The following is a 66,657-nucleotide window of genomic DNA, read 5'->3' as shown; positions in this document are numbered from 1 at the left end:
CTAATCTCTGCACTATCCTGTCAAAAACTACATATTCTAGCTGAGAATCTGCCCTTGCCTGGGGGGTACTAGACACTTCCTCAGACATCATTTCCTGACCCGTTGGATCATTCACCTTCTTTTTACCACCCGTTGGGTTCTCTCCAACCTTTGGGCCCCTATTTGTAGGGTTATATTCTTACCACCCGTCTGCTTACTCGGTCTACTACATTGCCTCGGCATTTCACCTAATACCATGTACACATGTTAGGGATGCACACTTAGGGACTTAGACTTGTGCATGAACTTCCCCTCTCATTCCCAAAATCTTATGCTCTGATACCAACTTGTCACAGCCTCTCCCAGATTACCCTTTTTATTCTGGAAGAGGATATGACTGTGGTAGTTACTAGCCCTACTGCCAGCACTCACCACCCAAGCCTTCTAATCTAAATACCAACCTATTCATCATATTAGCAATATAAGCAAACAGCTAACCTCCCTCAAGGTTCTACAAAGATTACATAAATACATGCATACAACCAAGACATTACTTTTATAGAAAAATATTCACAGGTGGCCTAAACATTCCTACAGAAACCCTAGTCCCTCTAAAAAACATGTGTACATAAACAGATCATCAACCTAAGTCTTTTAATAAGCCAAGTCTTTCGGTGGCAAGCAGCAGCAGGATCAATCTTGAGGAAACTGACCGCTACCTGAAAAGGGAAAACACAAGAATTCTGTGAGCTAAAAGCCCAGTGAGAGACTCTAGAATCGTGAAGCAACAGGCGTAGCATCACTATAAACATGTAAATATACCAATGAGTAAACTCAAGAAATTGTCTCTACATGTAGCTTTAAACTATTCTCAAACATCATTAAACATTATTATTCCCTAGTTGAGAATGAGCATAAACGCTCTAGCTCCCAAACGTTTATTACCGACCAAGAGACCCATATTTCGGTATCTCATTCATAATTGCCTACGTGCACGTGGCCACACTAAGTACCATCATATTTTAGGTACTTCTGCTCAGATACCTTCTCAAATCTATCCTTCAGTATCGAGCTACTATGATACCCTCTCATATGTCCTTCGGTATCAAATTGGCCAGATACTTCTCAAATGTCCTTCGGTATCAAATTGGCCAGGTACCTTCTCAAATGTCCTTCGGTACCATATTGGTTAGATACCTTCTCAAAGTCCTTCAGTATCAAATGTGTATTTTGTAACATCAAATTAAGTTCCATTACCACTCATTTACACAAAAACTCGTTCTCTCATAGCCTTCCTCTAGGAAGCATATACCAAAATAAAAAACATAGCTTTTGTAATGGTTACATGACATACCTTGGCTTGTGTTACACACATACAAGCCGAGAGACATGCATTAAGTTATTCTCCAACCATTTGTTGCATGAGGAAGTATAAATTCATCATTAATGTCACTGTGCTTTACTTGATCATATATGCATGAGTATTGGAAACCTTAAGTTTACTTAGTCACTCACCGTTGTCAGGCTCCTAATGGTTTATACGCTTCCTCTAGCTCTTCTTGGCCTGAAAAGATATAATTCCCGATTAAACTAATTAGAATTCCTAGTAAAATACCTCAAATAATTCATTTATTAAAGGAACTTCCATCAACACAGACAGCTTTATCGGCAAGATCCTCCTGAGTGAGGCCAACGAGATCCCCCTGAGCGATGCCAGCGAGATCACCCGAGCGATGCTAGCGAGATCCTCTAGAGCGATACCAGCGAGATCCTCTAGAGCGATACCGGTGAGATCCTCTAGAGCGAGATCAAGCTTTTCCTGTCAAATTTTCATCTTAGCGATACTCACCTCAATTCCTAGTGAGATTTCCCCCTAGAGCGAGATCTTCTTTATAAAATCAGCGAGATTCCCTTTATAAGCGAGATCCTCATGCTCAAATCTCGCTATAATTCTCCACGATGGACTGTTTGCTTGTTCTTCACAAGCAGCTGTCTGCTTATGCACCAATTCCCTGTTATAACTTCAAAAATTCATAACTCAAAATCAGAGCTCTTTTCAAGAAACTTCCTTCTACAGACTTGTTTATATTCGAGTTTATTCCTTACCTTAGAATTTCAGCCTAGAATTCCTTATAGTTTGGCTTAGAACTTTCAAACTTCACCTTGGCCCTACTTAAACTTGGGATTCTGCCTTCTCTTGGTTTTCTTCACTCCTTGTTCTTCTCCTCCTGAAATCTTCCTCCAGCAAGACAATTTCACAACCTAGATTCTCTCAGCTTTCGAATGGCACCGAATTTGCTAAATTTGCTCTTGTCAATTGCCGAAACCATGCTTTTGAAATTTCACTTCCCTTTTTATCTTTCTGCCACTTCCTGAATTCAAAGAGTAGATTGCCACATCACCCCACACTTAGTGCCTCCAGCCAGACTAATGATTGAGTTTCTTCATTTAATATATTTTCCTTCCATTTCTTCATAATCCCTATAAACAACATGAATTTCTACTTAATAAATATGTAATATAACATCCCTTTGGCTAAACATGCTTATCTAGGGAACCTAAGTTCGGGGTTTACAGGGGTATTTTGTTTCCGTCAACTTAAGTACCCCAGCTTAGATAGAACCCGCCTTAGATAAAAGGTCCCCTATAGATAGATTTAATACAATTATAAACTTTTATGCCAATCAATTTAATCCTATTAAACCAATTCAAAAGATTAAACTTAGGTATCTAATCATATTAGAACCTTCAACTTAGGTCTATCTCGATCCAATTTTAAAACCCTTTTAAAATATGAGTTCGCCTAAGTTCGCATGCAACTCTTTCTTATCAATTTTAGTTCTAATTTCCATTATAACGCTTATGATAGGAAACAACTAAAACCAACACAATACGAAGCTAAACATACAAGGCATTCATAACATTTATAAACAAGCCTAAGTGTCATGCTCCATGCATTGTTCATTCATTGCTACTTTTATATAACACTTATATAACAAAACAACAAACCAAGCACACATGCTTCCATACACCCTTATACTATAACTCTTATAATATAAAGATGATGCATGAATATGCTTAATGCATGCATAAATATAACTCTTATATTTCATGATGCATGTGCATGCTCTCTTGTAATTTCATCATGCCAAAAACTATATTATAACACTTATAATATATGATGCATGAATAAAATGCATAACTTAAGGTGGGTTTTAAATCTATATGTCATACACTATGGCATATAAACGATATACATCCCATGTACATTAAATAAATGTTGATGAATGGGGATAATTAGCCACAAATCCTTTAAAAAACTAAGTTAACTATTACAAAGCACAATGAGTCACCGGTTCAAATAGGTGAACCGGGTCTTGAACCACCCGGGCGAATAAACGCATATCCATGATTATGTACCAAAACTTTGTGATCGCCTACACGAAAGAGGAAACTTTTTACTCAATGTTTACCTTTGACTATGTGATGAAGAATGAAGGCACGCAATCGTGCAGCGCGCATCTTGAACGATCAACTAAACGACAACGATGCGGTGATGCAAAATCGTCTAAACGATCATTGAGCAACTACAAACCACGTGATCATGTAGTCAGTGACTATGCGATGAAGCATGCTAACTACACGATCGTTTAGTGAGTGCCCCTTTTATTAAATGATGAGCATCAAATGCTCTACACGATCGTTTACCTCTAGCATCCATGCGATCAAGCAACCAACGCTACGCGATAGAGTAAATGCTTTACCCCATCGTTTAATATTAGCTAAACGGTCGTTTAGTAAATACTACACGACTGCGCAGAACTTTTCTACACGATCGTTTAGCCAAATCTCAATGATCGTTTACCTTATGCTACACGATACGACCAACTTTTGGTCTTCTTCCTCGATGAGAACCACATCTCCATGCTTCAAAACTTCATCACGAACAACTCAACCAACCTCAAACACTTTGAATTACAGACTCGATTGCTTGTTAATGATGCCCAAAAATGTAGGGGCGCTTACAAATTAACACTTTGTAAACCTAAAGAAAGCTTTAAACAGAGGCAACCATCCCGTAAACATTCATCAACACATCCATAAACTCATTTAACACTTAAAAGTAATGCAGAAACCTTAAACCCACCACGACTATAGAAAAAGTCCAAAACATAAATGGTATTTGGAATATTAGAACAACTGGCTCTGATACCAATTAAAGGAAATCAAACATGAGGATTTCCATGAGCAACAGAAGGGATCGTTCCAAATTCTATTCGAATGAACGTAAACAATTACAGTCTAAACGGAAACTAACAGGTCATGAACAACAAGAAATTACAGCATGCTAAACGATGACACAAGGGATAGAGGATGCATACCTTTGAAGAATCATTCTTCACAAATTCCTCGATCAATCTACAAGCATCCAAGAACAGCCCTCGAACGCAACAAACAAAACACATCACGAACACAACGACAGGCCAACAGATCCTCAAAACTAATTGAGTCTAACTCGATCCACGAGTTGAGTGAGGACACCACCACAATGGTTACCTTGGTATTCTTGTGTGAGAATCTAGAAGTTGTGGGCTCTGTATGATCTTGGCTTGAGGAAGAGGTTAGAGAACTACGATCGTGTAGACGATCGAGCAAATGGGAGATAAGATGCTGCCTATTGTATAGACGAAGTGCTCGATCGTTTAGTGAACGACAGCCTATCATATAGACTTAGCCATGCGATCGTGTAGCTACGATCAGCTGAATGACTATCGTATAGTCAAAGGTAAGCGATCGTTTAGTCTCTCTACAACTATCGCTTAGTGAAACTCTTTCACTTGATAGCTTATCCGTGAGTTCTTTCCGGATGAGGAAACTTCTAATTTTAGGAAAACAATTTTTATTTTTATCTCACGGTTACCATAAAACCACCAATAACCTCCCACTCAATTGGTTATTAGAGAAAAAGAAGTTAATTATCACATAATTAATTTATTATAAATAAATATGATAACCAACTTACCATATTATATTTATAACCTATAGTTTCAATATTTCATCTCACGAAACATACAAACCATAGTTCTTTTTCTATTTTATGGTACTTAATGTAAATCATATTTACATTAATTCCTCCACTTGATGTATCTTATACATCACACCAATTATATCATATATAATTGAATTTTCTCTTGTTAATTTGAACACTTCAAACTAACCCCAAGAACTGATTCTCAACTTGAACCCATTGAGCTACCAAGGGGATCTTATGGACCTGTAGCTTGAAGCTCCAACGATACGTGAATAATTGATTAAACTCTTTACTCACGGGATCCACCATCCGCTAATTGTCGAGCACTCCACTAAAGACCGACAGCTGCACTCTTCTCACTACAGATATATTTCTATATCCATATCAACCAATCAACAGTGCTACAACCTTTCACAAATCGCTCGTAAGTACAGATGGGCCAATTTACCGTTTTGCCCCTATATTTACATCTAACTCCTTAAGTACCACTGATTCCTCTAATGAACAATAAATCATAATCCTACTATGACTGGGTCCTCTCTTCCAAAGAGAGAGTGTGGCTACTATGTTCAAGACCCGAAATCAGCCCTTAAGGGAGCAATCAATCTATTTACCCCTGCTTCGGGGAAGGAGTGAATTCTGTCTTGTGTAACTGAGTTTCCAGCTCCCTAATTAGAAAAATCCACAAAAAGGTAGGCTTGTTGAGTTGGCAATCTGGCCACTCTCACCCATACTAATCAAAGGACCGTCCTCATAGGCAGGAATTCCCAAAACACTCAGGATTAAGGTCATGTCACCTATGATCGTTTTAGTGAGATGTAAGTTTCAATTATCAATGGTGTTTTATAAAGAGACAAATCATCTTGTGGTCTGGTCTTATACAAGATAGAATTCACTCCTTCTCGCATAGGGTAAGTAGATGAGTAGTTCCTTTAAGTGCTTATTTTGAGTCTTGAACAAAGGGTCCTACCCTTTCACTGGCCTGAAAGGGACATAGTTTATGGTTGGATCATAAACAAATTGTTCATTAGAGGAATCAGTGGTACTTAAGGAAAAGAGGTAATTGCAGGGGTAACACGGAAATTTTACCCAACGTAATTATGAACAACTCGTGAAGTTTTAACTCGCCTATATTAATTATATCCATGGACACAACTTATCTTACTGTGCATAAGAGTTCAACTGCGGGTCTATAGTGGTTTTCCCTATAGTTAATGAATGAAAGTTAATTAAATTAAAGAGTTTAATTACTTAATCTTGAATCATTGGAGCTTGTAATCTGTAGGTTCATAATGTCCCATTGCTAGCTCACCACAGACAAACAAGGATTAAATATGTTGAAAGAAAATTTGAAATGTTCATATTTATGAGGAAAAATATTAAATTGGATAGATAAATTACATGATTTATTATAAATTCTATTCGAATGAGATTCAAATTATATCTTTATAATATGGAGATTGATTTATTTGAATATGATTCAAATAATTAATTATTTATTTGGATGAGATCCATATAAAAATAAATTATTTAATTTGTATAAGCTTCAAATTAAATAGATAACGAGAGAATTAATTTATTTGAATATTATTCGAATAATTAATTAATTAATTTGAAGTGAGATTCAAATTAAAGAGAGTCTACAAAAGATAAATGTTTAAATATAATTTAAATATTTTAAACCTTTTAATATGAGATATTAAATGAAAAGATATTTTTTATTAAATATTATTGAATATTTAATTTAAAATATTTGCAGAAAGATTCTCCTAATAGGATTAGGAGTGACCTTGTAGAGGTTTATAAATAAGGCCCTAAGGAGCTCTCATGGAACATACTTCTACACTCTCTATTGTTTACAACATAATCTCTATAGCCATTCTACAGAGATTTCTCTCCCAAGAAAAATTTTCCCATTTTTTAGAGAATGGTTCTCTAAAAATTCTTCCCTATTTCCTCTCATCTTTCAAGAATGATTCCCACAAACCAAATCCTTGCTAGGTTCATAGTGAGGAAGATCTCATGAAAAAAGAAGACTACAAGAAGAAGACTATCGATTTAAGGAAAAGATTTTGTTGCATTTGTGGGTTGGCAAAGGGTATTGCTTAACCTTTTCTTGATTATTTGTATTTTTAATTTTTTCCAAGAATTCAAGGAATGTGATCATATGCTTCTGCCGGAATTTAAATCTCTTTAGCCCCTTATTTCTAAGGTGATGCAACAATCTAATTTCTAAGCTCTAAGTCTAATATCCCTTTGTGACATATGTTTACACCCTAACCTTCTAGCACTTGAGCTCCACTAGATGATTAACTTAAATGGCCAATTTAGCTTACCGATTTTATCTTTAAACTCAAAAAGAGAATGTGTAAAACAAAGTAGTATGAAGTGCAATATAACTTAAGCTATAAAAACCCTAGGACATCCACCGATGGACCCTAGAAAGATTTAACTCATGAGAAATGATAAAATAATGAACTTTATTAGATCATAAATCATTACTACAATATGGAGTTCAATGTTCAAAGAAAATAAAAGAACTACAAGAAATAAATGAATAGAAATGCTGGAAAATAAAACTCAAGGGATCTTGGGACAAGTCCTCAAATTCCTAGTCTTTCCCTAGATTGATTCCCCCTTTTTAAGGAAGAAATGTTTCTTACCACAAACTTTCACGGGATGAGATGACCTAGAGCTGCTATGCCTCAGAGAAACTTTCATTCTTGAGGCTGTTGACTTGAGAAGTTGAGAAAATTTCCAAGAGGATTGATGGAAATAGTAGAATCTGTGGAAAGAAAGTGATGATTTCAGAAGAGGAGAGTTATGTGTTGAAATGGAGGATTTCTCTGTTGGTGTTGACAATCAACAAGCAAAAGCAATTAGGACCTTAAGCACTCTAATTCTATTAATTTTAGAATCAAAGCATGCTTGTTCATAATAAAGAAGTAGGGTTTCTGAAAAATACCTTTGAAAAACTCTTCAATTTCTTTATATCCAGCTTATCTCCTCTCTAACACCTTGTAGACCACCACGTGGTCTCCTCTACTATCCTCTAAGCCCTTAGACTGTATTGTGAGATCCAAAATGAGAAGAACTATGAGGGAATTTGAAGTTTTTTAGTTTTTTCTTTTGGAGATGAAGAATTTTTTTTCTTCTATCAAAATTTACTTGCATCATCCCCAATCGCAGCCAATTCATCCTCTTTTTATTCAACCACACCATGCAGAATGAATTGGATGAGGAGATGACACCCAAGCACCCTCAATTTGGATGGAAATAGGTGGTGTGTTAAGTGGGAAAACCCACTAGAAAGACTTTTCATTTTTAATTGGTTTTTAATAAAAAATCAATTTTCAATTTGAAATCTAATTTCAAATCCATTAATTGATTTTTAATCAAAAATAATTTTCAATTTGAAAACCAATTTCAAAAAAAGAAAAGAAAAGAAAAGAAATTTATAAAATTAGTTAATTTTTAAAAAAATAATTCTAATAATTAATTTTTAATAAAATTAATTTCAACTAATTAATTAAACTATTTTAATTAATTAAAATAGTTTAATATCAAATATCAAATTATTAAACCATCAATTCCTAATACATGAATCTCTACTAATGTTTTTAATATCTAAATCATATTTTAATATTTTTCCAACTCATTAATTGCATTTAATTTGATAATCAAACATTTAATTATATCATATATAATTAACAATATCTTTAAATCGAATTTGAATATTTCAAATTCTCTCATCACACTATCCTAAGTTTTAGTCCGTTTGTGAGCTAGTAGAGGGACCTAATGGACCTACAGATCATGAGCTCCAACAATTCGAAATTAATTGGCTAACTCTTTTAACTGAACTAATCAACATTTATTAATTACCGGATCACTCCACTAAAGCCCAGTAGCTGCACTCTCCTCACTGTAGATATATTTCTATCCACTTGTTTTAACCATGATCAGTAAGTCAATCCTTTACAGGTTGTTCATATTAACACCTGGATCAATATTACCATTTTACCCTTGTAATACTTCTTACTCCTTAAGTTTCCACTAATCCACTAATAAACAATTGGTTTATGGTCCTACTAATAAACCGAGTCCTTCTCAATTATAGAGAGGGTGGGGCCCCTTATTCAAGACTAAGAAACAACACTTAAGGGAGCAGGAGTTCATAGTTAGCTCAGGATTGAGATCCAGTTTCCTTAGGTCATCATATTGAAATAGTCAGTTTTAATAGTAAAAGGTGGCTATAAAGAAAAGTGACTATTTTGTGGTTCGGTCTTATGCAAACAACTTTTGCGTAGGATGCCCCCACTCGTATGTCTCTGCATAAACGATTTTAGAATCACATCGTTTGCATCTAATACAAAGCAAGTCGCATCCATAATGTCCCCAAGTTAAGGTACCTCATTCTATCCTTATATTTATAGACTGTTTTGGCTATATACTCAAACCTAATCCTCCTTTATGTCTCCACATACGGTTCAAATATTCATACTATAGTCAGAGGTTTGTTAGTTTATTGGATTTAGATTTTACAAGTGCAATTTTACATGTTCAATAGTAGCTTTATTGAATAAATCTCAATAATATCTTTATTGTAAATAAAATATGTTTAATTTTACAAACTGCAATTTTTAGGACATATAACCCAACAAACCTTCTCCGAATTCCCTCGTAATTCTTCTTATCCTAGATCCCACAATCTAATCTAAGAGCCTAGAGGATAGTAGGGAAGACCAATCGTTGGTCTATAAGGTGTTGGAGAGGAGATTCAAGCTAGATTTTAATAAATTGAAGAGTTCTTCAAAGATATTTTTCAGAAACCTTACTTCTTTGTTATGAACGAACATGCTTTGATTCTAAAATTAATGGAATTAGAGTGCTTAAGATTAGGGATTGCAAAATTTCCCGTGGGTCAGGTCCCTGTAGGCCCCCGACCCGATCGGGGTGGGGAATCCCCAATTTGACCGGGGATTTAAATCAGGTACTCCGGTCGGGACGGGGAGGGGATCCCTGCCACATCCTCGATCCCTATCCCTGCCTCAATTTTTTTTAATATATATATATAATAATAATAATAATAATAATAACTAAAACATATTGTTTCAATTTTTATTTCTGTTTTTATTTTAAAAATCTAATATAATAAATTTAATTTTTATTAATTTATAATAAAAGAAAACATGTAATATTTAATTTAAACAACTATATGTAACAATAATACTAATTTCCTATATAAAATTTACAATTTCAATATAAATATTAAATTTAGTTAATTTTAAATAATAAAATAAAAAGAGAAGATTTTTCCTCGTGGGGACCTGAATCCCCGAACGAGGATTCTTCGACCTTGACCCCAATTTTGACTCCCCAAAATGGGGAATGGGGCGGGGAATGGGGATTAGAAATCCCCACGAGGACAGAGACGGGGAATGCAACCCCATCCCACCGCCCCAGCCTCGTTGCCATCCCTACTTAAGATCCTAATTGACAATCAACATTCTTCTCTTTATCTAATCCCTAAATCGATTGAGAATGGCCAAAATCCATGCTCTGAGGGATCACCGGTCGAAATCTGGACCGTCCAACAACTTAGAACGTGAAAATCACTACTCTAGACTGGGTTGAAATCTGAAAAATTAGGGCTTAGTGATGTAGTCGTAATGGATCTAGTGATGCGACCGCTGTAGAGATGTATACCTTAAAGTCTCGTAGTTATATGTTATTTGAATCAATGGTTGATTAGTTCTTATATACAATAATCCATTAAAGAAATATCCTAGGTTATGTATGTGGTAGACATATAGGTGGATCATGTTTAAGTAGTAACCTAAGTGATCTGTAGTATATAGATAAGGTTTGGTGCCTTATCCTGGTAAGACTACTAATATGACCCACTTTGTAATTGTTACAATTGTTGTAAAGTGTTACAAATGATTTGATCCTGATCATTTAGATGGAGACAGGGGAGCGGGGAGATACTATACAAAGAGTTTGTATAAGACTGGACCATAACATGTTGAGTCTCTCTTCATAACACTGTTGCTAGAAGACTTACATTTTACCTGGATGACCATAGGTGACTTGATCTTAATCCCGAGTTAGTTGTGAACTTCTGCGTATGAGGGTAATCCTTTGATCTGCATAGGTGAGAATGGTTAGATTCGCTTGTTGGGTTTTATGTCCTAAAACTCGTGGTTTGTAAACAATAAAAATTATTCTGAAAATTCAATAAGTTGTTATTGAATATATGTATTGCTTATTTCGTTTTAGAAATCCAATAAACTAAAAGATTCATGACTATTACATGAGTACTTGAACTTTATGTGAAGACATAAAAGTGGATTAGGTTCAAGTAAATAGTCAAAATGATCTATAGTATATGAATGACGTTGGGTGCCTTATTCTAGTAACACTATTGGATACGGCCCACTCTATAATTGTTACAAAGAGTTGTAAAGTGCTACAAACGATGTGATCCTAATTCGTACATGTTATGACATGAGGAGTGGGGCCGTCCTGTGCAATGGGTTTGTACAAGATCGGACCACGAAATCAGTCACTCTTACTTTATAACGCTATTTACTGTTTAAGACTGACTATTTCAAAGCGATGACCTAGGTAACTTGACCTTAATCATGAGCTAATTATGAACTCCTATTTATTCAGGATTATTCTTAGATTTGTGTAGGTGAGGGTTGGCTCAACAGTGCCAGCTCAATAAACCTACATTTCAGGGGTAAGACCGGGTAGATAGCTGAGGACATAGGGTGCAAGATGAAATTCGCTCCTGTCCACTTTTAGGGATAGTAGAGAGGTTGTTCCCTTAAATGTTGACTCTGGGTCTTGAACAAGGGGCCCCACTCTCTCATTGGTTCGAGAGGGACTCGGTTTGTTAATTGGATCACAAATCAATTGTTCATTAGAGGATCAGTGGGACTTAAGAAACAAGAGGTAATCTTGGAGGTAAAACAGACATTTGACCCAGGCGTTATTACAAATAACCTGTGAAGGGTTAATTTACTAATATGGTTATATCGAGTGGACATGATATATCTGCAATGAGGGGAATGCAACTATGGGCTTTAGTGGAGTGACCCATTAGTTAACGAATAGGGGTTAATTCGGTGTAAAGAGTTTAGCCAATTAATCTCGGATCATTAGAGCCCATGATCTGTAGGTCCGCGAGGTTCCCCTACTAGCTCGTAAATGGATTAGCTTTAGAGTAGCGTGATAAGTTCAAATTAGAATTAAGGGAATTAGTAATTATATAAGATATAATTACGCGTTTAATTTTGGAATTAAACGAAATTGGAGAATTAATTAATATTTAAATATGATTTAAATATTAAATTCATGAAGATGGATTTTGTGTAAAATTAATTTAATATTTGATATAAATTAATTAAAATTGTTTAGTTATTTATTTATTATTAATTTTATTAGAAAATTAATTTTGTAAAATTAATAAATCTTTTCAGTTTTGAAAAACAAAATTGATTTTTAGAAATCATTTTTGAAAATCAAAATTGGAAAAGGACACAAATTTGAGAAATGGTATTTCTCAACTATCATAAACTAGCTCTCTCATAACCCACTTGACTCAAGCTTCAATAATCTAAGCATGAGCTGCATCTCATGCAAACCATCTTCTTTGCTTGAAAGTTCAGCAATAAATAGAGAAGATGGAAGTGGAATTGAGGAATACATCAATAGAGTCTTTACTAAAAAATTCGACTTGAAGAAGTTGTTTTTCAAGTGGGTTGTTACGGTGAGTTCTTCTCCAAGTTCCCTTCATTCAAACTTATTTTGAGTCACATAACTCAATCTAAAGCTCCAAGAGAATAGTGGGGAAGATCTTGAGGTGATTCACAACGAGATTTGGAGAAGTTTGCAGCTGAGAATCGAGATTCTAAAAGTTCTACAAAGGTATTGCTTGAAACCCTCTTATTATTGTAGGAGCATGCTTTATTTATAGCCAAAATTAATGAATTAGAATGCTTATTGATCCTTGTTGCTTCTATCGCGTGTTGATATACTTCTACATCGCTGACTCAATATGCCTACCTTTTTGGAGATTCGTCTGAACAGGGAGCTGGAAACTCAACTACACAAGATGGAGTTCATTCATTTCCTTTATTAGGGTAAGTAGATGAATTTCTCCCTTAAAAATTGATTTCGGGTCTTGAACAATGAGGGCCTTCACCCTCTGGCTGGCCAAAGAGGGGTCTAGTTATAGTGGGACTATGACTAGTTGTTCATTAAAGGGATTAGTGATACTTAAGGAGTTAGATGTAACTATAGGGGTAAAATGATAATTTTGACCCAGATGTACTTAAGGGCAATTTGTGAAGGTTCAATGCATTGTTGGTTGGTTATATCCAATGAACACAGAAATATATCTACAGTGTGAAGAGTGCAGTTGTCAGTCTTTAGTAGAGTGACCGACAGTTAATGAATGTTGATTAATCATATTAAAGAGTCTAATCAATTAATCTCGCATTATTGAAGCTTCAATTTGTAGGACCATAAGGTCCCCTTGTTAGCTCAATAAGGACTGAGAATCAAATTAATTTTTGTTTAATTTGAATTGTTCAAATTAATTAAAAGAAATTAATTGTATTAAATACAATTAATATAATGAATGTCGATACATTATAAAGTATAATGTATGTTGATACGTTATATAGTTTAATGAGAAAGATAAATATTTGAATATGATTCAAATATTAATTATAAGTATGTGATATAATAAACTATAGGTTAGTATTAATAAAAATAAATAGTATTAAATTTAAACTATATGTTATATTCCGTATAATATATATATGTTATACGGAATATAACATATAGTTTAAATTTAATTATATTAAATTAGTTTAATATAGTTATTATTTAATTTTTGATTTTTTGAATTTTGAATTAAAAAATCCATAACACCTTAGGGAGTTATTAAAAAATAAATAAATGGTCGAGGGACTTGACATAAATTCTCTCAAATGTGTAAATTTTGGCAGAAGAGTGCTACTCATAAGATCTTCTTCCTCCCCTGTACATTTTCTCTCATAAAAAAGAAAGATCTCTTCTTCCTCCCTTACCAAAAAAGGCAAGCCCACATAACTTTGCCTTTGATTCTCTCCTTGAGAATAACAAAGAAGACTTCATTGGTGGTGTCCAAGAAGTTTCATGTTGTTGTGTTTGTGGATTTGGGATCAAGAAAGAGCTTTCACTATTCGTGACTACCGAAGAGGAAGTGAGAAGATAAAATATTCAAGGGTTAGTATGATTTCTTCCCTTTTCCTCTATGTAATCAGTAGAAGCATGCTAAGGGTGTATGCTTATCCTATATAGTTTTCTTCTTCCTCTGTTTATTTAAGTTATTGTATAACGAGTTTCAAAGACAAGAAATTGTTCGCTTCCACTGTGTGGAAATTCTAAATCTCTTTTAATTAGTATCAGAGCTAGGTTGTCTTTGAATTTTGTTTTCTAAATTAATTTCAGAGTTTTGATGGGATTTAAACACAACATTATGAATGTATGTTGGTTTCCACATGGATGTTTCAAAATTGGCTAGATTTACCGCTTTAAAGTGTTTAAAGTTGTAATTGCCCAATAATTTGTGCATTTAATTTTCACTATTGAGTCTGTAAGTCTGTGTCGCTCATTGGTTTTTTGTTGTTGAAGACTTTGGTGGCCATTGAAGTAAGATCATGCTGAAGATCGAATCAGAGGAAGCATTATGCCCTAGAGCGTAGGGTTGGAGCATTGCACGCTCGCCCTACGCTGTAAGGCAGAATGCCAAGTGTCACTATGCTCCAGCCGCAGTGTTGCAACGCTTCAATGAAGCGTCACGACACTACGGTGGCATCAAAAGGCAGCATCGTGACACTCGACTAGAATGTCTCTACGCTCTAGATGGTTCATGCACATCAAGTTGTTGGCAGATCGTGCATTTGAGTGGAGGCTAAGGTAGTTTTGGCTTGTAGTTTTTTTTTTTTAATTTCTAATTTTTGTAATTAATTTGTAATTACTTTATTTATTTTGTATTTTAATTAATTAAATTAATATAAAAGTTATATTAATTTAATTAATTTTTTAAGATGTCAATTTTGGTCCATCAATGCTTATTTATTATTTTATACATATGATGTATGATTTAATGATTTATATAGCATATTATATGTCATATAGATTAAAATCCCACCATAGGATAAACATAAAATCATGCATCATTTTTAATGTAAGTGTTATATTATATAGTTGCATGATTTAATTAAGCATGCTCATGCATCATATTTAGTATAAGTGTTATATTATATGATTGCATGTATTGTACATGTCCATGCATCATATTTTAATATGAGAGTTATATTGTATGATGTATAATATAAGTGTTATATTATATGATATATGTGTTATTTATTTTCACTAGTTGATAATATAAGTGTTATATTATGTAAGGAAAATGAAAATGCATGTTACATGATATTACTTTAGAAAATATAAGTGTTATATTTTAAGTATGTCATCTAGTTGTATGTTTATAGGTTTTAATTATTTCATCAATTCTTTATAAGTGTTATGAGTTTAATGAAATTAGAAATTAGAATAAAATCTATAATCAAGAGTTGCACGCAAATATAGGTTAAAATTAGTTTTAAATGGTTAAAATTGATTTCGCCTAAACCTATGTTAGTATATTTCTAATGTGATTAGAAATAGGTTAATCTATTATTTTCCTTTTAATATTTAATAGGATTAACATGAAAATAATAAAAGATTAAATTTATAACATATTGTCTATAATGGACATTTGTGTAAGGAAGGTTCTATCTAAGGTTGGGGTATTTAAGCTGACGGAAATGGAATGCCCCTACCTGGGAACTGACCTGGAAGGTGAATTGGACAATAATGTTATAAGTTTGCAATAAATGATTAGGTTTATTAAAGTGTTTAATAAACAAAAATCATATATTGTTAAATTATCCAATATAAGAGTATATTAAGTCAATTTACAAATTCATTTAGATAAATTTATTAACCTAATTTACGTAAGTAATGATCCCTCGTCTGTAAAATACATAGTGGAAGAAAAAAGATGTATATGATATGTTATTTTTCCACTCACGTTCTCCCTAAAAGTTCACACCATGAGACTCATGTTTGACCTTGAGGCGCTCTAGAAGTGTCTCCCTTCTGATGATGTTTACATGGGTCAGTACTAAGATGAATAGAGAAAGTATTTATAGTATATGGGTAAAGAATGTGTGTCAACATGTCCTACGGTCTCCTTCATTGGTTTATATCGTGAGATTTTCTTGCACGACCTCAAGGCGCCCTCGGAGCATCCCCTTCGGATGGTTTGTTCATTAGGTCAATATCAGGGTGAACTCCAGAAATGGATAGGATCACTTTAGTTTTTGTCCCAATCGGTTTTTCCCTTCAATTGACTCATTCAGGCGGAACTCTAGGGTCTAAAATGGAAGGTCACACTTACAAGAAATTGTTAAATAAGTTAATGATTTATTGACCAAATAAATGGTAACTAATTGTTATAGGAATAAGAGTTATTCTAGTGTAACAATTGATTCAGAATATCTCAATCCAATGAAGGAATGACCAACCACCCTTCGGTGGCGCTTGTTCTAACTCAATGGAGTATCATAACAATGAAAATTTTGAATTAATATGAATGAAATTCATATTAAATCTATTGGGTTCATTTTTAATTTCTATGCTGAATTAGAAAAGGTAATAGATTGCATATAGCCAATTAACGTGTTTTTATATAATTCAAAGTCATGTCATTTTCTTTCAAGATTTTAATTTTCAATTACCGATATTAGTCAAAGGGTTTGATAAATATGTTACTTTGAAAATTATCATCAACACATAATGACCACTTGTCTTTTATTTGAGAAATATTCTCAAGAGAATTGTTGTCCATTCATAAAGTATTAATGAATAATCTTTGCAGTAATAACTTACTTTTATTATCTAAATAACATATGATGTTTTTGGACCATAAGATTCATGACGAAACATATTGTATGTTGGAATCATGGGAAGTTATATGATTCCAAAGTTAAGCATTATTTGAGCTCAAGAAAATCATAATGACTAGAGCTAATTAATCTCGTATCATTAGAGTTTCAATCTGTAGGTGCGTAAGGTCCCCTTATTAGTTCAATAAGACTAATGTTTGTTGATATATTATAAAGTATAATGTACGTTGATACGTTATATAATTCAGTGCGAGATGAGTATTTGAATATGATTCAAATATTAATTATATGAATATGATTCCTATAGAAATTATAAGTTAAAAATAGTATGATTGATATTAAATTTATATAGTTTTACAAGAGAAATGAACATTAAAAATAAATAAATATATATATATATATATATATAGTTTTAGAGGTTGGATCCCTCGTTATACGTATTAATTAATTTTAAAGAAAATGAAATAAAAAATAATATTATTAAAAAACCTCATTATTTAGCCGAAACTATTTTAAAACCCGGAAAGTTGCATTCGCTGGCCACCTTCATATTTGAAGAAAGGGAAAAGCGGAAGTGGAAGGAAGGTATCAAAAGCATTGTGCTTCAAATTCCAATTTCACCGTTGCTACTCAAGTCAAGAGCTTCGATGAAAATGGCTCAGTTTGATGATCTATCAGACGCTTAAAGGCGAGAAGAAGCAGACAAGTCGCGGCTATGTCCGATGATAAAGCTCCGGTTGTTATGATCGACCATTGGCGGAGGACATACAACTAACAATTGGTCATAAGTGTCGAAGGTTCGTTTATTCGATCAATTTTGTTTGGAAATGATTCTGTTCGTCGTTATTGATGATTATCATAATTTGCTTGCTGCGACGTTTTGATTATGGGACTGAATTTTGCAGGAGAAGACAGTGCCTGCGTCGAGGTAGTTAGTTATGGATGATAGGCAGAAGTTTGAGAAGAAGATAAGAGGCTTTATTGATCAAGTTCGCTTGGTATAGCTTTCTTGTTCTTTTTCCGTTTGTACTACGGTTTCAATTTGATTTTCCTTTGTTCGTTAGGTTGATAGATAGTTGACGATGTTGTGAATAGTGTACAATGAGTTTTTTCTAGCATTGTAGGAGTATCCACCATCCGTTGTTGTATGATCCTTGGAAGAATTGTTTTCTCTTTGATTAATTGACCTATTTGTTTGCTGCAGTATGAAGATCCAAAAAGCCAAGAGTCTGCAAGGAAAACTGTTCCTGTGGAAGAGCTTCAGGAGAAAGCGCTAGTATCTCTGGCCAAGGTGTCAATTGATTTGCTTCCATATACTGTATTTTATTGAAACTGCTCTCTCTGTTTCCTCTCTTATTTATCCGAAGTCATTCTGAATATTGTAATGCCTAAGATTGGAGACTAGGCAGTATGCTTCCATGCACTGCCTCATATATCATAATTAGAATTTAGTCAGTTGCCTACGGTAAGATATAGATACCAAAATATCTTCGCGTTCTAATTGCACTTTTTTTAATTCCTGCCTTGGATTTTGTGGCTTTGCCACTTTTTGAACTCTGTTGCAATTCTTTTTTTTTTTTAAGCAAGCAGGACTTTATTTTTTAAGGTTTTCTAGCTCTAGCTGAATAGGTCTAGACAACATCATGTCAAAAGCTTGTGTGCTTGACAATTAGTCATTGTGGTGAGCCCGTTGTAGGAGGGAAAGTACGAACCATCCAAATGGGAACAAGATCATGCTTTCTTGTTGCAGCTTCTTTTCTGGTTCAAGCAATCATTCAGGTACTTGCTCTGTATTACTTTATTGGATCGATTATTGGACTGCAATCATTTTCGGAGTCCATGGTATTCTTTTAAGTTGTAATCCTTGGTCAATATTCTTCCATAGTTCCTTGCTGATATGATTTGAATCATGTGATGCATTTATCTCCTTATGTGTTATGCTAACATCATTGGTCGATGAAACTCCTGCATTTATTTATTATTGTGAAGGTGGGTTAATGCACCTTCTTGTGAACATTGTGGAGATACGACAACATTTCAAGATATGGGCAATCCACTTCCTTCAGAACTTCAGTTTGGTGGTTATCGAGTTGAACTATATTGGTATGTGCAATGGACTCTTTTGGTTAGGCTTATACTTCTGGATTCAACGTTCTATATTGCTAGACTTTTCCGTTCACGTGAACTACGTCTTTTGCCAAATGCATGAAGAATAAGGTATAAACAAATTGTTTATAATTTTTTCCTGCTACTTTAGTGATTACTTTCTGCTACTTTTTTATAGTTTGACCTCTTTCGTTACAAATTAGAACACCTTTTATATACACCTGTAAGTGTTTGGATTTGTACTCTTTTATTTCATTCTCAATGAAATTGGTTTATCTTCTCAAAGATGGTCTGAAATGAGGTCCATTTCCAAATGTGATCAATTTTTGGATAGTGGTAAATACTAAGCATAGAGGTTTAGTATTAGGTTTTGGTGTGTTGGTGAATGGTAGAATTCATGTATTTCATTTTCTTCCTTTTTTTCTTCCTTTTTTTCTTCCTCTCTAATCTTCTACTTCTCTCTCGTTTCTCTCTGTTTACACTTCTAGCTGTAATTCATGCCAAAAGGTTACTCGTTTCCCACGTTTCAATGATCCAATAAAGGTACTCAATTTTCTTTATGCAATCAAAAAGTCTTATATAATTAAATAGGTTTCAATTTCACTCCCTTTTGGCATGCAGCTTTCTGAAACAAGGAGGGGACGCTGTGGAGAATGGGCCAATTGCTTTACATTCTACTGTCGTGTTTTTGGCTATGAATCTCGATTGGTGAGTTATCTCATGATTTTATCTTTTTCCTTAAATTACCATTTTTTTGAGATAACCTTAAACGATGTTGAGGGAAGAAACTTAGCTACATGTAGTAATATGTTGTGAAGGCATCTGGTTTTTTATGTATTTCTTTAAGAAGAAACGGTAACTTGATAGAGATTTGGCTCTTTTGTACTAATTTTTGTTTATCTCCAGATTCTTGATCTTACTGATCATGTTTGGACCGAGTGCTTCTCTCTTCTTTTAGGGAGGTTAGTTTAATTTATAGGTCTATTGTTCTTATTAGAAAAAAGTAATAGGCACCATTGGTAGTTGATTTATATTAGCGAACCTTTAAAATTTGATGTTGACCGCTATTTATTACTCAGATGGATGCACCTAGATCCCTGTGAAGCAGTATATGACCAACCATTGTTGTATGAAAAGGGGTACTTGTTCTTTTATCAATTTGTCTCAATATGAGGTATGGACCAAAAGTAATTTTTTACTCATCTGAGTTTAATTTTATTTTTCTATTCACAGGTGGAATAAGAAATTAAATTATGTCATTGCAATTTCTATAGATGGAGTTCGTGATGTCACTAAGCACTACACGAGGAAATGGAATGAGGTATGAAGTAATGACCTTAGTGTTTGTTCCGCAATCTAATTTTCAACTCTACTGTATAAAAAGGGGAAACGGTATGAATTATTTTCTCTTATGTGTAAATTTCTTGCTCTTTGTTTGTTAATTCATGCATGATTTTGTTTTTTTTAATAAAAAATATAGGTTTTATCTCGAAGAAATATCGTTACAGAGGAGATCTTATCAAATATGCTTGCAGAAATAACAAGACAATGTCGGTCAACCTTTACATCTCAATTACTGTCTGAACTTGAAGATCGTGATGAAAAGGAAAATCAAGCACGGGAGATAGACACCCACTCTATGGATGATTCTTCGGTTTCATTACCTGGAAGACAAAGTGGAGACAAGGAGTGGCGCAAATCAAGATTGGAGATTGGCTCTGATGAGGAAGGCTCTTTGAGTTCTTCTGCATGTCCTGTTCGTAAATGTGTGGATGAGCATGTGACAAGGATTTATAGTGCATTTCATTCTATTCTATCTCAACTTCCTGATGAATTTTCCAAGTCTGCAGCAATTGAAGTACTTGTACTTATTCAAGGGATTGTAACAAATCTCAAGAAATCTGCCTTTAGGACAAGAAGGGTTTTGGTAGATTCAGACTCAGATGAGATGAAACCCTTTTTGCATCGGTTGTTTCCTTCCTTGAAGGGTTTTCTTGGTGCTTTGTCATTAGATAGCAATCTGGACACTGATGGGAGGGTTGAAATTTGGTTGGCCAATGAGCCTGTTTATACCTCTTTAGCATTGCCTGTTGTGTTAGATGCTTTTGAAGAAGTAATACAAGATATCAACAAATGTGATAACTTTGGTAGAGGCTTTTTATGTCTTCCTCGTCTGAAGTTAAAAAGAATGCATTCTGGCTTGGTCCTTGCAAGTGGCGAGGAACTTCCTTTTGGAATAGTAAGTTCTGTTTACCATTGCTAATGCTTTATTATTTTAGGGAAGCGTGCATCTTAAAGATTTCTTTAATCAAACTTACAGGCTACATCAGCATTTGATGGGATTCGTTCATCCAAATGGGAAGAGCCAAATGGCGCGAAAGGTACGTGTACAGCTCTAAATACAGTGAACATGATAAACAAACATAGCAGTTTGCCTAGATGGTTTTTTTTAATGATCGGGATGCGAGCATATGGTAAGGACATGTTTATTAGAATATATTGTATACCTTGGTATGTCAATCACAGCGTTGGAAATTTTCTGGATATTTGCATTTTGCATGCATTAAATAAAGACAAATGAAGTTTTGCAATATCTATGAGAAGTGGCAAAAACGTAACAACATATTTCTAATGATGCAAGTGTCATAACAATGGTTTATTGAAGGAAATCTAGGAACAATCAAAAGAATCTCTAAATTGTTTAATATTGCTCATTTAAGAAAATTCAATATCTACTTCTTTTTGGTTATTTTAATATGGATACAATAAAGTAACACAAGATAACAACCCCTCTTATCTTTGTGCCAAACAAAGTTGTGTTTGTGTTTCATGTACTTCCTCTTGTAGGTTGTTGGATCATGTACAAGGTATTAGACAACAAGATGGAAGAATTGGTTGCCTATGAGTTGATGTCAGCTAATGATGCACCTGAAAGGGATCCAATGGATTGGTATTATTTTCAATGCAGTTGATCAAATATTACCATTCTGTATTATTATTATGTGTTGCCTTGTGTTTTTATTTTCAAGTGATTGCTTTGAACAGTTGATTTCATTGTTTGCCCAATCTGCTGCACTTTTGATGCACAACCTGATGGGAAAATTTTCTAGTTACAAAGTTGCATAGTTGCATGTTAGTTTGTTCATCGAGTTTTGAATAAGATTATGAACTATGGATAAAAGATGAATAAGTTCTCCAAGATTTGATGATTTACATCATTTGTTGTCAGGCTGTCAGTCCTTTCAGTCTCTTTTGGCATGGTTGGCTGTAGACTTTCCGGTTTGTGTTTGGCTTGGAATCGAGATGGTTATGTTATTATTCAGGAGGTGCTTCTAAGCTCTCCTATTAAGAGGAGATTGTGGCACGTTAGTTTTTTTGCTATTTCGTGGAGAGTTTGGCTCTAGCGGACCGGTGAATTTTTTAGAGAGGTGGAAAGATTGGGTGATCGAGGTTTAATGCCTCTTTGTGGGCTTCAGTTGTTAGGTTCTTTTGTGTAGTTATGATCTTAATTTGATTTTGTTAGGTTGGAGTCCGTTGTTTTGCAGTTTTTCGATCTTTTTTTTTGTGAGGTTTTTCTTTTCTTTCTTTTTACCTTGTCTATTCTTTCATTTTGTTGAATGAAAGTTCAGTTTCTAAGGTGATTTATTTTCATACCAATCTTTGGCAATTCTGGTGGCAGGGTTGTTGAGGGGAGTGAAGATGGGGGAAGCAGTTGGCATCTTCTTGATGAACAAACAAATCAAATGTTTGACAACCGTTTTCAACGTAGAAGTTTCTTTGTTGTCAAAACTGGTCACTTATCAAATGCTTTCAGGTAAGTACTCTTCTAATGATCTTCTCTGTAACATCGAAGCACGGTTACTTGCGCATTTCTAATATGTAATAATCATGGAATCAGGTTTAGATTCTTGGCAGTTCGTGATGTCGAGTCGACGTCAAGGTTACAAATTGGTAGCATTGATTTGTATGCTCCAAGTTTTAGCTCAATAAGCTGAACTTGAGAATTCCTCAACATAGATAAATAAATAAATAAACTGAACTTGGGATCAATGTGGTTCTTTCCAAGTCTCTATATTGGCAGGAACCAGGAAATGATGAATGGTCCCCTATGGGAACTACATAAAAGGTTAAAAGTACAGATCGAGATCCCTTGGTATAACTTTGTACAACTTTATACAATGTAAAAAGTTAATTCAATGATAAGAAATTTGATCACCCATCCCCACATCAAAAAGAAGTAATACATAAATAAAATACATAATATGTATTGGCTAATATGTTTTATGAAAATTTAAGAACAAGTATCAATTTATACTCTTAATTTTGAGTGTTGTATCAATTTAAATTTTGAACTAATAATTGTAATTTAAATCTTGAGTTTTCATAAGTATATCAATTTACTCTCTCCATAAAATATTGGTTGACTATTATCATGTCAAACTTATAATTTGAGACGATTAAACTCTTAATTTTGCATAAACCAATCAATTTAGATCCTTCATGATTGATGATTTAAACATCTTCAACGCATTAATTCTCAAAGTTGGTTTTACAAAATAGATGATAAGAGTATTTATGGGGCGATTTTCGATGGAAGTTTTGTCTAAGGGTTAAATTAATTTTTTATAAAAATTTAGACATTTACCTGATACAATTATAACTTCCACATGAGGAGTTTTCAACAATGGATGGTGTAAAATATACTGTTATAAATTGATATTTTCCCAGTTGGAGCAAGGATAAGATATTTGACATTGTAGTAAACTTGTAAAGTAGAATAAGTCATACAAATAAACCGTTCAAGAATTTTTCTTTTCCCTCTTCAAAAGCTGGTTTGAATGAACGATGAAATACTCACATAGGATGATCTTAAAGGGTCATTCATTAGTTTGGTTGGATCAACCTTATTGAGAAGAAAACAATACATCTATTCAGCACAATACGTAAATCAATTCCTCTCGTATTCATTTTAAATGGCTAACTTAATCTCAACCATGATCAAGCAGATCTAATAGTTAGAGAATTTGACTACCTAACAATGTGCATAAGTGTGATATATTGAACTACACATTGCCACCGATCGAGCAGGTATACAAACTCATCAAAGTTCCAGAATACGACATCAAAAAGCCATTATAAAGTTCTTATCGTTATGGCAGATTGAACTTTGATATCAATTACTCATAATCATATGAGTGTGAGACCATCATTCCTCTCTTTTTTGGCATTCAGTGATCCTCGATCTTCTTTAGGCCCTTCATGTCAGTTGTTTCAACGCTGCATAAACAGATCATCAACTTCAACATTTCATAAAGCATAAAGAAATAATGAAATGGAGTTGAACACTTTTTTCCTCTATTCCAATCCTACCATGGGCATAATCTCAACAAGCAATGTAAATTTAGATTATAGTATATGAGATGGTCTATATTATTCATGGAGGATCGTAGTTTGTACTTGATGTTGTCCCCTAAAGCAAAGTACATGCATCAATTATCATGGAATAGAATATGAAAAAAGGAACTCGAGAGGACTATTTAATATGTTAGTCCCTATTTAAAAAATATTCTCTGGAGTTAGTGAGTTTGCAAGTTCGGTATGGAATTACTTCTTTTAGACGTTTGGTTTTTTGCTAGCTCAACACAAGGATACAAATGTTATGATCAGGAAGTTCCTCCTCCATGTGCCCCTTTGTGAGGAAGGTTGCTTTTTGTCACTTACAGGAGTGTGCACTACTTTATGGGTTCTCTAAGGGAAGTGGAATAACAAATCTTTGGAGGGATTGAAAGTGATCCAAGTGATATTTGGTCCTTTGTCAGATTCATTGTTTCTCTCCGGGCTTCAATTTCAAAGACCTTAAGTAACAATTCTATAGGAACTGTTTTGCATAGTTAGAGCCCCTTTCTTTAGTGGAGTTCCTTCTTTTGTAAACTTAGTTTTCTGAATGTCTTTATATTCTTTATTTTTTTTTCAAAGAAAGTTGTTTTCGCCCGGAGGGAAAAAAAAGGTCCTAAACGTTGCTAATAAGAAATTTGTATACTAATTAAATAATCTGCAAAAGAAAGAGTAAGAGGTTTAAAATATCTGTTAGCCATCAAGCAAGGATGAAAGTAGCAAAACTCTAGCATGGAATTTACAAAGATGAACTAATCTAAGCATTCCTTAATGGATATAGCACCTGTTACTTTCCTCGAAAATGTTCTCTTTTGTGGATGTAAGTTCATATACTATCACTCAGTTATTAGTCAAGGTAACTAAAATATAACCTCATATCATCTAAGCTTGCTGAGTGTGCAATATAGGAGTAATTCAATTAAAATGTGGCAAGGAAAATATAGACGATAAAAATTAACTCAAGTGGAATATTTAATTGTTAAAAACAACTTACGTTGTTCCGTACAAGGCAATCTTTTGAATTTTTGTAGTGTCAGCTCCGGATTGGTTATCCTCTATAAAAATTGTCAAGCTGATAAAAGATTTAAATTATTCAGAACAATCAACCAATACTTTCAATATACGATATCTCAATGAAGACAATTAACATTGATGAGAGAAATGACTTACCTACGAACATTTTGAAATTTCACGTACTTTACAACCTCTGGCTTTCCCTACGAAGCATAACAATAAAACAATGATCTCCCAATTCTTGTATATAATCTCTTCTAAAGAGTTTTCCATTTTGTGATGAGATACAGTTAAAAGTATGGGAAAATCTACCGTAAGATTATCTGGGGACAACACGATCGTGTCACTAGGAGGGTAGTCATTGACGTTGCTGCAATGTTCATGAAACAAACAATCAACTGATAATATTTAGAAAACATTTGCACCAAATATTAACTAAAGAAAACAATTAGTTTACCCAAATCCCATATTCTCCTTGTTTGAGAAAAGCTTTACAGTCCTAGGGCCTGGGAACAACCTAAGTATTAGAATCCTGTGATTTGTAAATTAAGAAGAATAAAAGAGAGCGTGAAAGACAATGTGTACATTCCTGGTTAAGTGATAGCACCATTCCATGGCAATCCATTTTTCATTTAAAAAGAGATATTGCAATATACTTATTTGAATAGAGAGATAAATAGAGGTACGAGCATAACTAAAGGGGAGGGGGATTAGAATTAGACATCCTCCAACAGCCAAGAAATACTAAAAAAACAAAAACTTATCAATTGACTGAGATTAAGACGAGATAATTACAAAAGATTTTGATAGAAAGTCAAGAAAGCACATTTATCCACTTCCAAACTCAGGGTTATTTTTCTTTCTAACCCTGAGAAATTTTCCATTTCTATGTTCATAGTCCATTACCATGCCACCACACCCCCAAAAAAATAAAATAAATAAAACTGCAGGACATCAAAGGATTTACAAGACATAAAAATAAAAAATAAAAGAGAGAAGAGAAAAAAAAATCAATTAGTAAAAACTTAAAATGGACTTGTCACACCCTCATTGACCATGTTGAATTTGTAAAACATGTAACATAATGTTTTATGCCAATAGATTAGATGAGCTATAATTATACATGACAAGCAGTAATGAAATACTCGGAAGAAAATAAACTATGGATTAGAATTAATAAACGGTGTAATAGAAAGAGTAGTCACCTTCCTCTTCAGGTCCCTTAATGACCAAGGAATGCAATTTAATGACTTGGTTAAAAGGTATGTATATCAAAAGCTGCTCGTCTGCATCACTCTCCAGAAGCAAGCTGTCATTATCCCTACAAGTCTAATTTAGGGAGAAAAAAAAGTTGATTCAAGCCCTCAGTATAATAATTTCCCTTGGCTGTTGGGAAGAAATTAAGGGGAAAAAGAGAACTATTTTATCATGAAGATTTTCTTTTAAGTTATAATTTCATTTTGGTCCATCTACTTTTAGACTTGTTTTATCTTAGTCCTTGTACTTTAAAATGTACAAATTTAGTTTTCATACTTCGATAAATCTTAAAGTTAGTTCCTACATAAGGTAGTGATTAATTTTCCCCCCAAAAAAATGAGCCCAGTTAGCCTTTCCTCTATCAATTTTGAAAATATTTCACATTCTTATAGAATGGAAATTAATATTAATATTATTTCACCAAATTCGACAAAAATTAACTCTGAACTAACAGCAAGGAGTAAATTTATACTTTATTAAAAATATTGGGACTAAATTTGAATATTTAAAAGTACAAAAACTAAAACGAAACAAGTCCAAAGCAAAAGGACCAAAATGACATACATCAACTTCTAGTGTGATGAATGAATGTATAAAAGGAGTGACCTAAAAAATAGCCCCAAACAAATAAGCAATCTAAAAACAAAATTACGATAGGTTGGTACAATAGTTGAGAATTAAAAAAATGAAGGATAATTTCATAACACTTTAGACTAAAACACCAGAATAGAAAGAAATTAAGATGTTTCACACTGCAGATCTCTCTCAAGACTACCCTTAGTATACTTTATTTCTTTCAACTTTCAATCCATGGATTCAACAAAATAACGAAGAAATTTTTCTGCCAGTGATTCAGATCCTTATCATGGAAATTTTGGTTAACAAGCACCTTCGCCACTACACCCCTACAATCCTTGGGAGTAGTCAAACTGACTCCAAACGTGTGCACAAATCAATTCTAAGTTCCACGTGAAAGTGACATGTCGATAACAAATATCTTGTATTGTTTTCATACACAACGAACCCCCCACTGACAGCCCAGAATCATAGATGAAGGCTTTTAGACAAAGTCTATGCCGTGCGTTTAATCTTACCAATGAAACCCTTTAGGTGATAACTTGATCTTCTTCGGGATTTTGGCCTCCAAAATCAGAGTGAAAGAGAGGGATCAGGGATGGGGAGTAAAAAAACAAAAGATGCCAGATAGCTGAAGAACCCAACTACATGTATTACTAAAAATGGAGAAAGATTATACAGAACATGTAACTCAATATCACAAAGATGTCTTCCAAATTGAAAGTAAAAAAACCAATCTCGAGAGGGAAGGTAGTTTCATTTTACGAAGTAATAATGACTTGACCAACATCTGTTTTCAAAGGGGGAAATATTCACCAACTTGGTTCATAGAGCTAAATTCACATTTGCCCAACTTCCCATCTCAGCAGATGCAAACCCCACTCCCTCCTCCACACCATTCCCACATAAAGTTTCTCAAGAAGATATTGAATATACGAAAGATTTGCAATTAGAAAGAAAGAGAGAAGTAAACTACATTCTCCAATGAACACAAGTCTAACTCGGCATCATCTTTAACTTCATTAAACCAAGAAATTAATTATTAAACCATGTAAAGAAATTTTAAAAAAAACTACAGTGAAGCAAGTGCAACTAACAAACAGCTCTAGTCAAAATAATAACAAACAGCACCTGGTTAAGAGCATTTGTAAAAGTATGGCTGAAATTCTGGTTAAGGCACTCGACACCAGACCAGTTAATGAAGTCGGACAGATCAACCTAGTTAAAAACAAAGAATCAGTATGAAGAACAAAAACTAAGCTTAAAGCAATAAAATCCATCCTCAAAACTCAAGCGACAGATTCGAGTATTAACATGATTACTAATCATTTCACGACAAATTAAGCAAGAAATCGTGAACCAAACGCCGCAAGAACTTGAACCACTCACCTGATTCCGATGAATACCGGTGGCAGATGCGGCAGCCATAGCTAATCGAACGAGAAGAGAAGGGAAACAAAGGAATATGGGAATGAATTCTGCGTAAAGCAAAACTCCATTGCTCCCAAAATTGGTCGCGTCGGGGCGGAAAGGTCCGGTAGGAATCGGCCTTGACCCGCATATTCGCTTGGGTCAAACCCATTAACCCCATTCCATATTCTACAAGCTTGTTTGGCCCATTCAAGAAAATTATTCCTAATGGTCACATTCTAATTGCTCCCTCTAAACCCGATTGTTCTTTTTACCCTATATGAGATAGAAGAATCGAACTTTTGACCTTGAGATCTATAATACAAATTTTATATCGATTGAACTATACTCATGTTGATCTTAAATACATAGTTGAATCGTAATTCTTTGATTCCTAACATTGAACTGTATAAAACTTGTGTTAACCTCATTAAATTATTTCCATCTGACATCATTTTGTATTCAAGTAAATTTGTCATTAAATCTTAGGAAGATAATTATCATATATTGAAACTCAATCCCTCTAAGTGTTTTGTTATATTCATTTTTTTTAAGAAAATACTTTGTTAAGTTTCAAATTTGGTTCTTAAATATTGATAGTTGTGTTCTTAAACTTTGATGGTTACATCATTCACAAGTAATAGGAGAAGACTCAAATCTATGACATTCTGGGAAGAAGTTGAAATTTTTTATTCGTTGAGATATGCTCAAGTTGACAACAAATTGATTGAATTAATAAATATTTAAAAGATTTTTAAGAAATCAAGTAACATTTACAACGATGGTTAAAAAATATTATTTGCAATAATTTTCTAACGGCTTAAAACAAAATTTGAAAAATGGTTGAAGATTCATTTGAGTATGTATTTTTAAGTCTATTTATAACAAAAGGCTAAACTTTGACAATTAACACGGTTTAAATTACCAACCCCCATTAAATAACTTTACAAGGATGACATTGAGAATTGATGTAGAAGAAAGATTAGTGCTAAGTAGTTGAGTTGGTGGAGTCAAAACATAAGGGATTCATAGACAATAATTAAAAGAATGTTAGAGTCATCACGTGCTAGGTTATTCTTACAAAAACATTGCAAATTTAATCCAAACTAACCAAAACTCATCATCAGAATGTGCATTTCATTAACATCACAACCTTGAATTCAAATTAGAAGTTTAAATTTGATTCTCCAAATAGAAGTTTGAATTCATACTTTATTAGTGTTACAGCATTATCAAACTCAAACTATCTCAGCCATAAAATTTGTTGCTAAAATCTAATTTATGTACAACTTTTTTTTTTTTCTTTTTTGAAATTTGGGAAGGGAATCAAAATTATAATTTAAAAGTTGATAATACACGTTTTATATCGGTTAAGTTGTGTTCATTTTGACTTCTAATAGAATATGTTAAGAGATGTAAAACTAACTCTTTGGAAAATAAAATCTTCATTTGGAACATGTATAAAGAATTTTACACTTACCTACCTACCAATCAATAGATGTCTTTCCATTAACCATGATTACAAAGTTAATAGGTGTTGATGACAAAATTCAGATAAGGAAACTCACCTGACCTTCACGTGCCTTTGACAGTGAACTTGTAATTTTGGGGAAGGAAGACAACCTACGAGATAAAAAGAGAAAATACACGTCCCCTCTCCCACTTAGTCCTTTTCTCCCTTGGCCTGTTAACCTATTTCTTGCACTTCTATAATTTTTATGTGATGATCATTGACAGTATGTACTTCTTAACTCAAATTTTTTTGTCCAAAATGACGAATAACAAGAACAATTTATTATTTTTAAGAAAAAGAAAAACAACTTCTTTTTTAAAGAAGAAATTCTTTTGTATAGTCCTCTCTCAAAAATGTCAAAAACATAATAGTAATCAATAACAGATACGACTGCCCAAGGAAGCAAGTATTAGTCTATTATCTATAAGAAATGAATTATGTTCCTAATACGATTGGTGAAATCTTGCTAATTCGTCATAATACAAATCTCTATGCTATATTTGAATAGTATTAAAACAGGAAAATTATCAATTCACATAATAAACTTTGGAGATGTTCGAACTAGTAATTGAATCAATTTAAACTTTAAACTTTTGTAAGTATATTAATTTATAACTTTCATTCCTTTATATTTGGATAAACATTACATGTAAGAATTGAATAAATTGACCATTTTCAGATGTAATTTTTTTAAAATGATCTAAATTGATTCACTAAAAAAACTTATATAATTGTAAGAATTATAACAATTATATAAATTTGAGAGTCCGATTTTTATTCTCTAGTTTTTACAACTATTATAAGTTTGATGGCTCAATTTTAATATTTATATAAGTAATTTTAATTTGAGGGTGCAATTGTAATTAACGGTTTTTATCATTAACCCAAAACTAAATTAAATAATGTAAAAAAGAAAAGCCAACCAAAATTGAATCAAGAGCTCCAACAACACCAAACCTCTACCAACCCCAAATGTCCATTTCACAGACCACACCAAAAAAAAAACTAAAAAGTTCCCTTTCTTTTTTCCCATATAATTATAACAAACTAAATTAAAAAGGAAAAATTGCAAAATTATTAGCCAGTGGGAGTTGGATAAGCGAAGTGAAGAGAAGGAAAGAAGAGAGAAGAACACAAAAAAAACTCAAATCCCTATCCCTTGCTCTCATCCATGGCTTCCCTTTCCTTCATTTCTCCTCCTTCTCTGTCCTCCTCCCGCCATGTTTCCTCCATAGCCAACCTTCTTCTCCGCTCCTCAAAACCCCTAAATCTCTCCGCCCCTTGCCGTCCTCTCTCCGTCCATGCCCGCTCCGTCTCCACTCTCACTCAAGACGACCTCAAGAAACTCGCCGCCGACAAAGCCGTCGAGTATGTCAAGAGTGGCATGGTCCTCGGCCTCGGCACCGGCTCCACCGCCGCCTTCGTCGTCGCTAAGATTGGCGAACTTCTCAACACTAATCAATTGACCGACATTGTTGGAATCCCTACCTCCAAGCGGACCGAGGAGCAAGCTAGGGCATTAGGAATTCCTCTTTCTGTATTGGACGATCATCCGCATCTCGATTTAGCTATCGATGGCGCTGATGAAGTCGATCCAGATCTGAATCTTGTCAAAGGCCGCGGCGGCGCTTTATTGCGTGAGAAAATGGTGGAGGCTGCTTCCGATAAATTCGTTGTTGTCGTCGATGATACTAAATTAGTTGACGGTCTCGGTGGAAGCGGTCTCGCGATGCCGGTTGAAGTTGTTCAGTTTTGCTGGAAATATAATTTGGTGAGGCTTCAAGAGCTGTTTAAGGACGAAGGTTGCGAGGCGAAGCTCCGATTGGACGCCGATGGCAAGCCGTATGTCACCGATAACTCGAATTACATAGTGGATTTGTATTTCAAGACTCCGATCAAGGATGGATTGGCGGCCGGAAAAGAGATATCGGCGTTTGAAGGAGTAGTGGAGCATGGATTGTTCTTGGATATGGCGACCGCCGTAATCATCGCCGGAAAAGATGGAATCGACATCAAGAACAAATGATTTCGGTTTCCATTTTACTTCCCTTGGTGAGTTCTTCTGAAAACTGTTACAATTCCTCCTCTGCAACTTCTTTTTTTGTTTTTCGGTTCATGATTTCTTGGTAACAATGAGCTTGATTTCATCACTGTATTATAAGAAATTGTGCAAATTTTTGCTGATGATATGCTTAAAATTTGGGATGGGATAAATGTAAATTGTCAAATGAGGAAGTGAAAACTATCGAATGTAATAATTTCTGTTGAAGGATAGAAAGATAGAACATGGTTGAGTTCAAATAATTGAATGAGTTAACACTTAAAATATACTTTTCATCTAAGTATCGTTAATTTTAGATTAAAAATCTGAGTGCAGAATTTTCATGCAATTTAGTTTTTGAATTTTGGTTTATAACAAACTTATCCTTATTTTTGTAACTTTGTATCATTTTTATTGTGAATTTTCTAGGGGAATCGAACCACAGACCTCGAGGTCGATAATACAAACACTATGCCAATTGAGCTACGTTCTTGTTGGTTATCTTATGAATTTTCTTGATACCCAAATATTGTAGAATTAAGTTGGTTGTTCCATGAAATTAGTGCGCATAAATGAGTCCGAACATTCACGGATTTCAAAAAATAAAATCATTCTTATAATTTAGTTACTATACTTTCAAATTAGGCATATCAATAACCTAATTAAGGACCTAACATGTTGGCATTTAATTCTTTTTTATGGTAAGGATTAAATTGCTACAAATTTAAAAATTTGGTGACTAAATTGTTATAAAATTGAAAGTATAGAGACTAAATCATTACAAATGCTCTGTTAATTTCATGAAAGTTTAGAGATAAAATATTTTTTAATTTTCTTTTTTTACTGAAGTTGGCATAGCGTAGCTAGGGTTGTTGATAGACACTAATATTTTGCTATATTTGAAAACATTTCCAATTGTTTTGTTATTTAGCTAGGGTTGTTGATAGACACTAATATTTTGCTATATTTGAAAACATTTCCAACTGTTTTGTTATTTAAAAACAATCAGTTTAATAGGAATTTGTGTGTATTCGTCCTGAGAGTAGAGATTTGTATCTCTATACTTCAACGGTTTATATTTCTATACTTCAACTTGTTGTACTAAAGAAAAATAATGACAACAATTTTATTTAATTTCATCCAAGAATGTTATATTATGAATTAAATCCATGAAATTTTGAGTGATCTTGAGTTTAATTTAATAAATAGATAATTTTATCGAGAGGTTAAATTCTCACCCTCATATTTATAATGAGCTCCAATGACTATCTTTATTTGGACTAAATTTTAGAAAATTTCAATTATGTTTAACTCTTTTTTCTAATATAAATTCATGTCATTTTTTACATGGAACACTAATTAGATTAACAACTTACAAGTGATCATTTACCACAAAGGTAGTTTTAAATTTCATTCTACATGTATTTGCCATTTTTTTAAATGTGTGATCATTTGACATGAAGTGGCATTAAAAGGGAAAAGGGAGCAAATTAGCCAATAAATTTCAATGGGTGGGTTGGTGACATATTTTTAACACTTTTTTATTTTTGGGTCGAGGATCATTTTTTAATTCAAATGCCATCACCCACATTAATATTAGGATTGTAGTGATAGATTACGATAAATATCTATCAGTGTCTGGTAGATGTCTCTCACAGTCTATTGCCCACTGATATCTATCATATTGATAGATAGTGACATTTTGTTATACTTGAAAATATTTTTAACAGTTTTATTATTTAAGATAGTTATTCATAATGTTAACAATAATATTTACTATTTTCTTTTTAAGAAATCGAACTTTCATTTGATAGTATAATACCAACAAGATTAGCAACAACACATTAAATTTTAAGAAATAAAAAATATATATGAACACAATTCAATTTTTTTTTTTTTTTTTTTTTTTAGTTTGAAAACCAACAAGACATACTCATCGGTCTATTATAGATTGTGCAAAGTGCCCAAGAGTTAATTCACATCCTCAAATTGGACACTTTACATTCTAACTCTAAATTGTTGTTTAAATAATAAAGAAAATATTTATAGGAAAAACAAACAGAAAAACAGTATAGCTATATGAGATTTATATTGTTTTTTTTATTAAAAAAATCCTAGATGTGATTTTCCTTTAAATAGGTTTACAAAATAAAAATAAAAATATAAGAATTATAAAAATTGGAGGGCTAGGACTCAATTCTTTTGATATTCTACTTGCCTAACCTTTTTTCTTTTTGAACCTTCTTTTCTTTATGATCCCACCTACCTAATTTTTCTAGTATTTTGCATAAGCATGAATTATTCTATTATCTCATAGATTCATATTTTTTCCTATACACAAATAAGTGAAAATAGTAAAAACGAGCATAGTTCGATTGTCATTTGAATATGTTGGTAATGTCGGGATATCTAGTTTGAATCTCCTTTCTTTCATTATTGTACTAAAAAACAAGTGAAAGGATAAATTTTTTTATTTTCAATGCTTTTTATTTATTCTTTTATTACGCTAAGAACAATTTCACATTGTTTCATGCTCAAAGGGGAAAATGTTTATTTTTAGAAAAAGTGCTTGCCCACTGAATTCATCTATCAAAATTAAATGTTTTTTTTAAGAGCTTCCCTGCTAGTTGATGCATACTTATTTTTCCGGTTCAATTTAATTAGTCAAATAAAATAAAGCTCAAAATATTTTATAAAAAAATTATTACATGACAAATTGTGATTAGATCATTGAAGTGAGCTAAAAAAAAAAAAAGTGTGAATGCAAGTTTTTTCTATTTCAAAAGTTTGAAATAAAGATTATTATTATTAGAAGCGAAATAACATTAATGTGGATCGGTCTTGTAATAAAAAATTAACGTGGGAATTGGTTTAAAGAGTTAAAATCCCTCCTTATTAGTTTATCTCTTGTTTTTTTAGTGCGTTCTTACGAGCTTTTCTTTACAAAGTGAATAGTCTAATTAATAAATTGTTACTGGTATGAAAGTTTAAGGACTAAAAGTGATTTTTAAAATAATAATAATAATAAAAAAAATAAAAAAAAACTAGTAATAATGCAATAACATTAATATCTGTACAAAACTATTACAAAATCAGTCATCACCAGCCTCCAAGGACTAAAGGTATGATTTATTTATTATATGTACCAAACTCCAAATATAAGATATAAGAATATAATCTATATGAAACAAAAAAACAGTGTGACAACCAAAATGAATATCAGTTTATATTTATTATTTAATATCTTATATATAGTAAAGGATGTGCTAGTTTCAAAGCTCCATGCTCATGGCAAATAAAATTGCTATAGCCACCCAATGTAACTTTTCTGGTAGAATGGAGTTTCCTGAAATAGAAAAAAAGGAAAAGTTAGCATTATTAAAATTTTGGAGTTTATTTGAAAAGAGTGTTTTAAAAATTAATTTTTCATGTTACTGAGGATGACAAAAATGACATGTTTTTTTTCAAGCTTAACTCAATTAAGAAGTTGGACTTATATTTGTTAGGTTGGTTGTTGAAAATATCATAAATGATTATTGGTAAACCTCACAGCCTTATTCGATATACGAAGTACTAATTAATAATTTTGAAATATAAATTCATATTTATCTAATATGATATCACTGAAATTTGATTGAATATTCAATCCAAAACAAATAATTAGAATTTGATCCAAGAATGGTGAATCTAAGAAAGTACCAAGATGATCAGCTATGTTGAAGATATCATATTGAAAAAACAGAGATAATTCACCATCTTTATAAACCATTCTTAAATGATATATTCTACGTTGAAATTTGTTTTATTTTAATCTTTATACTTCCAATTATTTACATTTAATCCATTTACTATCAATAAATCTTAAAATTAGCTTTACATGAAAATTATTATTATTATTTAACCAAATTTGAAAGAAAAAAATTCTTCAAATTAACCACACAATGATTTATTTTTAAAATTCTTTCTTTTCTTCGACGAGGACTAAATTTTAAAAGTTAGAATAAAATTAGATCCAGATTATATGGATCAAAATGATACTTTAACCTAATCTTTACCAACTATATATCTACAAACTAATATAAATATATAGGTCCATACACAAATTCAATTTCGATCTAGAGATAGGTTAGAAATCCAAACTTCAGACCCTAAATTTCATTAAACTTGTACTTATTAAAATAGGAAACCTAATATTCCTAAAGTTTATTTTTTTTAAATAAAGGATAATTGAGACACAAATAGATATAAGATAACATATTAAGTTAAGCTACTTGCCAACATTTTTCAATGTTTTGTAGGTTAATTTAAAGAGGAGTTCTGATAAAACAAGGTGGTGGACTTGGACTTCTTATTATATGTCATAATGTCAATAGAACTCTTGAAAGGAATATATAATATATGGCAAAAGGAGAAATTAATTAATTTCCATGCCTCCTTTTCAACTTATAGATGCTAAGCATATATTTTACAATTTTTTTTTTAAAGAAAATTATTTTAAATGATAAAACTGTTCAAAAATATTTATAAATAATAGTAAAATAACACAATATATCTATAATATACTACGATAGATGACTATAGATTACTATTTGTGTCTATCTGTCTCTAATGTCGTTTCTCAAATTTTAACATTAATTAAGAAATAAATTTCTACACGTTATAAAAACTTTCATTCTAAGCAATGAACAAAGAAAAATGTAGAAGACGAGCCACGTGGATGAACTTGGATCCAAAGAACCACAATAATTTAAAGAAAAATAATAAAATCGTGCAATTTTTTTACTATTTATATATTATTATTTTATAGAAGATGACTGTTTAAATTAATGGTGAATAAATTATTAGAGACATCGTGCTGTGGGTCATTTTTTAACTTTGAATTTAAGTTTAAAATATGTTGAAGCATTCAATTTTGTGTTTTTCTATTATTGTAAACAACGTTTCCCTTCCACCTCTGTTTTTCTTAATTTTTTTTATAAAAAAATCAATTCCAATCTTTTCATGATATTCCTTGATTATCATCTAATATGAAAACATTTTTTTTTACTTACTATGCAGATTATGTTTTTCCTTTTTGTTTTTTTTTTTTTAAAAATTATGCCGTGCGTGTTAATTTATGTATCTATTAACAATGTTTTTGCCTAATTAGTCTGATTTTTAGAAGTATTTTTAAATTTTTGAGCTAAGTTTTAAGATTTTTATATTTAAAAAATAATAATTAAAGGTTATAATTATTTTTTTTAAAAAAATACAATCAAGATATTAAAACTTTGGTCCTAAAAAAAGTTTTACAAATTAATTTTTGAGCTTTCATTTTTTTTAAAATTCCCAAATTTATTCTATTAGATATAAAATTCGGATTAATTTTTGAAAAGTTTAAATTTAGCATGAACCTATTAAACACCAAATTAGAATTTTATAGACATAATTATTAGATGTTTTTAGAATTTTGAAATTAAATAAATATAAACACTAAAATTAACTAGACCCTATTTGGTAATTAATTTGTTATTCGTTTTTTATTTTTAAAAATTAAACCTAATTCATCTATATTTTTTTTACAATGAATTACATTTTTCTTAAGTACAATAGTTAAATTCTTAGCCAAATTTAAAAAATAAAAATAATTTTTTGAAAGTTACTTTTTTTTTAAAGAAAATTTCAAAATTTGGATTAAAAAGAATGAATTTGAAGGTGAAAATAATGTCCATAGACTTACTTTTTAAAAAAAACAAAAAACAAAAATAAAATAGTTAATAAACGGGTTTGAAATTTATAATTTAACCTATAGAATGTGAACCATCTCACCTTGTCCAGTGCCTGGACCACTTCCATTATCAGTAGAATTCACATTTGCAACTTTAATTCCAAGCTTTGCACAATCGGATCCAATTGTACCTATTGAATAATATATTAAATAATTATATCGTCAATTTAAATTTACATTAAGAATTTAAAACACACCATCCATTCCTAATTTTTATATTTATTTTGATTTACTTCCTTTTTAAAAAATATATATATATGAGATTGACTTCAAACATAAATATAATTTAATTGACATAAATATATACTTTTAGATCGGACTCCACGGATTGAACTCAAAAAAACAAAAAAAAACCCTAAAATTTCGAATTCCAACTCAATGTTCTATAAGATCGTAAGATATTCGTGAAATACATCACTAGTCTGATCAATATCGACAGCCCAAACCCTTAATCATAACCTAATAATTAGTCGATCAATAATCTCTAAGCATAGTTCACTGAAAAAAGATGTCAATTACCATCTCAAAATTGATGGTACAATTTTTCATCCACGATTGTTAAATCTAAAATTAAAAAAAAAAAAAAAAAAGTAAATTGATAACTCAAAAAATATAGTTATTAAATATAATGTTGAATTACAAGTTTAGTCCATGAACTTTCAATAAACTTAGAAAAATCTCTAATAAGTCCTTCCAACTTTCAAGCTTTTGTTGAATGGGTACATTAACTTTAGAAATTGTCTAATAAGTCTTCTAAACTTTCAAATTTGTGTTCAATATTGATGTTTCAATTCATGTAAGTAATACACGAAATTGAAACATTGTTCCACTAGATATAAAAATCATTCGATATTTATTACATCAATTCATTTTTTAAAAAAATAAACAGTTTGGAGACTTATTAGATTCGAAAGTTTAAAACTCCAAGAATCCATTAGAGATTAAGGGAAGTTTTGAGTATGAATTAGTTGAAAAAAGGAAAGAGAAATAAGAAGGGAATCTTACAATCACTATAGCAAGGGAAAGCAGAGATGTTGAGGAGATTGTAATAGCCAGATTTGCATTCACATGTGTGTGCATAAGTTCTGTTCTTCACACAGCTTCCTTCTCCACAGTAAGCCCAATAGCAAACTGCAAACACATCATATCAATCCATGCTTAAAACATATCAAAAACAGAATTCAGGGCAAATGGTGGTGCAAAACGACATTACCATCGAAGAAAGACGAGTTATTCGGAACCGGCTTCTCCGGCACCGGCGGCGGCGCCGGCTGACAGCCATAGTTGAGAGAACCTAAACAACAACGACAAGAAACAGAGATGGCAGAGGGGAGAGAGTTGAGACATTAAATCGATTGCCATTTTCAACAAACAGAGGAATCTGAGAGAGGAATTTACAATTAGGGATTACACAAGGAAGAAAAGTGAGATCGTCGTCATCTTCACGAGTTCGCTTCCAGCCAGAATTACATTCGCATTTGAATCCGAACGGATATCCAGCGTCGGCCGTGCAATTCCCCTTTCCGCAGTTCACTTCTTCGCAGATTTTATCTGTAATAACAAATATGTTAGGCCTTCTTTCATATATATTTTCTAACTTTATAAGTTTAACTATTATTGAAAATTTCTCTCACCGATATGTGTTAGCGATCTAGAGATTTGTAACTCAAATCTCTCGTCCTATTTGACAAATTGAATCATCCATAATTTTTAGATAGTAATTGTTGTTTTACCACTTAGTTCTACTCGGTTATTAAGAATTATACAAAAAATTTTGAACTATTTTTAAATAAAGGAAAATGAGTTAACTTATTTAAAGGTATAGTAAAATGTCATTTTCATTATTTATCAGTGTTAGTAATAGAAATCTATTGTAATTTATCACTAATAGAAAATGATATTTTGTTATACTTCGAAAATATTTTCAGCAATTTTTACCATTTAAAACAATTATCCAAGTTTTTAAATTATAAAAGATGTTTTTTTTATTATTTTTATTTTTATTGCAGGGTTATTTTCTTGTTTATGAGCCATCAAAATTGTTTATAAGTTTTTTAGAGACCAGAAAAAGTTGGATTTTTTTAAAAAAGTATAACAAATATGGAGTATGTAGATTTGATATTTATATTACTTAAGTAAGCTCTTTTTTGCCTTTTTCTTTTTTTCTTTTGGAAGCGTTTGATTACATAATGGTCAATAACAATTACGGGTATAATAAAATAAAAAGTATAGGTTTAATTCATGATGATCAATGTCAAAGTGAGTTTAGCTCATTTCTCTCTAGAGATTGAAGATTCGATCTCTCATTCCTAAAGTTGTTGTACACTAAAAAAAATAATCATAGGATCAAACTAAACATTTCATGATATTTTTTTTCTTCATTCATGTTTATCGAAATTTTAAGAAAGATTTTTTCTGATTTTCCATAAATATATATATTTTTTTTTTTTGTAATTTAAATGTTACATATAACACTAAAAATTTGAATATTTTATTTTAGATTTTAATTTTCATGATTCCTTAAAAAAGTTTGAAATGTGAGGAGAAAACAAAAAGATTACCAAATACACGCTTCTTCATGAAACTGAGTATAGTTCCACTGATATAAAGTTTGTACTATCGAGCTCAATGTCGGAAAAACAAATATGAAGTATAAGAAAACAAAAAAAAATAAAGAAGAAAAAACGTACCAAGAAATGGAAATCGATCATCTGCAGTTACAATAGTAACGATGAGGAAGAAGAGGAGGATGGGAAGAAAGTCAACAAGGCGGTGAGAGGAAAACACCGCCATGGTTTCTCTAGAGAGAGAAAATGGAAGAGAGAGATACAATAGAAGTAGAAGAGATGATGAAAATTGAGTAATATGAAGCAATTAAACAACATTATTATATATAGAGAGAAAAGGGGGAAGAGTTTGAAGTTTTCAAAAGTTTGGAAGATGGTTTCTTCTTTTAATATAATAATTTTATTACATAAGACTTTTTTGGGTATATCTGAGTGGGAAAACTTAGTAATACTCATGTCTTAAATGAGTTAGTTTTAGTTTCTTTGTCCTTTTATTCCTATGGGATAAATAAAAGACTTGGTTTTCTAGAATTCAAGATAAAATTTTGGTGGTAGTTCGATTGATAGTTGTAATAAATTTAATTTTAACAATAGAGTAAATCTCCGATTTTATATAAATCGATCACATTTATCACATCATTTTTTATTTTAGAGTCCGTTTGATAACTTTTCGTTTTTTTTTTTCTATTTCTCATTTTTCAAGAAAATGACTTGTTTGATAACTGTTCCCGTTTTTTGTTCTAAATTTGAGGAACATTTCTAAGAAAAGAAATTTTTTTTGTTCCATTTCTATCTTATATTAGATTATTTTTTATTTAACAAAATGCATTCTTGACCTATTGGTAGTTTTATTTTGTTTTGTTTTCTTTTTATATTTTCATATTTTATTTATTAATTTTATGTTTACAAAATAAAATAAAGTATAATTATATTTTATTTTAATTTTGAATTTTAAAATTCTTCAATATTTAGATTTATATATTATTTTAATTTTCAATATGTATGTTAGTTTTTTTATATTTCAAATTTCAACTCTCAAGGTACTTTTATTTCTTCTTTGTCTTTTTATATTTATTTCCATCTTTTATATTTTCTTTATTTTTTTATCAATTTTGTTATTTACAAAAATAATTTTTCTATATTTATATTTTATTTTAATCTTGAATTTTAAAATTCTCCAATATTTAGATTTATATATTACTTTAATTTTCAATATTTATACTAACTTTATTCTTTATATTTCAACTTTTGATTATTAAATTTTGCAATATGCATGTTTATATATTATCTTAATTTTAATATTTTAGTATATTTGAAATTGAGTAGACTTTTACCGTATATATAAATTTTGCTGACTAAAACATTTATTTAGCTTAGCTTTAATATTTTACAACTACGACATTTACATAATAATGTAATTAAGCTGGATTTGACTTGATATCATTTAAGACAAATGACTTGAATTAGAGATGACAATGCTAATCAAATTTAGGCAACATATGAAGAATAAAATACAATTTGTTATTATATTTCGTTTTCATTAGGACTTACTTGTATTAGATGACATAAACTTTTGATAATATCTTTTTCAATGTTTAATGTATGATATATCTTCTCTTTTTATATTATATTGTAAAAAAAAAAAGAAAAAAAAAACAAGAAACAGGAAATAGTTATCAAACAAGTTTCTGATTATATTTCATTTTAAGAAATAGGAAACGAGAATAATTACAAAAAATATTTATGTTTCTTATTATTAAAAAAATAAGAAATAGGAATAAAAAAAAAGAAACGAGAGCATTATCAAACAAGTTTTAGTTGGGACTCGTGACCATCCTAGGTTATAATAATGGTGTCATATTGACCAGATGAATAATGGTTGTTGACGTTGTAATTTATATGATTCGTTCATTATATTTTTCAGTTTTGGAATCTATTTATTTTTTTTAATTGTTTAAGTATATCTTAAAAGAAAAGGAAGATGGGAGGAAAGATGGACATGTGATAGTATTTGTGTGACATGATCTCTACTATTTATTTGATTAATTAATTGTATTTTGTTTGGAATGTGTAACATGTTCATACTAAAATAATATGTAGACAGATTATATACTGTTTGAAATGACTTAATTTTTTTTTCTTAAAAAAAAATCATTTTCATTTAAACACTTTTTTTTTTTTTAAAAAAACTTCATGCAAAAATTTGTTTGATTTGTTGTATATTAAAATATTTTTTTTTTATTAATTTCAAATTACTATAAAAGAATTTGCTAGTAATGGTAGCAGTCGAAGTTGGCCAGAGGTGGTCGGAGATGGTGACTGGAGGTTGCCGGAGATGGTGGTCAACCGTTAACTCACGGTGGTCGCGAAAGGTAATGACTGGAGTTTCTCATACATTAAGGAGAGATTAACAATTAAATACTCAAATTTCATTTTTCTAGATCAACTTAATTGCATGTTTGAGAATGATTTTGAAATTATTAAAATAATTTTTGTCATATTTAAAATAGTTTTGAAACATACTTTTAAGCACTCAAAATCAATTAAATGTCTAATTTTACCCTCTTAAATATATTTTTCTTACTATTAAATTGTTTTTGAATTATTAAAAACATTTTTCGAATGATTTTGAAAATGACAAAAGTGATTTTAACTATTTCATAATCACTCCCAAATATACCATTATTTTATAAACTCAGTTTTTCAAATCCATTTTAAGTGATTGTCAAACATACTCTAATATTATCATAATTTGGTTGTCAACCTAAATGTAACACAACTAGCTTAAGTATCTACCTTCGACAAAAAAAAAAAAAAAAAAAAAAAAAAAAAAAAAAAAAAAACCAGAAGCTTGAATCTCCACTACTTATCGTAATTTATGTATAATATATAGTAACTTGTTACTATATTAAAAATCAAAATTATATCCTTTTGTAAGTATTTTTTTATGAAGGTATAAGTGTTGTGAGTCTCCAGCCCACTTATTACACAAGCAAAATTTTATTTTAAATTTGTGTTTTGTGAGTTCAATTGGAGCTAGTTTTTTGGGTAGGTCCATCTTGAGAGCTCTAGGTTTTCTTTTATGTGATATGAGGATGACTTAAAGGAAAAGAGAGTGAAAAAACGAAGTAGAAAATTGGAAAAAAAAAAAAAAAAGAGCAGTTCGATTTTTTGGCAACAACTTCTACAAAGTTATCGATTGCTGAAGTTTAAACCATTGGATGATGTTGAAATTTGGTCAGCATGTTCGGGACACATAGGGCCTCGTTTTGAACGATTGAATCGTTGTTTAGAGCTTTGATTTGTCCATAACCGTTGTCAAATATAAACTGTAAAACTGGATGATTTTTATTCTTTTTATCTCTCAAGTTTTCATCTTTTATATATGAAAGTATTGGTGGGTAATGAACTTTTGTATGACGAATTTGAGTTTTTTTCTCTCAATTTTTATCATAATAAGAGAAGTTGACAAGGGTGGACTCCTCACAAGTCCCATGATTTTTACTCTTCACATCGAAAGGATTTTCTACGTATAATTCGTGTGTACTTTTTATTTAGTCTCCGAGAATTTGGTTTATTGCTATGCATTATTGGTTGATTGCTTGGTGATTTATTTATGGTATTTCGCAGAATAATTATTTGGTTGATTGTTTTGGAGGGTGAGTTGTTATATTGTTTGGGTCCTATCAGTTAGTATCAGAGCGGAATTTAATCATTGATATGGAGTCTACTAATAATGGTGGAGGTAATTCAATAATAAAATTGACATCAACCAATTATTTTATTTGAAGACCAATGATGGAGGATTTTTTATACTACCTCACTGTAATTAAAATACTTAAACTAATAGTTTAAATAACAATCTACTGAACCAACTTTAATTTGTTGAAATAAAATAAAAAAGAATAATTAACTTGTCATGCATCTACAAAAACTTTGAGGTGATTAAAGAAAAGTTTGGTAAATGAACTTTCCAGGGTTGGAGAGATAAGTCAAAAGCCTGTACAATAAAATAGGTCAGTAGCACAAACTTTGGGCTTAATTATGAAATAAGGTTACCAGAAAATTCATTGGCTTTTGGTTTTATTAATCTTTTTTTACATGTGATGCTTCAATATTCAACAATAAGGCTATGAAAATTAAATTATTAATAATTGACCCATTTGGTCAATAATTGGGGCCTTTAATAATTAATTCAACCTAGAACAAGCTTCCAACATCCTTAGGCTTTAAACTACTTCAAGTTATATATTATTTTAATATTATATAATAAGTTTTATAAAGTGCAGGTTGGACAAAATAAGTTTAGAAAATTATATCCCTAGTCCCAGATTTATTATTTTTTGCAAAAATGACAAAAAAAAAAAGTCCAGTCTACGTCTTACCTTCCTACTACTAATATATTCTTAATACACTTGATACTCTTAATACACTACTAATATATACTTGATATACTGTTAATATATATTTGATACATTTATTGCCGATAGATACTTGATACACTATTAATACACAGTTTAAAATGATTAGTTATTTAAGTATTTTAAATGTCAGGACATTTGAGTAAATAAAGGCTTGTGGCAATTTGTAATTAAATGGATCTCCATTTAATTAGGGCCTTAAGTTGAAAAGGGGATAGGCTATCGCACAAAGAGGAAAGAGAGGAAGAAAGTGAGAGAAACTCGCAAAGGAAGCTTATTGACAACGGCGATCGGCGAGCGATGTAGCTAGCAATCACCGGATAAGCGACCATATAGTGAAGGCAGACAACTCCACAGATCGTACCGCCATCTCAGAACCATCTGCGCGTAGATCCAGTCGTTGATTTGTCTCTAGACGTTGTCACCTTCATCCTCGGGCGTCAAATCCTGTTCAACCTTTCCTTGCTCTATCGCACAACCAGCTGTCATCGTCACTGGTCTGTGGTCTGCCGTTGTCTGAAGCACCGCTACAAGTTAGTCACTAGATTTTAGTCAATTTTGGTAGGTGTTATGGTTGGGTAACATATTTGCAAAATCTTAAAGATAGAAGACATGGTTGCAAAACACTATTATAAAATTACCACCTATTACAATTTCCCTTTAGAAAGTAGAAAATTAGATTAGACTGTTACTCACCTCTAAATAAAACATATAAAAAAAAAAGTTTCCTTAAAAAAACATATAAAGTAAGAAATGTGTGTTAATTTAGAGCAAAAAAAAGTTTCCTTAAAAAGGCATATAAAGTAAGAAACGTGTGCTAATTTAGACCCAAAAAAAAAATGTTTCCTTAGAAAAACATATAAAGTATCTAAAAAGAAGTTTCCTTAAAAAAACATATAAAATAAGAAATGTGTGTTAATTTAGAGCAACACTGTTGTGAAATTTTAGGAATACTAGAGCGTGTTTAATAATTATTTAAGTCTAATTTGATAATTACTTGATTTTTAATTTTTAGTTTTAAAAATAAAACCTCTAAATTTATTGAATTATTATTTACTTTCTGCCATTAGTTTCAAAAATTAAGGTTTCAAAACTACAAAAATATATATATTTTTTAAAATTTGATTAAAAATTCAACTATTTTATATAAGAAATATGCAAATCAAGGTGAGAAATCGAGAGAAAATAGGTTGAATTTTAAAAATAAAAAATCAAAAACCAAATGGTTGCCAGACGTGCCTTAGTTTTGTGCTTTAAAATTTGCGTTTGTTTTCTCTCAATTTCTTACTCGTTGTTTTCGTATTTTCTATGTAAATATTTGAATTTTTAACCAAATTTCTTAAAACAAAAATAAATTTTGGATTTTTTTAATTAAAAAATGGCTTTGATCTTAAAATACTTCTAAAAAAATAGATAAATCAATAGATGAAATCAATCAAATTGGAGGTTTAATTTTCCAAATCAAAAAACAAAAACACAAATAGTAATCCAACATAGAGTTGAAATAAAAACGTACGTTTAATATCATTCCAATCAAATACAAATTATAAATCTTAAAATGAAATTTAGATAAAATAATATATATAAACTGAGGATCAAAATTAACCTTTGAATCTATCATTTTCATTTTTATTTCTTTACAAAATTTTAAAAGTAGAATGTGAACCTCTGATCTCTAATTTATAAACTATTTGCAAATTGTTTATAATTAACAAAAGATAAAATGTTTAATGTGAACTTCTAAGCTCTATTTTGTAAAGTAGGTAACAATTTTTCAGGGGTGAAATGTAAACTTTTTAACTTCAAAGTTTTGGATTAGTTACATCGATATTAAATTAGAGAGGTTTGATTTTACTTTTCCCAACTACTTTTGTGCCATTTGGGTCATTCAGAATAATCAGTGCTTTGTTTTTTACGATAAAATTGTTAGGATTGATACACTAAATCTCGTGGTCTTGTACGATCCACTTTGTAGTTGTTACTGTTCGCATGAGATTTCAATAGAAATTTATTTCGTGGAATTTGAACTTTGTATTTGTATTAATTTTGTGGAAAGTGAGTACAATCTCTAATACATAGTATTTTGATGCTTTCATAATAAACTATAATCTTTAAGCTGATTGATCTTCTTGAATGATCGGCCTTTGGGCTTGTTGATCTTCTTGGATGATCGGCCTTTAGGCTTGATGATCTTCTTGGATGATCGTCCTTGGGCTTGTCTTGGATGATTGTCCTTGGGCTTGTCTTGGATGATCAGCCTTTGGGCTTGTTGATCTTCTTGAATGATCGACTTTTGGGCTTAATGATCTTCTGGGATGATTAGCCTTTAAGCTTGTTGATCTTCTTGGACGATCGACTTTTGGGCTTGTTAATCTTCTTGGACGATCGATCTTTGGGCTTGTTGATCTTCTTGGACGATCGACCTTTGGGCTTGTTGATCTTCTTAGACGATCGACCTTTGGGCTTGTTGATCTTCTTGGATGTTCGGTCTTCGGACTTGTTGATCTTCTTGGAGGATTAATGTTCGCACGAGGCTTCTGGAGAAACTTGTTTCGTGGAGTTGAACTTAAGTTGGTATTGATGTTGATGTTGATTTGATGTGATGTGGTTCGATCTCTAGTACTTGATCCTCTGATTTTCTCTCAATCGAATGCGTACACTTGATTTGAGGCGAAGCGCGTGATGATCTTGGAGTTGAAGTCTTGGAAAATTGCTTGTATCTCCAAAGGACTTTAGTCTTCAAGCATGGTCAAGATGCTTGTATCTTCAAAGGACTTCGGTCTTCAGAACTTGATATGTCTTCTGATCTTCAGAGCTTTAGTGTCTTCTGATCTTCGGAGCTTTGATATGTCTTCTGATCTTCCGAGCTTTAGTGTCTTCTGATCTTCGAAGCTTTGGAGGAGTTATGTTCTTTAGATCCTTGGAGCTTCAGACTTTAGATCTTCAGAAAGATTTTGCCTTCAATTCCTCCCTCCTCCAAATGTAGAGATAAGACCTCTATTTACAGAGGTTTCTTATGGGCTTGAGCCTAATTACTTTATTGTGCCCAAATTAGGTTTGGGCTAAAGTTGGGCTTGGGCCAATTTGTTGTTGGGCCGAAATACTGGGCTTGCGCTTCATCTTTAATTTTAACCCAAAATTTCAGGGCCCGAACGATTTTAATTATTTGGCCTAATCCAACTTATAATTTTTCTAAGAGGCTCGGGCTTTCATTGATGATGTGGCAACTCGTGATTTGTCGAAATTTCTCATTCAACTAATGTCCCCTTTTCGAAATTTATGCACATCTATACGGTGGATGAATCTCGAAAAAGATAATTTGAAATCAAAGTATGATTTTGACTTCTTTAATTTGATGATCATCTTGATCAAGATATGAGAATTTAGCTTAAAATTTTGATTTGACGTTTGCTTGACACATTTTAGGCCATGTAAATAAAAAAAATGAACTTTAGTTGATGACTTTCTAATTTAAGAGTAAGCTTTTATTTGAACTTGAGTATAAAATTTATGTTCCACCTTAATTGTAATTGAATTTTGAGTAATATCCCAAATATTACCATTTTTTTTTTAGATTTCAGAATATACTCAATTCTTGATACAAATTTGAAGTAGAATTTTGACTTCATCTTTCTCTTTCCTTCAACTTTGATTTGGTGAAGCTTGAAATACAATATATTTTGATTTGAGGTAACACTTAAAGTTATGCCAAAATTTTGACATTGGGGTAAAATTTGGTTAGTACGCCAAATCTTGGCTTGAATTTGGAAAATGATTTTAATTTTATTCCAATTTGATTTGCCATCAAATTGGAGTGATTTTGAATATGATTTGAATTCACTCCAAAAATATGGTTTAGATTGGAATCCAACTGTCCACTTATACAAAAATTGGAATATACCAAACTTTGAGAGAAGAATTCTACTCCCAATTTTGACCTTTAATTTAATTTAATTTTTACTCAAGCTTTGATAATTTGGAGGGAATTTTTTACCTACCAAAATTTGAGGTGAGCTAAAATGAAGTCTTAAAAAAGAAATCTAACCAAGTAAATCTTTGAATTTTAGGTTGCACTTAACTTGTGATGAAATCACAACTTTCAATAATTTCTCAAAATTTCCAAGTGGTTGAGAAAAATGGATTTTTTTTTCTATTTGAATTTGAGATCTTTGTTAGTTGTGATTTGATTCCATTTTCTTATATAAATAGGGAAGAAGTATGTGACAATTTCATAATCTTCTATTCTACTGCCTCATTCTTCTTCTTCTTCTTTTTTTCAAAATCAAGCCTACTTCTTTTTCTTCAATTTTTTTAATGTTTTTTTTTAAATTTTTGTTTATTCTTCCTTCTTTTCAAGATTTTTTTCCAACATATTTTCCAATTTTTTTTTTCAAGTTATCATTCCTTGGCCGTAGATGGTAGGATATCACCGTTGTTGGCTTTGGTGCTCGATACATTTCGCCGCCGTGTGTTGTTGGATGGTTGATGGCTGCCTTCTCCTACATCTTTTGCCTCTTCTTTCCCTTTCTTTTTCTTGTTTTTTTTTCTCCTTTTTTATGTTTTTCTTAGCGTCGTTGATGGAGGCTATGTCGGTCATCGCCATGTAGTCGAAGCTTCTGCCGGTGAAGATGATGCATTAGCGCAATGGCACGACCTACAAATCGACTGGCCGATAAGAGTTGGATAGAGCACAACACAAATTGTGTTCCAATTTCATTATCAACTTCTCAAGTGTTGACAAAGACTTATTCCTTATTCCTTATTCACAACAAAGTAAAGCGCATCAACTTTGGAGGTGAAGAAGCGGCTCACCAGACTTTGGAGATGAAGCGGCTCGCCAGACTTTGGAGATGAAGCAAGCCACGCCAAATTTTGGAGATGAAGCGAGTCGCGCCGAAATTTGGAGATGAAGCGAGCTACACCAGACTTTGGAGATGAAGCAAGTCGCGTCAGACTTTGGAGATGAAGTGAGCCGCACTAGACTTTGGAGATTAAGCAAGCCGCGCCAGATTTTGGAGATGAAGCGAGCCGCGCCATCCACTTTAGACTTTGAAGATGGAGCGAGCCACGTCAGACTTTGGTAGATGTAGCGGGCCATGCCAGACTTTGGAGATGAAGCGAGCCACGCCAGACTTTGGAGATAAAGCGAAGTCGCGCCAATGTTTTGGAGAGGAAACAAAATTGCACCACGACTTTGGAGATGAAGTGAAGTCGTGCCATCGGTTTGGAGATGAAGCGAAGCCACGCCACGACTTTGGAGATAAAGTGAAGTTGCGCCAACATTGTGGAGATGAAGTAAAGCCACATCATGACTTTGGAGATGAAGTGAAGCCACGCCATCAGTTTGGAGATGAGGCGAAGCTATGCCACGACTTTGAAGATGAAGCGAACCACGCCAGAATTTGGATATGAAGCAAATTCGCGTCATGATTTTGTAGACGGAGACATTGAAGATGGAGTCGAGCCATGCATAATGACCTTGAACTTGAAGATGGAGTGGAGCCATGCACACCGACCTTGAACTTGAAGATGGAGCGAAGCCATGCACACCGACCTCGAACTTGAAGATGGAGCGGAGCCATGCACATTGACCTCGAACTTGAAGATGGAGCAAAGCCATGCACACGACCTCAAACTTGAAGATGGAAGTAGAGCCGTGCACACCAATCTTAAACTTGAAGATGGAAGCAGAGCCATGCACACCGAACTTGAACTTGAAGATGGAAGTAGGGCCATGCCGCCGACCTTGAACTTGAAGATGGAGCAGCATCGATGGAGCCTCTGAACTTGAAGATGGAGAAGCATCGACGAGACCTTCGCGTTTAAGTTTGATAAAACATCGACAAATCCTCCGCATTTGAGTTTGACGAAGCATCAGCGAATCCTCTGCACTCGAGCTTGAAGAATCGATGAATCCTCTGCATTTGAGCTTAAAGCATCGGCGAATCCTCCACACTTGAGTTTGACGAAGCATCGATGAATCTTTGCATCGAGCTCGAATTCATGACTTTGAGCATGAAGATGACATTGCAAAGCCTCTAGACTTGAGCATAAAGATGAAGCATCGATGAAACATCTGAACTTGAAGATGGAGGAGCATCAATGAAACCTCTGAACTTGAAGATGGAGGAGCATCGATGAAGCCTTTGAACTTAAAGATTGAAGAGCATCGACGAAGCTTCTGAACTTGAAGATGGAGGAGCATCCAAGTTTGATTTTGAAGAGGAAGCAAAGTGCATTCCAAGTGTGTGCCTTTTATTTACTGTGCTAGCTTCTTACGAGGGATGAACATCTTCAATCTGTTATGTTGCCCCCAATAGGGATGAACATCTTCAATCTGGAGTGTCATTCTTTAACGGGGATGATCAACATCAATCTTGTAGTATCATACTTAGGTGGTTGTGGTACCCTTTCTAATGGACTAAACTTAAATTTCTTTAAGTTGCCTTCGTACCCTTAAATAAAGGGATCAAATCATGACGTAGTTCAATTTTTTTTAACTGGACCGAACTTGAAGTTTCTTTCAAGCTAAATACGTACCCTTCATAATGATAGGGATCAAGTCATAACGTAGTTCAAAAAGAATGTTTTTTTTTATGCGCGACTGAACTTAAATTTCTCTAAGTTGCCTACATACCCTTTATAATGACAGGGGTCAAGTTGTAATGTAGTTTGTACAAAGATTCCTTTTTGGGAGGGGAAGGCGTTCACATTCTAAGCTCATGCGGGCAAGGAACATTATGCAATTTAGGCTCTTGTGATGAGAAGCTTCTACATTTAAATTTCAGAAGCTTTTATTTCATCATGGCTTGGATCATCCTTTTTATTTATAGGATTCGTCAATGTGATTAGTCTTAGCTTCACTATCAAGGAACTTTCTATATTTATATCAACAGACAATTTCCTTTTCATGCATGAAGAAACACGACTGTGAATCTTTTCGTCGTTGTTTTCTTCATGAAAGGATGTCGCCTTCAAAATTTTTATCCTTCCTTAATGTTGATCGCTTGTTGTCTTGAGATAATAAAAAAAAGATGTTGAAGGTCGATCTTTCTTTGATGTGAAGATACTTAGCCTCTTGAAAGCTGAAGTTTGAATTGCAGTAGACATCGAACATTGGTTTCCTTCTTCTATCGTGGCCATACTCAATCTTTGGAAGACTGGAGATCGAGTAGTTGAAGGTTTGATACGATCGAAGACAGAAACTCTTTGCTCCATTTTTTTTTTGAATCGTAGACTTCTTCAGTAGTTATATGATTGTTGTCGACTTCCACTATGTTGACAACATGACATGCAATAACTTCTGATATTTCCTCCTAATGATTATCAAGAAAGCTTCTTGGGGGAAATTCTGCCAAAGTTACCGGCCGTCGAAGTTGAGGGAAGTCTTTGTCTTCTTCTTTAGTAGGCTTAAGCTTCCATGTTATCTTTTTTCCTTTTTTTTAATGAGTCTTATTCCTTCTTCTATAACTTTGATAGGAGTGCGACTCTTTTTGGGTGGAATTTGGTTGTCTTCTCTTTCGACGAGTCGCGAGGATCCACCCTTTGTCGTTATCTTCAACAAATTCATCTTTCTTCTGGGAGTCTGTCGTTTTGGAATCGAACAGCTATAGGTTCAAAAGTCCCAAACTGGATGAAGCTTTCTCTTTGATCATGAGATTCATACAGTGTTGGAACACTTGAAGTCATTGCTACTGTCATGTGATATGTTTGAGCTATTTCATCAAGCTTCATCTCAATCTTCTTTTCACGAGCCAACTTTAGAATCAGCTCCTTCAGCACGAAGCACTTTTCAATCGGATGACTAACGACTCGATGATACTTACAGTAGTTAGAATCATCTACTTTTCTCGCTTGTTCCGGTCCTTGCATTCCGGCAGTTGAATAAGTTGCTTCTCTTGCAGTTGCTCCAACATGTCCGCCATATCAGAGTCAGGGAATGGATAAACTTTCTCCTGTCTTTCTTGAAGAGTTGGATGACGCTTCTTGCCCTTATTGTGTCTTCTTTCAAATTTTGTTTGTTTTCCTTTGGAGAAAAATTTCAACGGGGTCACATAAATGACTATAGATTCTTTTGTGGCACTATTCATGATCTTTTCAATGCCATTGGCTTCATTCTTGTATTTTCGCTCTTCAGGGACTAGAAAATCTTTAGTTCCCCTGTTGGCGATGCTCAGCTTCATATCATGAGCGCGTGTTGCCAACTCCTCAAATGTACGAGGCTTTATCCCTTGCAGAATGTAGATGAATGTTCCCAATGCATGGCCTTAGGTGCACATCTCCACTACAGATAATTTAGTGAGTCTATCTTTGCAAGCAAGACTCAGAGCTCTCCATCAGTTGATGTAATCGATGACCGACTCTTCTTTCCACTGTTTTGTGTTCGTTAGTTCCATCATGCTAACGATTCATCTTGTGCTATAGAAGCAGTTGAGGAACTCTCTTTCTAACTGTTTTCGTGGTTGAGGAACTCTCTTTCTAATATTCCCAACTATCAATCGCTTCCTACTCTAAATCAGTATACCAATCAAAAGCATTTCCTCTCAAGGTAAAAAATGAACGGCTTGACTAGCTGGTCTCCTCTAGTTCCTGCATTTTCGCAGGTTTCAATGAAGTGAACAACATGTTGTTTTGGATTGCCCTTTCCATCAAACTGCTGGAACTTGAGAGGTTGATACCAAGTGGCATTCTCAAGTTGTCGATTCTTTTGGTGTACGACTTGGAGTACAAAAAAGAAGTTTGTGACGGTCTTCCATACTGAGCTCTTATAGAGTTTGTGATCATATCCTACAGCTGTTGAACTGACAGGGTGGCAACAGAGATAAATTGTTGCGGCTGGTCTTTCTGCAAGACAGACTTTCCTTTGTCATTGACTTTGTAGCTGGGGATTGACTCGATCAGTAGTTTCTTGAGCTTGTATTTGATCTCTTAAAGCAGTGATTTCATAATTTCGCTCCCATATAGCCTTCATTAGGAGATTTATTTTTCTTTCCATCTCTGCCATGGCTGACTCAGTCGTTACATCAACCATCATGACAGACACTACATCATGATTTGATTTTTCCATTGATTGGTCAAAAGTAGAGGCAGAATTATCAAACAAGGGATTTTCTCTTATGATGATCTTCCCTTTAGAAGATTCCATCATCTACTCCCAGATTTTCTCTGCGAAGACAAAACCTTGTTCTTGCTTCTGCATGCTCTCCTCTGAATGGTTGCAGGTGACAAGTCCTGTATAGGTGTTTCTTGCAGCAGTTGCTTTGGATGCAACTTTCTTTGGTGTCATTAGTTTCCTTTAATATTAAGAGAGAGATGAGAGGTGGAAAGGTCCCACTGGGCATGCCAATTTGTTCGTACGAGATTTCAATAAAAATTTATTTCGTGGAACTTGAACTTTGTATTTGTATTAATTTTGTGGAAAGTGAGTACAATCTTGAATACATAGTATTTGATTCTTTCAAAATAAACTATAATCTTTAAGCTAATTGATCTTCTTGAACGATTGACCTTTGAGCTTGTTGATCTTCTTGGGTGATCGGCCTTTGGGCTTGTTGATCTTCTTGGATGATCGGCCTTTGGGCTTGATGATCTTCTTGGATGATCGACCTTTGGGCTTGTTGATCTTCTTGAATGATCGACTTTTGGGCTTAATGATCTTCTGAGATGATCGACCTTTAAGCTTGTTGATCTTCTTGGATGATCGGTCTTTGGGCTTGTTGATCTTCTTGGACGATCGACCTTTGGGCTTGTTGATCTTCTTGGACGATCGGCCTTTGGGCTTGTTGATCTTCTTGGACGATCGACCTTTGGGCTTGTTGATCTTCTTGGATGATCGGCCTTCGGGCTTGTTGATCTTCTTGGAGGATTAGTGTTCGCACAAGGCTTCCAGAGAAACTTGTTTTGTGGAGTTGAACTTAAGTTGGTATTGATGTTGATGTTGATTTGATGTGATATGGTTCGATTTCTAGTACTTGATCCTCTGATTCTCTCTCAATTGAATGCGTATGCTTGATTTGAGGCGAAGCACGTGATGATCTTAGAGTTGAAGTCTTAGAAGAATGCTTGTATCTCCAAAGGACTTTAGTCTTCAAGCATGGTCAGAATGCTTTTATCTTCAAAGAACTTCGGTCTTCAGAACTTTGATATGTCTTCTAATCTTCAGAGCTTTAGTGCCTTCTGATCTTCGAAGCTTTGGAGGAGTTATGTTCTTCAGATTCTTGGAGCTTCAGACCTCAGTTCTCCAGAGAGATTTTGCCTTTAATTCCTCCCTTCTCTAAATAAAGAGATAAAACCTCTATTTATAGAGGTTTCTCATGGGCCTAATTACTTTATTGGGCCTAAATTGGGTTTGGGCTAAAGTTGGGCTTGGGCCCATTTGTTGTTCGGCCAAAATACTGGGCTTGAGCTTAAACTTTAATTTTAACCTAAAATTTCACTATGGGTTTGAATTGGGTTAGGCCAGAGCGACTTTAATTATTCAACTCAATCCAATTTATAATTTTTCTGATAGGCTCGGGCTTTCATTGATGATGTGGCAACTCATGATTCGCTGAAATTTTTCATTCAACAATTACAATTGTTGTAAAATGCTATAAATGATACGACCCTGATCATTTATGTAGAGACATGTAAGTAGGGGCATTCTATACAAAGAATTTGTATAAGACCGAACCACGAAATGAATAGTCTCTCTCTATAACACTATTACTAGAAGAGACTTACATTTCACCAGGATGACCATAGATGACTTGACCTGAATCCCGAGTGAGTTGTGAACTCCTACATATGAAGACAATCCTTTGATTTGTATGGGTAAGGGTGGAAAATTCCGCCGACTCAATATGCCTATCATTTTGGTGTTCCATCTAATTGGGGAGCTGAGAACGCAGTTATACAAAAGGAAATTCACCCACTTCCTTCTGTTAGGATAAATAGAGAAATTAATCTCTTAAAAGCTGATTCCGAGATTTGAACAATGTGATGTCACACCCTCTCCTGTTTGAAAGGGGTTTGGTTATAGTTGGACTATAACTTATTGTTCATTAGAGGGATCAGTGGTAATTAAGAAGTTAGATGTAACTACAGAGTCAAAACAGTAATTTTGCCCACTTGTACTTACAAGCAATTTGTGAAGGGTCAATGCACTATTGATTGGTTAATATCCAATGGACACATAAATTTATCTATAGTACGAAGAGTGCAGCTGTCGGTCTTTGTGGAGTGACCGACAATTAATAAAAGTTGATTAATTTAATTAAAAAGTTTAATTAATTAATCAAATACCATTGCAGCTTCAATCTATAGGTCCATAAGGTCACTCGTTAGCTCAATTAGGATTAATGAGAATAAAATTAATTTGGATTAATTTGAATTGTTCAAATTAATAAAGGGAATTAATATAAAATTATTTATATGAAATATAATAATATATATGATACATTATAATATAAAGTTTCATTTGAGAGAGAATGAATATTTGAATATGGTTCAAATATTAAAATTAATATGAATTTGTTTCATATTAAATACTATATATTAAATGAGAGAATATTAAACTATAGTTTATATTATATAGGTTATAGTATATGTGATATAATATAAACATTATAGGTTGTGTTATATTAGATACAACATATGATTTTTTAAATATGATATATATATATATATATATATATATATATATATATATTATATATATAATAATATATAGTAATAAATCAGTTTTGTTTAACCCCCCGCAACACTATTTTCTCATTGACTAACATATGTAAATGGGAAGTGTTTAATCTTTCATCTTCCCTTTGCATTCTAATACAAAAATAGAATAGAATTCTTTTCTATTGTGTTGTGCATTACTCTCTCAAATTCAAGAATTTCATCCCTTCCAAATTAATCTGGAAGCCCAAAATCTCTCATCGATTCTCTACCCTTCGAGAATATTGAGGTTTCTGTGTGGTTGTGTTTGGAATTTGGAGATTCGTTACTGTAGCTTTCTCTGGTTGTTCGTGAATTCAAAGAAAATTTGAAGAGCTTGTAATTTCGAGAGGAACGTGAAAAGTTTCGGTCTTCAAAGATGAGTGATCTTATCATCTCCTCTTCCTCTTCATTTTCTATGCAATTTCATGTTTCTGTTTCCATTCTCTTTTTGATTATATGTTTTGTAAAACAAAAGTTGGGATACCGATCCTTTCCGCACAAAGTGTCATCCACTCTTTCAAAAACGTCATGTAGGATTTTCAAATCTAATTTTATCTTATATTACTTTAAGAAATGGTATTTTCAAATTTAGAAAATTAGGTAAACTATTTACAAATATAACAAAGTATCACTATCTATCACTACGATAGAAATCTTCTAGTGTTTAATAAATGTCTATCGTGAACTATCGCCCAATGATAGATGCCTATCGCGGTCTATCATTATCTATCACTGATAGACAATGATATTTTGCTATGTTTGAAAATATTTTCAACAGTTTACCATTTAAAATAATTACCCTAAAAATCACTAAAATTACTTAACTCTTCTTTCTCAAGAAGTCTGCTCTTGATCGAAAAACAACTCTCTCTATAGCTTTAGGTTTTTAATTTTTTTTCTTTCTATTTTTGTCTTTCTAATTTTTAGTACAATGAATAACGTAGAAGAATTTGAACCTCTGGTCTAAAGAAAGAGTATAGTACTTCATGTTATGAAAAAACCGACATAAATTTACGTAGTTCACTAAAAATGCTATATCGACTGATAGAGGAAAAGAGAAATTTTATTATTAAAGAGAAATGTTATATAATATAGATGCAATCATGCCTAATAGATTTTGAAATCTAGGATTGAAAAGAATCAAATTCCTATAGTGGAAGCGAGTGATCACTTCTACCTATGAATTCGGTTTTGGAAACTCAATAAAACAGAGAAAAACAAAGAACTAAGAGGATAAACATTCAACACCTAAACATGCTTTACTGCGTAATATACAAAGAGGAAAGGGAAATGAGATGAACTTACCCTCGAAGAACTTTTCTTCTCGCTTTTCTCTCCGACAAGATCATGAATAACCAATTTCCTCTTTGTCACGAATAATTGCTCACGAACACAACAGTAAGAAACTTCTTGGACACCACTAACAAAGTCTTCTTCACTATCCTCAAGGTGAGAATTTAGGCAGAGTAATGAGTTTGCCTTAGATTTTGGTGAAGGAATTGGGAGAGTACTTGAGAGGAAATTTTCTTACTAAGGAAGAAGATGAGGAAGAGAGATCTCTTTTCACAGATCAATTTCACGTATGGATATCAACCACCTCCTGTTCTCTGCCAAGAAAACTTTCCTATATGAGAGATGAGGGAGTTATCTGATAACTCCGTCTCAACACGTAAAATAACTCTATTTTTAATTATATTAATGAAATTAAAAACCAATTATATATTATATCACATATAACCTAAAGTTTTAACTTGAATTATATTCATATAAACTTTAACCTATTTGAAGGAACCGTGAGGTCTGCAACAAAAGCGGGATCGTCCTAATTTACAAATTTCACATAATTAAATTACAGAATATACAAATTATGCATTATACAATTTTACAACATGCTAATCAAGAAGGAATTGGGGAAGAAAAACACATACCCTTGAAGCCAAAAAGTCTTCTTGTATTCCCTTGGTGCGGTCACGAACTCTCCTCATAATGAGATCCTAAACATAACAAAACCAAGTGGCCACCACCACAAGTGAACCTCCTGAAGGGAAACCGGCAGAGGTTTTGCAGCAGAAACGGGGATTGTTCCCATTTTTAGTTTCATAGAACTTTAAATTACAGAACAAAACAATTATGCATTATCAATCTAAACTTTACAACATGCTATTAAAATGAGAAATATGGAAGAATTTCACTTACCCTTGAAGAACACCTTCTTCGCATAAATCCCTCGATCCACAAACACGAATGTTTCGATCTAGATCTTGACCTCCAAACCAAGACACTACCACTTGAGAACCCACTGTATTCTCTTGGAATGAGAATATGCAGGAATGGTGAGCTCTACACAAACTTTTGGAGGAGGGAAAAAGGATAAGAGGAAGAAGAAAAAGAAGAGTTTTCCTTCTCTGTAATTTTCTTGGAAGAGAGAGAAAAAACCGATTATGAGAGCAACTCACACGTAACCGTCAAACCCATCAGGTGAAGGAGAGGAAAAGTAGGGAAGGAGTTATTCTGATAACTCCCTCATTTAATTTAATTCGAAAATTAAATTAAATAATTTATAAACATATATAAATATAATTACCAACTTATTATATATATATATATGTTATATTAATAAAACTATTGTTATATCAAATATGACATATAACCTATAGGTTTTATATTGTATCAAATGCAATATAAACTTATATGTTATTTTTCTCTCAACAATGCATGGATTTAATATAAATCATATTTATATTAAATTCAATTATATGAATCTCATCTCATATAATTAATATTTTGAATCATATTCAAATATATTTAATTCCTCTCAACTATTTATGGTAGTCAACATAAATTATATTTATATTAAATTTAATTAATATGAATCTCAATCATATAATTAACATTTAATCATATTCAAATTTCCTTCAATTTACTATATTATTAAATGTATTCAAAATACTTATATTAATTAACATTTTAAAACATTTTAAATCATATTCAAAATTCCTTTCAAATTATTTTATTATATTAATTATATTACATATAATTAATTAATTTAATTAATTATATCATATGTAATTAATTCCCTCAATTAATTTGAATAATTCAAACTAATCCAAAATTAATTCTCAATTTAATCCTTATTGGGCTACAGAAGGGACCTTATGGACCTGTAAATTGAAGCTTCAATGGTACTTGGATAATTAATTAAACTTTTTAATTAAATTACCCAATATCCATTAACTATCGGTCACTTCATTAAAGACGGACAACTGCACTCTTTGCATTACAGATATATTTTTGTGTCCATTGAATATAACCAATCAACAGTGTGATGACCCTTCATAAATTATTCGTAAGTATAGTTGGGCTAAATTAGCATTTTGCCCCTGTAGTTACATCTAACTTCATAAGTACCACTGATTCCTCTATTGAATAATAAGTCATAGTCCAACTATGACTAAGTCCCTCTCGGTCCAGGAGAGGGTGTGGCCACATTGTTCAAACCCCGGAATCAGCCCTTAAGAGAGAAATTTATCTACTTACCTCGACATTAGGGAATGATTGAATTCCGTCTTGTGTAGTTGTATTCCCAGCTCCCTAATCAAACAAATCCCCAAAATGGTAGGCATATTGAGTTGGCAATATGGTCACTCTCATCCATGCAAATCAAAGGACTGCTTTCTTGAGCAGGCGTTCACAACTCATTTAGGATTTGGGTCATGTCACCTAAGGTCATCCTGGTGAAATGTAAGTCTTTATTATTAACTTTAATATAATAAGACTAATTATTTTATGGTCCGGTCTTATATAAACTCTATGTATAAGATACCCCTACTCACATGTCTCCAAATGAATGATCAGGATCAGATTATTTGTAGCACTTTACAACACTTGTAACATCTATAAAGCGGGTCGTATCCATAGTGTCACCAAGATAAGGTATCCAATCTTATCCATCTACTATAGACTATTTAGGTTATTATTTAAACAAGATCCACCTGTATGTCTCTGCATACTTTTTTAAATTACATAAAATAACCTAGGATCTTAGTTTATTGGATTAAGTGTATGCTCATATAATAACAATTATTTTATTAATAACAATTTGTTTATACAATGTTTAAAAACTACAAGAATACAAGAGATTTAGGACACAAATCCCAACAATCTCTCACTTCTACTAAAGCTTAGGGAGTCTAATGTACAATACAAATAAAGTACAAAATTTAATAAATTAAGGCATACATTATACCCCAGTAACATCTTCTACTTGCTCTAGACAATATGCCACATATCCCTAGACCCAGATTTTCTTGATGACCCTCGAACATTTTAGCCGTGAGAGCCTTCATAAACAGATCAACAACGTTGTGCTTTGAAGCAATCTTCATGACAGTCACATCACCTCGATGCACAATCTCCCGAATCAAGTGATATTTCTGTTCAATGTGTTTTCCTCTAGATGACTCCTAATTTCGTCAGAATTTACCACAGCACCACTGTTATCACAATAAAGTGTGATGGGCAAAGACATATTTGGAATAACTTCCAAATCAGTAAGGAACTTCCTAAGCCAAACAGCCTCTTTAGCAACTTCACAAGTAGCTATGTATCCAACTTCCATAGTGGAGTCTGCAATGCATCCTGACTTGATGCTTCGCCAAACTATAGCTCCTCCATTCAAAGTAAACATTGACCCTGATATAGATTTCTGAGAATCTCGATCAGTCTGAAAGTCAGAGTTCGTGTATCCTGTAAGGATCAAATCCTTATCTCCATACATAAACATATAGTCTCTCGTTCTCCAAAGATACTTGAGGATTGTTTTAATCGTTGTCCAGTGATCTAATCATGGATTAGATTGATATCGATTGACAATCTCTACTGCATAGCAAATGTCAGGTCTGGTATATAACATTCCATACATAAGACTACCAACAGCCGATTCATAGGGAATACGTCTCATTTCTTTAACCTCTTAAGAAGTCTTAGGACACTGTTCCTTAGACAATACAATTTATGCCTGAAAGGTAACAAACCCTTCTTGAAATTGTACATTGAATATCTGAAAAGCATCTTGTCAATATACGATGCCTGAGACAAGGCCAACCTTTTATTCGTATGATCCCTGATAATCTAGATCCCTAGACAAACTGCGTCTCTCCCAAATCTTTCATTTGGAATTGGGTGGCCAGCCATTTCTTTACATCAGTTAGAAAACCTACATCATTCCTAATGAGAAGGATATCATCCAATACAGCACAAGGAGCTACTGAACTGTTGATAATTTTCTTGTAAACACAAGGCTCATCAATATTACCATTTACAACCTACATCATTCCTAATGGAATTGGGTCGCTTCAAGATTACCATTCAAAAAGGCAGTATTGATATCCATTTGCCATATTTCATAGTCATAATATGTGGGTATGGACAAGAGAATTCTGATGACTTTAACATGACAACAGGTGAGAAAGTTTCTTCATAGTCCACTACGTCAACCTGGGTATAACCCTTTGCCACAAGTGTAGCTTTAAAAGTCTGTACATTTCCTATAAACCTCTTTTTCTCTTGTAGTTCCATTTACAACCTATAGATTTTACCCCATCGGGTTGACCTACAAGCTCCCAAACAGATTTGAAGTACATGGACTCAATTTCTTAATACATGGATTTAATCCATCCATCCTTGTCAACATCTTCAATTGCTTGTTTATAAGACAATGGATCCTCAACTCTATAATCAACTATGATGTCTTGGGCTTCTGTTAAACCCATGTAATGTATAAGATGGGTTCATAACCCTTCCACTACGTTGAGGCAATCTCAACTCTTGAGATGGATGTGTATGACTAGATGAATCCACATCAACAACTCTTGTTTGATGTATCAGCCTCTTTAATAACCCTTGTTGAAATCTCAATAGATTCATTAGAAATTTCACTTAAAACAATTTTACTTCGTGGCTTATGATCCGCATGTGATCTTCTTTCAAGAAGGTATTGTTTGTTGACACAAACACTTTATTTTCACTTGGATCAAAGAAGTACCCACCTCTCATTTCCTTGCGGTAGCCTACAAATAGGCATACTTTTGAACGAGGTTCTAACTTTTTAGGGTTTGCCATTAGCACATAGGCTGGACATCCCCAAATTCTGAAGCGGCATAAACTACCTTTACGATCTCTCCATAACTCAAACGGTGTTTCAGAAGTAGTCTTTGAGGGAACGTTGTTCAAAATATAAACTACAGTCTCTACTGCATATATCCAAAACCAGTCAGGAAGTTGAGCATAACTCATCATCGATCGAACCATGTCTAACAGGGTTCTATTTCTCCTTTCCGATATACCATTATGTTGAGGTGTACAAGGGCTGAGATTTGAGACATTATTCCATGTTCTATCATATAGTTTTGGAATCTTAAGTCCATTTACTCTCCACCACAATTAGATTGTAGTGTTTTTTTTTTTTAATCTTTTTACCTAACAAATTTTCAACCTTAATCTTGTACTCCTTGAACTTTTCAAGTGCTTCAGACTTATGTTGCATTTGATATAGATACCCATATCTAGAATAATAATCTATGAAACAGATGAAATATTCATACCCTCCTCGTATTCTTAAGTTCATCAGACCACAGAGGTCTTGAATGTATAAGCTCTAAGGTCTCTTTGGCTTTATAACTTTTTCTAGTAAAAGGTCGTTTCGTCATTTTGCCTTCAAGGTATGATTCACATACAGGTAAAGAGTTTTCTTTTAAATCATTTAGAAATTCCCTTTTTTTTTTTTTTTTTACCAATCTCTCAATCCTATTGAGATTGATGTGACCTAATCTTTCATCATTATGCCAAAGATGGGTATTTTCTTTAGGAGAAGTTCTCGGTCTTTTAACAGTTGTTGCCATTTTGAACATTTCAATATTTAGCACGACTTTTGTAACTAACGCCCTTAGTACATATAATTTATTTTCCATTCAAAACCTAACTCCATTCCATTCTTAAAAATAAACACTTTATTTTCAGAAAAGGATAAGGAATACTCTTGTTCAATTAGACAAGAAACTAAAATTAAGTTCAAGCAGACAAGAAACTGAAATTAAGTTCCTGTTGATTTGAGATACTACTTATACATCATCCAATAACATATATCTTTCTTGTCCAAAAATAACTTAAGTCTACCTACGGTAATAGCTGAAACGACCTCACTAGTACCGACTTTAAGAGTCATCTCTCCAGCTACCAAATGTCTCCAGGAATTAAATCCTTGATAAAAAAAAAATATGTAATTAGTAGCTCCTGAATCAACTATCCAGGCAAAATCATCATTCTCTACTAAGCACGTCTCCAAGACAAATAAATAAGATTTATTTTCCTCGAAGTTCTTCCTTTTCTGGAGAGTAGTGGGTTCAGCTCCACAACTCATATCATAAACTCTAAGTTTCATCTTAGAGGACAATCCTCGTTGATTAACTTCATTAGATTTAACAACAATTGCTTTCTCTATTTGTCCCTTGACATTCAATATGGACTGGAGTTTATCTAAGAAGCTGACATTATTAGTTTTATTGTCATCAATCCCATTTTTCTTATGTGAGAACTTTCGCTCAAACAATTCTTGCATTGATTTCATGATCTGATGCGCAATGACCATGCTCTCAAATCTTTTGGCTAATGCATTAAGTATGCTTGCCAAAATGTAAACCTTGGACTTAGAATTATCATTTGTCCACATCTCATATGCATCACGAACATTTCGTGTTACATCAGAGGTTGGGACTTGAAGACAATCCTCAGTCATGACAATGTTGAGGCCATTAACCATGAAAAAGGCTTTAATTGAATCTTTCCATGTCGAATAATTAAAAATGGTCAAATTAGAGGCAACTAACAAAAAATTACAGTTTGACATATTTGCTGAAAAAGATACAAATTGATCTACATTAGATTTTATCATAACTCTAAAATAACCAATCAAATTTAGCAAAAACTAAAAGAACCCCATTTAACATCTAATTTTACAATGATGCTTCAGTGATTTAGGACAAAAGGTACCGAAGGGTAGTCAATTGTCCTTTCACTAAATTGAGACACTCTCAACCAATTATTACACCAAAATAAATCTTAATCCTATAACAACTAGTCACCATTTATTTGGTAAAAAAAATCATTAACTAGCTTAACAATTTCTCATAAGTGTAACTCTTCATTTTTAACCCTAGATTTCCTCCCCAATGAGCCAACAGAAGGGAAAAACCGATTGGGACAAAAAGTAAAGCGATCCTATCCATTTCTGGAGTTCGCCTTGATACTAACCTACTGTACAAACCATTCGAAGAGGGACACTTCAAGGGCACCTCGAGGTCATGTAAGAAGGTCTCACGATGCAAACCAATGAAGAAGACCGTAGGACATGTTGACACACATTCCTCTCCCACTTACTATAAATACTTTCTCCATTCACTTTGNAATGAAGAAGACCGTAGGACATGTTGACACACATTCCTCTCCCACTTACTATAAATACTTTCTCCATTCACTTTGATATTGACCCATGCAAACACCATCTGAAGGAGGACGCTCCCAAGGCACCTCGAGGCCAAGCATGAGTCTCACAGTGTGAACATAAATGGAGAAACGTGAGTAAAAATCGATGTATCATATACATCTTTTTTCTCCCACTGAGAATTTTAATAACCTAGAGTTTATTTTACTTAGGAAAAATATGGTCAATTATTTTTCTAAGTGATTGTTTAAGTTTGCCCAAAAGTAACACTTACTTTGGATAGTTAAATAATTTTGATTAATGTTCATTAAACACTTTAATAAACCTTAATCAACAATTGCATGCTTGTAGCAAATCTATCTAATTCATCTTTCTAGGTTAGTACCCAGGTAGGAGTGTTAGGTTTTTGTCAACTTAAATACCTCAGCCTAGACAGAACTAACCTTAGACAAAATGTCTCTTATAGATACGTTTACTATAATTTTAATTTTTATTAGAATGAATTTAATCCTATTAAACTAATTAAAAAAATTAATCTAATTTCTAATCTCATTAGAAATTTGTGATCTTAGGTCTATGTGAATCAAATTTTAAAACTATTAAAAAGAAAAATATTTTACGTAAATTAGCATGCAATTCTGAATTATTGATTTTAATTTCTAATTGCATTTAGTTATAACTCTTATAAAAAAAAATGAAACAAATTAAAAACATACATTGCATCGAATGACATACTTTTTTAAAATTATCTAAAATAATGTCATGCATCATGCAATTCCTATTTCATTACAAATCATATATAACACTTATATAATAAGGTAATGAAACAATTAATAACATCCATCCATACATACATACAACTATATATTATAACACTTATAATATAAATGATGCATGGCTATGTTATTAATGCGTGCAAGCATATAGTATAACACTTATATTATATGATGGATGAGTATGTTATAAAATTAAATCATGCAACTATATATTATAACATTTATATATAAATGATGCATGAATAATGCATAACCTATGGTGGGATTTTACTATATGAGATACATTATGATATATATAACAAAATTAAATCATACATCATATGCATAATTTAAATAGCAATTATGAACCGGAATTGGACGTCTAAAGCATTAATTAAATTAATATAATATTTATATTAATTTAATTAATAAAAACTACCTACTACATTAATAAAAAGATAAACCAGTTCGAAACAAGTGAACCGGGTCTTGAAACAGCATGAACTAGACCATCCAGCAACCGAACCGCCTTTGAATCACTTGAACTGGACTCGAACCAGCTCCAAATCGAACTGAACCATGAGCAAACCGGCTCTTCTTCTCCATCTCGGAGCATC

At 32.6% G+C, this 66,657-nt stretch overlaps 4 protein-coding genes across 4 annotated transcripts; 2 read left to right on the top strand and 2 right to left on the bottom strand.

The window, feature by feature from the left end:
* The first annotated feature begins 17,551 nt into the window (after positions 1-17,551).
* Positions 17,552-23,181, top strand: LOC120080583 (peptide-N(4)-(N-acetyl-beta-glucosaminyl)asparagine amidase). The gene is made up of 15 exons (XM_039035300.1): positions 17,552-17,822; positions 17,931-18,023; positions 18,230-18,316; positions 18,722-18,804; positions 19,015-19,128; positions 19,620-19,674; positions 19,753-19,839; positions 20,038-20,093; positions 20,211-20,270; positions 20,365-20,452; positions 20,612-21,370; positions 21,452-21,512; positions 21,979-22,081; positions 22,811-22,945; positions 23,030-23,181. Exons 2-15 carry the CDS (start codon positions 17,964-17,966, stop codon positions 23,124-23,126), a joined length of 1,845 nt encoding a protein of 614 aa, XP_038891228.1. The 5' UTR covers positions 17,552-17,822; positions 17,931-17,963; the 3' UTR covers positions 23,127-23,181.
* An 814-nt stretch (positions 23,182-23,995) lies between these two features.
* LOC120080604 (PITH domain-containing protein At3g04780) lies at positions 23,996-28,917 on the bottom strand. Its single transcript, XM_039035326.1, has 8 exons — positions 28,762-28,917; positions 28,504-28,590; positions 26,745-26,868; positions 25,997-26,045; positions 25,852-25,909; positions 25,696-25,742; positions 25,520-25,597; positions 23,996-24,408 (listed from the first exon to the last, which is right to left on the bottom strand). The coding sequence occupies exons 1-8, from the start codon at positions 28,798-28,800 to the stop codon at positions 24,360-24,362; spliced, it is 531 nt and encodes a 176-aa protein (XP_038891254.1). The 5' UTR covers positions 28,801-28,917; the 3' UTR covers positions 23,996-24,359.
* Positions 28,918-31,359: 2,442 nt separating this feature from the next.
* Positions 31,360-32,599, top strand: LOC120080528 (probable ribose-5-phosphate isomerase 3, chloroplastic). The gene has a single exon (XM_039035212.1). The coding sequence runs from the start codon at positions 31,467-31,469 to the stop codon at positions 32,319-32,321; it is 855 nt and encodes a 284-aa protein (XP_038891140.1). The 5' UTR covers positions 31,360-31,466; the 3' UTR covers positions 32,322-32,599.
* Positions 32,600-35,444: 2,845 nt separating this feature from the next.
* LOC120080588 lies at positions 35,445-40,945 on the bottom strand. Its single transcript, XM_039035306.1, has 6 exons — positions 40,794-40,945; positions 39,502-39,654; positions 39,317-39,397; positions 39,109-39,234; positions 38,145-38,234; positions 35,445-35,682 (listed from the first exon to the last, which is right to left on the bottom strand). Exons 1-6 carry the CDS (start codon positions 40,894-40,896, stop codon positions 35,609-35,611), a joined length of 627 nt encoding a protein of 208 aa, XP_038891234.1. The 5' UTR covers positions 40,897-40,945; the 3' UTR covers positions 35,445-35,608.
* Between the last annotated feature and the right edge of the window lie 25,712 nt (positions 40,946-66,657).

Source organism: Benincasa hispida, chromosome 6 (assembly GCF_009727055.1).
Source record: "Benincasa hispida cultivar B227 chromosome 6, ASM972705v1, whole genome shotgun sequence".
NCBI lineage: Eukaryota > Viridiplantae > Streptophyta > Magnoliopsida > Cucurbitales > Cucurbitaceae > Benincasa > Benincasa hispida.
This window is presented reverse-complemented; position numbering and strand designations above follow the sequence as displayed.

Excerpts from the sequence above, each read along its gene's own strand:
- LOC120080583 (XM_039035300.1), top strand. The coding sequence starts at position 17,964 with ATGGATGATAGGCAGAAGTTTGAGAAGAAGATAAGAGGCTTTATTGAT. Across the intron at positions 20,094-20,210 it reads TTCTCTCTTCTTTTAGGGAG|ATGGATGCACCTAGATCCCT; the intron begins GTTAGTTTAATT and ends TTTATTACTCAG. Across the intron at positions 22,082-22,810 it reads GAAAGGGATCCAATGGATTG|GGTTGTTGAGGGGAGTGAAG; the intron begins GTATTATTTTCA and ends TTCTGGTGGCAG.
- LOC120080528 (XM_039035212.1), top strand. The coding sequence starts at position 31,467 with ATGGCTTCCCTTTCCTTCATTTCTCCTCCTTCTCTGTCCTCCTCCCGC.
- LOC120080588 (XM_039035306.1), bottom strand. The coding sequence starts at position 40,896 with ATGGCGGTGTTTTCCTCTCACCGCCTTGTTGACTTTCTTCCCATCCTC. Across the intron at positions 39,398-39,501 it reads TCCTTGTGTAATCCCTAATT|GTTCTCTCAACTATGGCTGT; the intron begins GTAAATTCCTCT and ends GTTGTTGTTTAG. Across the intron at positions 38,235-39,108 it reads TTTCCCTTGCTATAGTGATT|GTACAATTGGATCCGATTGT; the intron begins GTAAGATTCCCT and ends ATTATTCAATAG.
- LOC120080604 (XM_039035326.1), bottom strand. The coding sequence starts at position 28,800 with ATGGCTGCCGCATCTGCCACCGGTATTCATCGGAATCAG. Across the intron at positions 26,869-28,503 it reads TTACAAATGCTCTTAACCAG|ACTTGTAGGGATAATGACAG; the intron begins GTGCTGTTTGTT and ends TCCCTAAATTAG. Across the intron at positions 26,046-26,744 it reads TAAGGGACCTGAAGAGGAAG|GCCCTAGGACTGTAAAGCTT; the intron begins GTGACTACTCTT and ends GGTTGTTCCCAG.